The 72,089-nt window shown below is 46.1% G+C and overlaps 2 protein-coding genes across 3 annotated transcripts; both read right to left on the bottom strand.

The window, feature by feature from the left end:
* Positions 1 to 11,939: 11,939 nt before the first annotated feature.
* On the bottom strand, positions 11,940 to 23,648 carry LOC122945635 (histamine N-methyltransferase A-like). 2 transcript variants are annotated; one of them, XM_044304756.1, is made up of 7 exons: positions 23,560 to 23,648; positions 19,092 to 19,236; positions 17,694 to 17,746; positions 15,973 to 16,080; positions 15,699 to 15,829; positions 13,783 to 13,876; positions 11,940 to 13,310 (listed from the first exon to the last, which is right to left on the bottom strand). In XM_044304756.1, the coding sequence occupies exons 2-7, from the start codon at positions 19,226 to 19,228 to the stop codon at positions 12,952 to 12,954; spliced, it is 882 nt and encodes a 293-aa protein (XP_044160691.1). In that variant the 5' UTR covers positions 19,229 to 19,236; positions 23,560 to 23,648; the 3' UTR covers positions 11,940 to 12,951. The 2 variants fall into 2 exon arrangements, with proteins under 2 accessions (XP_044160691.1, XP_044160690.1); XM_044304755.1 differs by having other exon boundaries at positions 19,092 to 19,426; positions 23,560 to 23,603.
* A 4,074-nt stretch (positions 23,649 to 27,722) lies between these two features.
* On the bottom strand, positions 27,723 to 40,669 carry LOC122945676 (histamine N-methyltransferase-like). The gene is made up of 6 exons (XM_044304818.1): positions 40,530 to 40,669; positions 38,108 to 38,160; positions 35,637 to 35,744; positions 34,880 to 35,010; positions 29,716 to 29,809; positions 27,723 to 28,681 (listed from the first exon to the last, which is right to left on the bottom strand). Exons 1-6 carry the CDS (start codon positions 40,664 to 40,666, stop codon positions 28,329 to 28,331), a joined length of 876 nt encoding a protein of 291 aa, XP_044160753.1. The 5' UTR covers positions 40,667 to 40,669; the 3' UTR covers positions 27,723 to 28,328.
* Positions 40,670 to 72,089: the final 31,420 nt, after the last annotated feature.

Here is a 72,089-nt window from a genome sequence, read left to right on the forward strand (position 1 = left end):
TCATTTTCCTGATACAGAGCTCTGAATCTGCCAATTCTGGTTGCTTGCAGCTACCACTAGGGGGACTTCTGAGGTTACTGCATACTGTTTAATTATTAAAGGGTTATTCCCATCTTATAACGTGATGGAATAGCTCTAAAATATGCCCTCATTATATGATCAGTGGAGTCTGGCCCCAATCCTGAGAATGAAGGGGTGCTGGTGTAGTGCTGCACCCCTTTACTGTTTTTCCATCCCCTTCTTTCTCAGGATCAGCAGGCGTCCCACAGGTTGGGTCCTCCAACCATAAAACAATGTCTTATTTTATGGACGTGCTATCACTTTATAAAATGGGAATACCACTTTAAGTTCACTGTATAAATGAAATGCAGTGAGCTCCCTCTAGTGGTGACTACAGGCAGCCAGAATTTTATCATTTAGCGCTACTGGACGTCTTCGGAGCTCCAATTTCTGTAATTTATACCATGAAATAAATCAGCACACAAATCACAACAGTGAACATTGACTTGAATCATTCTATAATACAAAGGTGTGCAACTTTCTTGTATAACTGATCCTGCTCTCGTCCGACTGACCAGGTGGCTACAATTTTATCTAGTCTAGGCAATCTAAAGATCCGTTATCACTCCCGGTATGTATTTTAGTAGGTGCCTGTTTTCCCCATAATAAAACCATTCTAGATCATCTAGAGCTCTGCTTGGTTTTGGTTCTCTGTTAAACCTCCTACAAAATGTACCAAAAAATTGCATCTTACCATTCCCCTTGTAAAATGGGTATGTCAGCACTGACTGAACATGGTCATAGTAAGCAGCAAAACACCCCAACTGGAGATGCTTAGCTGTCAATTTATTCAGAAATGTCTAGGATGAATAACAAGAGGAATGGCACAGTGTAAAGTTCTAAGAAAATATGCTCCAGTATTATAATGTTATAGAGAATTCATTTACTAAAACAGAGTCCGGAGAGGGGAATAATCCCCTCTAAAAAAGATCTCTACACCTTTGGAGACAATTATTTTTTAATTATTGTATTGTACTCCATTTTTAGTTAAATTTTAAAAGATATGGTGTCCTTTTTTCAGTACAAAGCTTTTGGATTTTCTGTCTTTTCCGTCAGACCAGGAGCTGATGGACTCCTTATCTCTGATCTCTGACATTATAAACAGTCATTATAGCACAGTTCTTATCCTACTGATAAGAATGTGGCTTAAAGGGGTATTCTCAACACTCCGTTTAATACTTATCTGCTCCCGGCGCGCTGTCCACTTCCTGGTTTCGGCACTCGGCAGCGGGCGGGCTCCATCTTGATTGATGTCTTCTCCCGGCCGGGCCGCGCGCTGTACTGAACGTGCTGGCCAGGAAGAAATCACCATAGCGCTTGCACGGCCTCGGCGTGTGCGCGTTCAGTACAGCGCGCGTCCGGCCGGAAGAAGATAAGAAGTCGCCACCGCGATTCCTGAGAAGAGCAGTGGCCGTAACCAGGGGAGACGGAAGACAACAGTCAGGTAAGTATAGGCTTATTTTCTTCTAAGGGGTGGGAATTTGTTAATTAAATATATTTAGAAAAATGATCACTGTTAAATCATTTAAAACAGATTTAACAGTGATCATTAAGATGATAATACCCCTTTAAATAAGTGTTTATTACCTCTCAGAAGCTTAGAGATAAGGGTTATTAGATGACAGCACAAAGTGAAAGTACCAGTCACACAGCTAGAAAAACTGTTAACTCTTTGTGACAGAGCGGCTCAATATTTTTAATAAAGGCCATTTGCATGTCAAGGGGCCTTTGCAGCCATCTTGATTGCAGAAACTGCGCAAATTGTCACGCGGGATAACGTATGACATCCCAGCGCACCGGCCAGGCGAGGTGATGACGTCATCACGTCATGACACAAGATTTCAGTGTCTTTAATCAAGATGGCTGTGACTGCCTCTACACGAGTAAATGGATAAGGTGAGTATTTTTTTTTATCCTGATTAACCATGAAATGCCTAAATTATAGCCTCAGATGATCAGGCGATCAGTGATGAATGCGGCATCTGAGGGGGTTCAATGACGGGGGGGGGGGGGTGGCGTGATCGCTGATCTTAAATATTGATTATACCATCATATACTAATATCTGATATCTACTAATAAAGAGTGCATATTGAAATAGAACGTGGTTAGTAATGTAAACCTCCTGGTCCCTTTTGGATCATTGTGCAACGCCACTAAATTTTTTATCGTTGATGCTTTGCACAGTGAGTTGTTTTTTACTTTTGGATTGTGGCACACCACCACAAAAAGTGGATGTGTCGTTCCACTTACACCACCATAACTATACCCCAGTATAACTTATACCCCACTGTAACTTGTCCGTTGAGCAGAGAAACTTTTATTCTTACCTCCCATTCCCACATTACAGACTGCCTAAAAGATTGTATCTAATCTCATCCCTAACGTGTTTCGCCGACTATGCGGCTTCATCAGGGGACAAGGGGCTATAGAGACACGGCTGCTAAGCTCTCCTTATTTTTCTGTTCACATAGCCATATGAGGGCTTGCTTTTTGCGGGACAAGTTGTACTTTCCAACATCACTATGTAATATTGCATATGATGTAGTAGGATTCGGAAAAAAAATTCAAAATTGGTTGAAATTGGAAAAAAAATGCTCCATGTCCCCAATCTGTGACCCCAATATGTGAGCCCCCTGCCCCGATCTGTGCCCCATTCTGTGCACCATGCCTCTAGCTTTGCCGGCCGTGCACTGTGTATGTGCTGGCAACTGTGCCCGCCTGCCCCCATCCATGGCCTCTGCCATCTGTTTCCCCTCCCCAGCTCTCATCTGTGCCCCCTTGTGCGGTGACGCTGCTGTATCTGATGGCGGCAGCTCTGTCCCTGAGCAGCCACCATCAGCAGCAGGTGTCAGCTCTATGCTGACACTCTGCTGTAACCCCTTAGATGCCGCTCTCAGCGGCATCCAAGGGGTTAACAGAGGGAGGGGGCTCTGCAAAGGCATCCAGTGTTGCCATCTATCAGTGTAAAACTGATAGTATTATACTTTGCAATGCAAGAACATTGCAAAGTATAGTACAGCCATCAGCCCCACTGGATCTACAAGATCCAAGTGGGACTTGATAAAAAAGTGTGAGCAAAAATTATTATTTTTTAAATAAATTAAAATTAAAAATAAAATAAATTGCCTTTTCCTATATCCGCTGACTTATAAGGTTCCTTTCACACAGGCGAGAGATCCCTCTATCTTTATTCAGCAGGACCTGCACTGACATCACCACGTGGTAACCGCGATGACGTCAGCGAAGGTCCTTTTGCAGGTCCTGAAAGAAGAAGAAAGAAGACGATGCCGGCTGCGCGATCAAATGGATGAGGAGAATATATATTTTTTTTTTTTTTAACCCTCAATTGACATTGGACTATGCATTCTGTATTCAGAATGCTATTATTTTCCCTTATAACTATGTTATAATGGAAAATAATAAAATCTACAGAACACCGATCCCAAGCCCGAACTTCAGTGAAGAAGTCCGGGTCTGGGTACCACATTCAGTTTTTTCTCACACGCGTGCAAAACGCATTGCATTCGCGTGGAAAAAACTGAACAACGGAACGCAATCGCAGACAAAACTGACTGAAATTGAGTGCCTACTCGCGCGGATTTGCCGCAATGCACACGCAACGCATCCGGACAAAAACCGTGACGCCTGTGTGCAAGAGGCCTAAAACATAATTTTTTTGTTTAAAAAATGCTATTATTGTGTAAAACTTAAATAAATAAGAAAAAGTATACATATTAGGTATTGCCACGTCCGTAAACATGTGCTCAATAAAAATGTCACGTGACCTAACCCCTCAGGTGAACGCTGTAAGAATAAATATATAAAAACGGTTAAAAAACCAACAACAATTTTTTGGTCACCTTGCCCCATAAAGTGTAATAATGAATGATCAATAATTCATATGTACCCAAAAATTGTACCAATAAAAATGTCAACTCTTTCTACAAAAAACAAGCCCCTGTACAAGGCGATCGACAGAAAAATAAAAAAATAAGGCGTTCAGAAAATGGAGACACAAAAATATAATAAAGCATTTTTTAAAAGAAAAATGATATAAAACTGAAACAAACAAAGTAGACATATTTGATATCTTTGCGTCTGTAACAACCTGCTCTATAAAAATAGCACATGATCTACCCTGTCAGATAAATGTTGTAAAACAGCCATTTTTTGGTTACCTTGCCTTACAAAAACGTAATATAGTGCAATTTAAAATCATATGTATCCCAAAATAGTACTAATAAAACTGGTACCTTATCCCATAGTTTTCAAAATGGGGTCACTTTTTGGGAGTTGCTACTGTAAGGGTGCATCAGGGGGGCTTCAAATGGGACATGACATCTAAAAACCAGTCCAGCAAAAACCATATGGCGCTCCTTTCCTTCTGCGCCCTGCCGTGTGCCCTTACATCAGTTTACAACCACATGTGGGGTGTTTCTGTAAACTGCAGAGTCAGGGTAATAAATATTTAGTTTTGTTTGGCTGTTAACCCTTGATGTGTTAAAGAAAAAATTGAAAATCTGCCAAAAAAGTGAAATTTTTAAATTTCATCTCCATTTTCCTTTAACTTTAATTCTTGTGGAGCACCTAAAGGGTTAACATAGTTTGTAAAATCAGTTTTGAGTAACTTCTGCAATGGGATTATTTATTGGGGGTTTCCACTATGTAAGCCCTACAAGGTGACTTTAGAACTGAACTGGTCCTTAACCCTTCCAGCGCTATTGTACTATGCATTCTGTATTCAGAACCATGTTATAAGGGAAAATAATACAATCTACAGAACATCAATCCCAAGCCCGAACTTCTGTGAAGAAGTTCGGGTTTGGGTCCCAAACATGCCAATTTTTCTCACGCGAGTGCAAAACACATTACAATGTTTTGCACTCGCGTGGAAAAATTGCGCATGTTCCCGCAACGCACCCGCAGTGCCCGTGTGAAAGAGGCCTTAACGTTTACTACTCTACGAGGTGTGTGGATTTTTTTTGTGTGTGTGTTGTGGTGGAGGACGTGATTGCTTGCTAGGGTGTGGGAAGGCGGGATCCAGGGGGCCCAAGTAAATTCTTGCCCAGGGTCCAATCAATATTAAAGACGGTCCTGTCCGTGATATGGTATGCACATGGCCAGTGCCTGTATATTGCGGGTCACAATTAAGGTGGCCACTGGCTTCATCCTAGAAAACCGAACCTCACCGTCCATGCCACAAACCACGCCCACAATGCCACAAACCGCGCCCCCAAACCACGTGAAGGCACACCCGCACCGCCGGCCGGAAAAACACAGGGGAGGAGAGGGAAGAACTTTGTAAATGGAAGGTGAGCGGGGGCAGCCGGGGTGATTCTCTCAGTCAGCCACAGGGAGCCATATCTGCGGCTCTAGTGACTTACTGGGGGTGAGAGAAGCTTGGGTCAGTTGCTGCAGCTCACGCTCAGACATCGCAGTGCTGCTGTCTGAGCGTGAGCTACTGAAAAGGTGGACATCCCTGTGTCCGTCCAGGCATTGCACCGGACGGAGGACAGGGAGCCTGAAAACCGGACGTCTGGCCACCCAGTCACAATAGAGGCACAGCCGTGCAGCGGCCATGTGCATGAGGCCTAAAACAGTCAAGAAACCTTAGGCAGCACATGATGGTATCTCAATGAGTTGTGCCAAACAACAAACTCAGCTCTGCTACCTCAGTATATATTTCCCAGTTCTGGTGGATGTTATATACTTAGGGATACATGCTCACATCTCTGGTGTTATATCTTTAATAAAAGGCCCTTTTGGTTGAATTATTTGCTTTATTCAGGGAACGACCAGTGCATTGTTAACAAGGGCTCCTGGGCGCTCAGCCGGGTTTTGACAGCCCCTGTAAATCAATTTCACCTTCAAGATGCACATTCTTCATGCAGGCCCTTTATCTCACAGAAGAATCAGAGTGGCGAGGTAACTCATTTTGATGTAGTATCAGGGTAAGGAAGGATCATCCTTTCCTTATGTGTTTTGTATCAATTCTTTAGCTTTTACTTTCCGCTGTCATTGTCCATTCAGGACGCTGTTCTTCAATATGTCTGAAGCGTGGCACATCATGAGAATTACTGTGTGTGTGACTTGTATCAAATTGAATGATTATTTATAATCAATCTTAAAGGTATTGGATTAGAAAAACACAGCTGTTTTCTTGCAGAAACAGCGCCGCCCCTGTCTACAGGCTGTGTGTGCTATAGCAGCCCAGCCTCATTCACTTCAGTGGAGCTGAGCTGCAATAGACAACTTGGCCGATTTGTTCCACAGACCTGTCCATGGGTTGTGCCTTGTTCTATAAGGTTCTAAGCAGCTGCACGCTGAAGATTAAGATGGTTGCCTAGCAACAGGGGCATAACAAGTGACCATGGGGCCCTATTGCAAAACTTGTAATGGGGCCCCTCTCCACCATGACTGTCTTCAACAGTAAGTGAAGCTTGTGATTATTTTGGTCTCTTTTATGCACAGGAAATATGCACACAGCCAGGGATAATACTCACAGTGATGTCACAGTACAGGGATAATACTCACAGTGATGTCACAGTACAGGGATAATACACACAGTGATGTCACAGTACAGGGATAATACACACAGTGATGTCACAGTACAGGGATAATACACACAGTGATGTCACAGTACAGGGATAATACACACAGTGATGTCACAGTACAGGGATAATACACACAGTGATGTCACAGTACAGGGATAATAAACACAGTGATGTCACAGTACAGGGATAATACTCACAGTGATGTCACAGTACAGGGATAATACACACAGTGATGTCACAGTACAGGGATAATACACACAGTGATGTCACAGTACAGGGATAATAAACACAGTGATGTCACAGTACAGGGATAATAAACAGTGATGTCACAGTACAGGGATAATAAACACAGTGATGTCACAGTACAGGGATAATACTCACAGTGATGTCACAGTACAGGGATAATACACACAGTGATGTCACAGTACAGGGATAATAAACACAGTGATGTCACAGTACAGAGATAATACACACAGTGATGTCACAGTACAGGGATAATACTCACAGTGATGTCACAGTACAGGGATAATAAACACAGTGATGTCACAGTACAGGGATAATACTCACAGTGATGTCACAGTACAGGGATAATACACACAGTGATGTCACAGTACAGGGATAATAAACACAGTGATGTCACAGTACAGAGATAATACTCACAGTGATGTCACAGTACAGGGATAATACACACAGTGATGTCACAGTACAGGGATAATACTCACAGTGATGTCACAGTACAGGGATAATACACACAGTGATGTCACAGTACAGGGATAATACACACAGTGATGTCACAGTACAGGGATAATACTCACAGTGATGTCACAGTACAGGGATAATACACACAGTGATGTCACAGTACAGGGATAATACTCACAGTGATGTCACAGTACAGGGATAATACACACAGTGATGTCACAGTACAGGGATAATACTCACAGTGATGTCACAGTACAGGGATAATACACACAGTGATGTCACAGTACAGGGATAATACTCACAGTGATGTCACAGTACAGGGATAATACACACAGTGATGTCACAGTACAGGGATAATACACACAGTGATGTCACAGTACAGGGATAATACACACAGTGATGTCACAGTACAGGGATAATACTCACAGTGATGTCACAGTACAGGGGTAATAAACACAGTGATGTCACAGTACAGGGATAATACTCACAGTGATGTCACAGTACAGGGATAATAAACACAGTGATGTCACAGTACAGGGGTAATAAACACAGTGATGTCACAGTACAGGGATAATAAACACAGTGATGTCACAGTACAGGGATAATACACACAGTGATGTCACAGTACAGGGATAATACACACAGTGATGTCACAGTACAGGGATAATACTCACAGTGATGTCACAGTACAGGGATAATAAACACAGTGATGTCACAGTACAGGGATAATAAACACAGTGATGTCACAGTACAGGGATAATAAACACAGTGATGTCACAGTATAGGGATAATAAACACAGTGATGTCACAGTACAGGGATAATACTCACAGTGATGTCACAGTACAGGGATAATACACACAGTGATGTCACAGTACAGGGATAATAAACACAGTGATGTCACAGTACAGGGATAATACACACAGTGATGTCACAGTACAGGGATAATAAACACAGTGATGTCACAGTACAGGGATAATACTCACAGTGATGTCACAGTACAGGGATAATAAACACAGTGATGTCACAGTACAGGGGAAATAAACACAGTGATGTCACAGTACAGGGGAAATAAACACAGTGATGTCACAGTACAGGGATAATAAACACAGTGATGTCACAGTACAGGGATAATATACACAGCGATGTCACAGTACAGGGATAATAAACACAGTGATGTCACAGTACAGGGATAATAAACACAGTGATGTCACAGTACAGGGGAAATAAACACAGTGATGTCACAGTACAGGGATAATAAACACAGTGATGTCACAGTACAGAGATAATATACACAGCGATGTCACAGTACAGGGATAATAAACATTTAGAATGGGGCCACACATCCCCTTCCTGCATCCTTTTAGTTTTTGGGCAGCTGATATCCCTGCCACCCTAGTACTTATGCAATGACTAGGCCACAGGGGAGTGTGTGTGAATGGCTGGATGGGTGTAATAGTAGAAGCAGTTGTTCTCACAATTCTGAAGCTCCCTGAGCTGGAGTGCAGTGATGGGAAGGGGGCACTTTTTCTTCCCTTCAGGTCACACTCCAGTTCTGATAGTTTAAAGGTGCAAGGTTAAAGGGTTAATGTTCATGACGCCAACACTTTCCAGTGTAAAAGTAGTCGAGAAAGCAATGAGGAGGCAGTTGTGCAGCAGAACAGCTCTTTACTGAAGAATTCCAATGCAAACATCACAAAGTTCTTAGCATGCATGGACCGGCAGATGGTACACAGAATGCACTTTCACAGATGTTACAGGTTTCACAGTTGCACAGGTAGTTATTAGGCCAGAGGGTGTCTCTGACATTAACATGAGATATGAGGTGTAGATTTTTAAATAAATGCAATGCAACCCACAGGGCGTTTCTCCAGAGCGGCTGACAAACTCTTCTGCTTTATTCTTTGAACAAGTTGCTGTACATACATGTCCACAATCTCCACCTTGGGATGTGGGGATTTTCACATGGGCCAAACTGGGGTTTGGTATGCTCAGGCACTGGAGGCTTTCTCCTGAACATGGATACCTTAGAGTCAATAAGTCCTTGTCAGACAAGTTATCTCTGCTGGACTTTCCCTACACCGCTCTCTCTTACATCTGTTCTGCTTCTGTGATGTTATGGCCATGTGCTGGGTGGTACCAGGTCCAGGACGAGCTATGCTGTCAACTCCACATTTTTGCATTTTGACTGACTAGTTCTCTCAGACTACTCCTCTATTTTTACAGAAGATGACACTAGCACCATCTAGTGGTGGCTGTAAATATGGTCTATTATCAATATGTGCAAATACATATATATGCAGGTTATTACAGCAAAAGTACATTGTTAACTCTTTACTTTGTGCATGAACAGGACCATTGCCGGCAGGTGACAACAATGCAGCTAAGTGTTTTTCTAGGGACCCAGCAGGATTATTCAGGGGCGGTGGGAGGTTCTGATATGTGACAAGTCGGGAATGAAGCTGAAGATGTTGTGTGCACTCGCCGTTCTGGGCACAGGATCTCAGAGCTAGACCAAAGGGTCTAGGGCTGTCACGCTAAAGGCAGGTGGTGTGAACTACAGCAGAGGGGCTTCATTATGGAGCACCAGGGGCGTCGCTGGAGCGGTGCTCGAACTGCATCAGCCTGCCTCCTGGCGCTCAAATACTTCATTTGTATATTTTAAAATTTCCATTTTTCTCCACCAACAGCAGAAAAAAAGGTATCGTTTTTGTCAGCGCCATCAACCCTACCAGGCTATATGCCTGGTAGGGTAACGTTGATCCGGATGACAGAGCCTCTTTAAGGTGACAGTGGGCTCTTTAATCTACCAGGTCCTTGTGCGGCTGCGTGTCCACCCCTGCATTACTGTGCTAAGATCACAGAAGATTGTCGAAACATTAAGCAGGATGTGCTAAGGACTTGTTTTTCAGCGATGCTTCTATTCAGTGACAGAAAGCTGAGTTCCTGGAAATCCCTTTAAAGGCTCATGCACACGAGCGTATGTATTTTGCGGTCTGCAAAACACGGGTCCGCAAAACAAAACGGGGCAACATCCATGTGACATCCGTGTTACATCAATTTTTTTTTGTCCTTGTCTCCAAAATGGACAAGAATAGGACATGTTCTATATTTTTTGCCGAACGGACTTGCAGTCATTTCCATTTTTTGCGGCCCCCATTGAAATAAATGGTTCCGCATACGGGACGCAAAAAAAACTGAACAGACATGGCTTCGTGTCCATGAGCCCTTAGGAACATGAAGTGCATATAAAATCACACATTTCAAGCATCATTCATAGGTAAGTTCCTTTAGCCATATCCCGCATTACTATGGGCAGCCTGGGGGTTTAGTGCAGTTTAGATCATTTAAAAAAAAAAGTTTCTAACTCTTAAAAGTTTTACAAGAAGTTTACCGTCCGTCCATCTAAACTTGTTATGGTCATTAGTCGCATTTTTAAAAAAAAATTGAAGTTTTCACAGAAAAACAAATCTTAAATAAAAAGTCCTCTCCAGAATCAACTAAACGAGTGGCGAGGAGCGAGGCACCAGCCTTTCCAGGATCACTTGACATGGCGGCGTGACCCAGAGACTCTACTCAATATCGCTGTTATTCCTTTTAGCTTTTTAGCACAAACGGCCCGTAATAACCGAGTGACTCATTAACAAGACAAAAGAAAGATGGTGGACTATTTAAAAAGTAGAAATATGGAAAAACAAAAGCAGCTTCAGCGGAGCTCAGATTGTAAGGATTGTGATTCTTGAGGTCAACATCACCTGGTACTTCAGATGGCATTAAAAACCTTAGGGGCTGGTTGTATTGTCTTCATCCTAGGTAAGGTTGGGCATTTGACTTGTAGATTGTACAAAACATTCACTAGGGACATAGGTTTTTTTTCTTAAAGGGAGTTGTGCAGCCGAGACCTTGGCCATAGAAAGACAATGATGCATGGCTGACGGGGCGGCTGTCGATCTGACATCGGGCACGCAAAGGCGCTGCTTCATACCACTCAGGACGGTGGCTGAGAAAACCGCCTGACACCCGGCGAGTATGGTGCACGTGTTCTATTATATGATTCCCCGTGGCCTTAGGGCCCTTTCACACTTGCGTTGTCCGGATCCGGCGTGTACTCCACTTGCCGGAATTACACGCCGGATCCGGAAAAACGCAAGTGAACTGAAAGCATTTGAAGACGGAGCCATCTTCAAAATGCGTTCAGTGTTACTATGGCACCCAGGACGCTATTAAAGTCCTGGTTGCCATAGTAGTAGTGGGGAGCGGGGAGCGGGGAGCAGTATACTTACAGTCCGTGCGGCTCCCGGGGCGCTCCAGAATGGCGTCAGAGCACCCCATGCGCATGGATGACGTGCCATGTGATCACGTGATCCATGCGCTTGGGGCGCCCTGATGTCACTCTGAAGCGCCCCGGGAGCCGCACGGACGGTAAGTATACTGCTCCCCCGCTCCCCGCTACACTTTACCATGGCTGCCAGGACTTTAGCGTCCCGGCAGCCATGGTAACCATTCAGAAAAAGCTAAACGTCGGATCCGGCAATGCGCCAAAACAACGTTTAGCTTAAGGCCGGATCAGGATCAATGCCTTTCAATGGGCATTCATTCCGGATCCGGCCTTGCGGCAAGTCTTCAGGATTTTTGGCCGGAGCAAAAAGTGCAGCATGCTGCGGTATTTTCTCCGGCCAAAAAACGTTCCGTTCCAGAACTGAAGACATCCTGATGCATCCTGATCAGAAAGTGTGAAAGAGCCCTAAATTTACTCTTCAATCCCCCATTGCTGCCATTCTGATGCTGCTGTAGTCCCTGCTGCTCTTCACTTACTGGTCCCAGCTCAATACACTGGAAAGGCCCACTCAGCCAATCACTGGCCATAGTGGTGACCAGCCTCCTTAAGTGACCGGCCTTTTTTGGCAATTCCAGGGTGTCAAGCCGGGACCAAGAAGTGAAGGACAGCAGAGGGGACCAAAGCATCATCAGAGCGGCAGTGCAGGGAGGTCAGTGATAGCATTTAAGCCACCTGGAGTCCAATATAAAAAATAAATAACTGAATGCCGCTGATAGGACATACAGTATGCATAATATTTTGTAGATGTTAGAACATTACCTTGGCATCTGTCCTGCCCGGCGTGCAGTAGTATGTCAGATTGGCAATTGTGCTGCCTGGAGTGGTGCAGTGTCTGTCCACTGGGCTTTGAGAGAGGTGCTGGACAACCCCTTTAAAGGGGATTTCAATCTGCCAATTAAAGCATATCCCCCTGGGACTCTTACCTATTGGAAAGAGTCCTGTGATCCGTCCCCATAGACGTAAACTGGTCATACTTGCACTCTTTTTGAAATGTATGGTTTGGGAAATGGCCGATGATTGAGTAAACTGTGGTGTGGAGAGGTAGTATGTTTTTTCCTTTGCACAAACTCCCCCCCCCCCTCCCTAAAAATAAGGAAAAATTTAGCATAGACTGTGGAACTGCCTCAATAACACCCAAGCTTTTCCTGCCTTGATCCTAAATTTCACGAATGTTCCCCGTAATATCAAAAGGGATGACCTGGTGATTTTTGTATATGTGGCATAAAAAAAATTTAGATTTGGACAATTTTTTAGAAAATTTTTGGACCAGACACGTGGATTCACTTGGTTTTCCTCATACCTAGCCACTCTCCACCACTATAGCACTGAGATTATTATTAAAAATGATCTTCCCATCTTTTACAGAACTGCACCCCGAGCTCTTGAGATCTTGAATTATTTCCTCTCTCAGCTCGGGAGAGGCATTTTTGTTAAACTCACAGGTCTCTGTGAGAAAATCTAACAACAAGTCCCCGTTCCTGTCCCCATCGATGAAGCATTCCGTGATGTCCATGTCAGAGGGCAGCTCATAAGTCTGATGCTTGGCGCCCTTTGATCTCAGCATGTCTGCAATGTCGCCCGCCGTGACGTACAGGCAAAGATCGTTTAGGGGCAAGCGGGATCCGTACTTCTTCCATAGGGTAGACCACCCGCTATTTCCTGACGGGAAGAAAGAGAAGTTGGATGGAAAATTAGAAAATGCAATTATTTGAAAGCAAGCCCTTTATGGCCGCCATGTCCACTCTCTAGGTAGACTCTGCTATTTGGCAAGAAGATGGAAGTGGCTATCACTTGACAACCACTCCTTCAGATCTACAGGAATGGATCGGCTGTCACATGGCAGTCGCTCCACTCTAATACCTGTGGATTGTTCTACTTTTTGGACTAGCTATCACATTTCAAGCTTAGAGATAAGAGGTACTAGAGTAGTCTGGCAGCTGCTGATCTCCTCCTTCCATAGGCATAGCATGCTGCATTGCTCGTGTAATCCTTTTTATGGGGATCTTATGCTCAGGCAAGACATAGATAATCTGCCTATAGGCTCTTTACGTTACATTTTGCTCTTCCGGATGTTCCAATCGGAGGTACCTCTCGATGGTGCGGAGTAAAACGATACTTTTCAATCTCTTACCGGATACAAGTATTATAAGGAGTTTTCCATTTGGTGCCAATAGGCTCCTGAAGAAGGTCAGTGTTGCTGGCACATCTTTTACGTAGTACAGCATCTGGAAGCATAAAGAAGAATAGACATCTATGTTGAGGACATTACTGACAGAATACTGCAGAAGAGTTCTATATTGGGTGCCATATAGTATATTGAATTGCATTGTCACCTAGAAACACTGGCAGTACTTCTTGGGTAGTATATGGTCCAACAGGGAATTTTTTTAAATGAATTCTGCATTAAAAAAATGGTACCATATACTGTATACCGCCATATAAAGAAACAGTGGTATGCATGGATCCCACATGCCTGAGGTTTTAATGAGGAACTGTCCCATCTCCTGACATGTATGTTGTAGTAACTCCTTGCAGTCCCCATGTGATAATAATTCTGGAAAATCTTTTCTTATGACTGTGTGTTGTGCCATTCCTTTATTATTCCTGCTGGAAGTTATCAATAAATTGCCAGGAGTCTGCAATGAAGGTCCAGTTGAGTATTACCAGTTGGGTGGGGGGTGTCCCTACACAGTCTGACACCGGCAGCACTGATTGGATAGTGTCAGGCTGTGCAGGGATACACCCATCCCCCCCCCCCAAAAAAACAAAAAAAAAACTGGAAACTGGACCTTCATGAATAATAAGTGGAATAGCACAACATGGAGTCATAAGAATACAGAGGTAGTAGAGTTAACACACATGCTTTATGAAACGTGTTAACTAAACTAATTGTCTTAAGCAAACACCTTCAATTGCTTTTCAATGGCTGTTGTTCTTAAGATAACACAATGAGTTAAGAGTTTGAGTGTTAACTCTGCTACATCTGTACATTTTCCATAATTATAATTACATGAGGAATGCAAGTAGTTACTAAAGCAGACAAACAATAGTGTTTATTGATGTAAGGAGGTTTTGCCTCCAGACTGATGATGGATGATGGTTCACAGGAGGGCTGGAGAGCGCCTACTGCCATCATGCATGGTGTGGAGACACACAGTACCCCCACCAGGTGCCATGATGTGGGGCGCCATTAGCTACAATGGCTGTTCCAGTATTTTCCTTCAAAGGGAACATTGGCCACTCTTCGGATATTGTAGAACCAGTCCTACTACCTTTTTTGACTATAACGTCCACCACACACTGTCCACTCTACACTACGTGCTCTTCGGGGTGTCCAGCAGCCCCCCTGGCCAGCTCGATCATCAGATCTTTGCCTTATCGAGGACTGGATGGGGCATCAGATCTCCAGTGCACATCAGCCGACAACCATCTTGGCTGAACTAGAGGTCCAAGTAGAAAAAGCTTGGAATGACAAACCACAGGAGGACATCCAGCATCTGTATGACTGTTACCATGCCAGAGCAAGGGGAGATATATATATATACCCTGCTGCAGAACCCAAAATAACAGGGGCACCACCTTGTGTGTGATTACTGACCAAACACCACTAGGAGTTGGTTCTTGAGAAAGGGGTAGACCGCTTTCGAGACACTGTGTACTTTATTATACCCTCTTGCAAGTACTGTGTTTTTTAACTATTTATTTTAGTTTTGAATAAATTTGGCCACCTTAGAGCAGCGGTTTTGGAATCTCTTTCATTTCTTCTGAGTCAGGGGAGATGCCACCCAGTATTAATGAGAGTTCAACATATATCCTGCTGTAGAACCCAATATAAAGGGGGCACCACTTGGTTGTGTGACCATTGACCAGGCACCACTAGCAGTTTATACTTTGTTAATATCAGTTCCATTGCATTAATCCCCCCCCCCCTCCCTGATTTTCCACTAGTTGTATAAACCAGTGAGTGCAGTCCTCCAAACCACCCCGGCATCCGTCTCATTGGCGCTCATCAGCACAGGACGCACACACACACTACAGAACAATTACCTGGATCATATGGATGAAATCATACTTTCTTTCTGACTTTTCCTCCTTTACTTGAAGCTCAAACTCAGAAGATGTTTTCTTGATCCAGTTAAAATTTATGTTTTGAAGTCCTGGGGTCTTGGCCACGCGCTCTACAACACATTGAATCAGATTACTGCCATAAAGCAGCCTGGAAGGGTTTCCTTCTGCCCAAAGTTCACAGGAAAGTGGCACCTTGACAAGCACTAAATGAGGGCAAAGTACAGAGAATAAAGAGCAGGGAGGACACACTTACCCTTGTAGCTGAGGATCTGCTCTGGGCTTGGCTCAACAATATCACTATGGATGGGGACTCCAGGATATCGAGCTTGTATTTTGGAGAAGATTTTTAGGTCTATTTCACCTAAATATGGAATTTACAAGAAAGTGTTTCTAATAAACCAGTAAAGTCTATCATGTAATATCTTCTTATCCAAGCAAAAACTAGCACCTCCGCAGGTAAACCAAAGTATGGCACGGTACTTATTCCAATTACTATATGTCTACTCATCATTTACAATGCTCGTCTTCCTTTAGCTAACATAGGGGGCGCTAGAAAATGTTACTGCAGTCTATGCAATCCACACAAAGACTGCCTTAAAGGGGTTGTCCAGCCTTTAGAGACTTTTCAAGCTGCTCATACTCTTCTGCTCCTGACCATTCTAGCTCCCTGCATCCTTTAAGCAATATTCTGGTCCCCAACGGACAGGGTCATATGCACCACTAAAGCCAATCACTGGTCGTGGCGGTGATGTGTCCCCATGTGGCACTTAGGCACGCGTCACTGCTAAGGCCAGTCATTGGCTGCAGTGTCACATATGACCCCATCTGTGCAGAGGTTGACAGACGGGAACCGGATGTCCAGTGAACGGTGCGAGGGGAGCAGGACAGGTGACTATGGATTTCTCCACAGGTACCACTAGCTGGGGGAAGATTTAGGAAAAAAAACAAGACAACCCCTTTAATGTTGACAGAACCCACCGATCTTGGGCCAAACATCAAATATGTATGCAGGCATCTCAAAGTTTCCTGAGAGAGAAGTACTGGGCAGCTGTTTTTCAACATGTCCGAGGGGTCTGACAGTGGCTTATCTGCCTCTCCCTATTCAGAACATATGCATGCTCAGACAAGCCCAGGATGCATGTGAAGGGAGAGGTCCCTAGGACTTCTTATAGAAGACCTGCACAATCCCCAATGATTTCCAAAAGGAAAAAATGCTGACGGTCCTCTCTATGGGTAGATCTCGCTGACTGATGAATATATATAGCTCAAGTGGAGCTGTATGATTGAGGGTATCACTGGGGGTCCGGGGCTTAGACTTCCACCATTTGGTAGGAGTGGCTGTGGTGCCCTTCGTGACTAAAGCTAGGAGAAGCTGATGAGTAGCCGATGGGCCATGGGGTTCTGACAACCACTGTGGTCCCTTTTGGTCTCCAGAGATCTGTCAAGGAATTACACTTTTTTTTAAACCACTGCCCCCATTAAGACCCCCATCTTAAAGGGGTTGTCTGGGTTCAGAGCTGAACCCGGACATACCCTTATTTTCACCCATCTCATGCTCCAATGCGCTCCCTTGCCCTGCGCTAGATCGCACAGGGCACGCCCAGCAGTGTGTTCAGTGACGTCACTGTCTCTGATGGGCGGGCTTTAGCGCTGCCCTAGCCGTTTTACTGGCTAGGGCAGCGCTAAAGCCGCCTATCAGTGCCGGTGACATCACCGGGCTTCCTGGCAGCCTCATGAAGAGCCCTGGTACATCACCGGAATGCGAATTTAGCGCAGGGCAAAGGAAAGCATCGGAGCAAGAACTGCTCCGATGCTCAAGTCAGGGGGGCTGCCCGGGTGAAATTGAGGATATGTCCAGGTTCAGCTCTGAACCCGGAAAACCCCTTTGAGACTTTTGCATAAAGTATAATGATTTCTACCCCATACACAAGACTTTACAATGACTTTGTGGCTCTAACATTGGCTGACTCTTACCTGAACCACTTCCTACTCCGAGGACATTGATGGTCGTCTTTCCATCTCCTAAGCTGAGAAAAAGACAGATACTGCTTGATACACACAATCTAGAAATATTCAGAGGCGTAAAAAGTTTTTTCAGGACTATTCTTAGGATAAAACTCTCAGCACCACCAGCGATCAGATGATTGAAGGGGGTCACGGAGCTCCAGCAATACACGGGCACCATTCCATGTGTATTCCGCATCATGGATGTGAACAATTCATTTCAATGGGTCCGCAAATCCAGAGATGCGGAATGGTGCGGAACGGAAGCACGGAACGGAACCCTACGGAAGCACTACGGAGTTCTTCCATGGGGTTTTGTCCCGTACTTCCGTTCTGCAAAAAGATAGAACATGTCCTATCTTTTTGCGGAAAGGCCGGATTTCGGACCCATTAAGGTGAATGGGTCCGCGATCCGCTGCGGCTGCCCCGCGGTCGGTGTTCGTGCATTGTGACCCGCACGGCCACGGGGCGCACACGTTCGCGTGCAGGAGGCCTTATTGTTTATTAGTCACAGCTTCATACACTGGTACTGCAGCTCAATCCCATTCTCTCGAATGGCACTAAGCAGTCCTTAGGTGTAAGGACCGCACCCATCTTAAAGCGATTCATCAATTTTCAACTCCTGGAAAACCTCTTTAACGCTACCTTCTTTGAGTCTTACAGTAATTTCGGAAGCAGAGATATTGGGTGCTGTTTGCATCCAATCACATCTGATAATCCTTACTTCTACTTCTGCTTTGCTTTACTTTCTTACCATTCTATCATCTTATACAGAACAGACAATCTGACTGCAGTGTAAAGTATTGGGGAGGGGGAGCCAGAGCCAGTGACAAGCGAGTGTGTTTCAGACTACCTTAGGCATCCTTTGCAGTTAGGCTTTGTGAGCATCACCTCTGTTGACTTCTGTTGTTCAGAAATGAAAATGACGGAATGGTTGGAGTTAGCGCACAACTGAAACCGACAGCGTCTGACTACCCCCCATTGACTACAATTCAGTCCATCAGGGAGCCTGGCATCTTACCGCTGGCTCCCCCCCCCTGCCCCGATCAAATATATGGTAGGGTCAAATCAAGCGGCTCTTTGTTTACATAGGAACAGCGCCATACCTATGGTTGTGGCTGTGCATGGTGTTGCAGCTGACTGGCAGGCATCTCAGAGAATAGGCCATCAATATTGAAGACCTGGGAGAATCCTTCAAACTGTTACATTATATATTACAGCAAAGGAGCTTATTTGGGAGGGGGTCTCCGATGTGGAATGTGTCCACAGAGATCTTTGAAAGGTATGAATACGAGACAGTATTAGGACGACACATCTAGTATTAGGTATATATCACCGTACATATAATAGAACAAGAGGGTGACTTACCTGGAGACGACGCCCGGCAGCGTGGTCTCTATAAACTGCTGCATGCACTGGTGCTCGGTGGAATTCTTAAGGAAGAGGCGGAAGGACTCGACGTATCTGCTGTTATCTGACAGAAGGCTCCTCATTGCAGGCTCCATCTTTCTTCCTGAGCAGCGAGGAGGAGAGCAGTGAGCGAGGCGTTCTTGTGTATTTCTTGGCCTCAGCACAAGTTCCTGTCTGATCTCTCCTCGGGGGGATTGCTGCAGCGAGGAGATGTCACCTGCTACTACGACTGAGCTCCTACGTCCATCGCCCTGTGTAACCGTCCTCCGTACGACGCCTTCCCTCGATTCCTTCTATTGGACGGGCATTAACATATAGTGTAATACAGTGCGAGACACAGTAGACAGCTCTGGTCCAGCGCACAAAAAGAATTAGTCCGCCCGGGGTAACCTGACGTTCCTGGGCCCTAACGTAAAAATCTCTAACTGGGGCCCCACTGATCATTAGTGGTGAGCGGCATAGGCAATATTTGAATTTGCGATATTTTGTGAATTTATGGCCGAATATTCGCAATTCAAGAATTCGTGATCCCCAGTCATTGTTTACTTGATTGCAAAAATCTGCAATGTAATATATTCATGATTAGAATATTCAACACCATTCGCGAATACAAATATATAGCACTATATTCTAAATATTCGCAAATTCTCGAAGTGGCGATAGTCGCAATTAAAATTCGCAATTCGAATATTCGCGCTCAACACTACTAATCATGTGCCATTTATTATACCACAGTCTTTTTTGCGGATGAGGGGGCCTCAGGATAGACCATGATCCTCTGACCGGCAGTGGTCTGACACCCTGCACCCCCACCAATCCATCCATCATGTGGTGGGCACGGCTGCTCCTGCAGTAACCATCCGCTGTACAACAAACTGACTTCCAGCACCGGAGCTCCCCCAAAAGAGCTGATCGGCAGGGGTGTGAGGTGTCAGACCCCCGGCAGTCAGATAGCACAGTGCCCCAGAGGATGACTCCAAAAGGGTTAACTTGTTATTGAGTGAAATGGTGTGATTTATTCGTAAAGCACTTATTTCTTTATGTATTATGTACACTCATAATCATGCATGAGCAACAGATGGTTAACACTGGCAGACTGGCTAGGTTACCAGGGTGATGCACTTAGCCTGCCCCCTGGTTAGTTAGTCTCAGTAAAGCAGGAAAAATTCCCTACCTGTATATGTACAAGCTCCTCGGAGCTAGGTCCTGGTCAAGTGAACCTTTATCTCTGAGGCTACAGCTGCCAGAGAAGGCGTTTTACCATCAGAGTAAGGCTCTATTCACTTGTCCGCAATTTCGTTACGCATTTTGCGGAACGGAATTGCGGACCCATTAATTTCTATGGGAATTGCGGATCTGCACTTCCGTTCCACAAAAAAATAGAACCTGTCCTATTCTTGTTTGCAATTGTGGACAAGAACAGGCATATTCTATTAGTGCCGTCAATGTGCGGTCCGCAAAATGCGGAACGCACATTGCCACTGTCCGTGTTTTGCGGAACCGCGGATCCGCAAAACACATTGCGGATGTGTGAATGGAGCCTAAGGCTACATGCACACGAACATTGTTTGTTTCCATGTCCGTTCCGTATTTTTTGCGGATAGGATGCGGACACATTCATTTCAATGGGTCCGCAAAAAAATTCTGCATCAGTGTGTCCATTTCATAGCCCCGCCCAAAAAAAATGGAACATGTCCTATTCTTGTCCGTTTTAAGCATTGCTACAATGGCTCTGCAAAAAAAACGGATGACATCCGTTTTTTTTTTGCGGATCCGCAATTTGTGGACCGCTAAACACATACACATGTAGCCTAAGGGCTTGTTCACACAAACGTATTTTGCGTTCCGTATACGGGCCGTTTTCTGCGTTCCGCATACGGTCCGTATACGGAACCATTCATTTCAATGGGTCTGCAAAAGATGCAGGCAGCACTCTGTGGGCTGTCCGCATCCGTTGCTCCGTTCCGTGGCCCCACAAAAATTATGAGGCATGTCCTATTCCTGGCGGTTTTGCGGACAAGAATAGGCATTTCTATAATGTTCCAAATTGCGGAAGGCACACGGGCGGCATCAGTTTTTTGCTGATCCGCAATTTGCGGACTGCAAATAACGACACGGTCGTGTGAACGAGCCCTAACCCTGAGAGAAAGAGAACAGACACCTTAGAAGGTCCAGAACCAACCAGGCCGTGCAAGCTTCAGACAGCAAGGTATTCACTCATTTTAAACTGCAGAAAGGGTTAAGACTACTTTCACACTAGCGTTTTTACTGGATCCGGCAGGGATCAGCAAAAACGCTTCCTTTACTGATAATACGACCGTCTGCATCTGTTCTGAACGGATCCGGTTGTATTATCTTTAACATGGCCAAGACTGATCCGTCATGAACTCCATTGTAAGTCAATGGGGGACGGATCTGTTTTCTATTGTGTCAGACAAAACGGATCCGTCCCCATTGACTTGCATTGTGGGTTTTGCTCTGCATCCCAGGACGGAAAGCAAACCGCAGCATGCTGCGGTTTGCTCTCTGGTATGAGAACAAAATGCATTTTCAAGCGTTCCGTTCAGTTACGTTTTATCCCCATTGACAATGAATAGGGACAAAATGGAAGCGTTTATTTTTTTCAGTATTGAGACCCTATGACGGATCTCAATACGGAAAAATCGAAATGCTAATGTGAAAGCAGCAGCATAGCTCATCTACAGTTGTTTGGAGGGACTGCAAAGTGTCCTTAGAAGGAGTCAGGGACTACTACTACAATCATTGCCTATACAAAGCTATTCTGCTGCTATTTGTACTACTGCTCCTATCTCCATCCAGTAAAGAAATATTTTATTTATTGCAACCAAAATGCCCTCCAGTCACTGCATGGCCCTAGAGAGCGCCAGTAGGGAGATTGCCACCATAAACTGCGAGTACTACTACCACCCTCATGGCCACAACCACTACTCCTATGCTCTCTTCCCCGTGTCTCGCTCCAATAGCACAACACTTGTAAAATCCTGGACAACCCCCTTAAGGAGGGGTTTCCACCTCTACACCTCCTCTATCCCTGTAAAGGTCTAGGACATCGGAAGCACTTATGGGGCCACTCCGGGGCTGGTACACACTGGTATGTCACTTATTTTTATTAATAAAACCTTAGCATGAAGAATTAGTCAGAGCCTGCCACTCAAGCACCAAGACGTCTTGTTAAAGGAAATCTCCACATAAAAGTGAAAATATGTCTTTTTTACGTGAGCGTGAGGAGCCGTACACGGCATAGAGATTTGAAGCATACAGAACAGCAAATCCCTATGACAGGCCCCGATCCTCAGACCCGGCACTAGACATGAAACAATGTATCAGCTATGCCCAGAGTGTTCCATTAAAGGGGTTGTCCGGGTTCAGCCATACCCTTATTTTCACCTAGGCAGCCCCCCTGAGGCTAGCATCTTATGCTCTGACACTCTCCTTTGCCCTGCGCTAAATCGCGTAGGGCATGGGCTCTTTTGTTTATCATAACACACTGCCGGGCGGAAGCTTCTGGCCAGCAGTGTGTTCGGTGATGTCACCGGCTCTGATGGGCGGGCTTTAGCACTGCCCTAGCTGTTTTACTGGCTAGGGCAGCACTAAATCCCGCCCATCAGGCCCGGTGACGTCACTGGGCGCTTCCTGGCAGCCCCATGGAGAGCCCTGGTACGTTACCGGATCTCCAAAAAATGCCTTTGCCCTGGGCAAAGGAAAGCATCGGAGCTCAAGTCAGGGGGGGCTGCCTGGGTGAAAATGGAGGTATGTCCTGTTTCAGCTGACAACCCCTTTAAGATGAGAAAGTTTACATTGTAGCTACTTTGAGCTGATGTATCGCCAACAATAGGACTTTCAGTTCTCAGAACACCCCAAACAGTCCCTCAAAGAACAGCATTGAAATAATACCCCCAAATGCTCTACCAGAAAACTGTACATCTGAAAACCGCTATAGATATGATACTACAAATAATACACCACAGAAGTGTACTTCTGGAAGACACCATAGACAACCCAAACAGTTCCTCAAAGAAAAGCATAACTAGAAGCAACCATAGATGCGACACCCTAAATACTGCACCACAAAACTATCTGGAGGCCACTATAGATCTAATACTCCACATACTCCACCACAGAACTGTACTTCTGGAAGCCACCATAGATATTAAATTGCCTATCAATGTAATGTCTGTGCCCAGGGCTGCATTTTCTGTCCGTGCTCCACATTTGTATTCAATTTCCCTAAAGGCAGGAGGAGGGTTGCTGTCAAAAACAGGCCCAGCTCCCCCCCTTCATACTTCTTGAGGGTGAAAGTAGAGGATGTCTACTATGATCACTCCTGGGGACACTCTCTTGTGCACATTGTGTTGATTCTTTAGCAGAAGACTTGTTTGCAGCTCTCCCTATGTCGTGTACTCACCACCAGCAGCTGAAACAGGAAAGTGAACTTTCTGTAGACTCAGCCTTGAATTTCCCCTCCCACAGATTCTTCTACAGCCCAGTGCCCAGGAAGTGATTCCAGCCTGCGAGACACCAGAACAATGTCACAGTGTGGATCTGTGTACAGAGACATGGCCGTTACATGCAGTTCCTTCACAGTGTCACTCTTTTGGGCGACAGTTCCTACTAATGGCCTCAATCCCTTAGTCCCTCTGTAGGATCTGATTAATGGACCTGCATTCATTGATTAAACATTAGAGGGGCATACTCCGGTCATGGGATCAATCGATACTTGCAGCAGCGACTTTTCACCCAAAATGCTGATGTCACATTGCCACTATGGTCACGTGATGTCATTGCATAGAAGGGATCATTTATAATTTCCTTTATGCCAAAAAATAGCATCAAGAAGCCACAAATTTTGGGGTGTGTTATCAGATAATTACAATATTCATTTTATTTTGACATATTAACACAGTATACGGAACTTCTTTCCTTGAGAAGCTACCAGAGTGCAATGCTTCATTTCTCCAGTGATGGCGCTGCAGGGAAACTGAACACTTCCTGTGAGGTTCTCCTTTAGATCACATTTGATCACTGGGGTCTTAGTACCACGACACCCTGAGGTGACAGTCAGCGGACTCCTTTTCCCAAAAGGAATCGTCCAAGGATTAAACTTTGGTTCCTATACTTCTATATGGTAACTAAACATATAGGTCAGATGTGAGCAGAGCCTTAGCCCTCCTGCACATGAACGTGTGCGCCTCGTGGCCGTGCTGCTGTCCGCAAATTGTGGGCCGCAATGCACGAACACCGACCGTGGGGCAGTTTAATGGGTCCGCGATCCGCCAGTTCCGCAAAAAGATAGGACATGTTCTATCTTTTTGCGGAACGGAAGTACGGGACAAAACCCCACGGAAGCACTCCGTAGTGCTTCCGTAGGGTTCTGTTTCGAGCTTCCGTGAAGCACCATTCCGCATCTCTGGATTTTCTGACCCATTCAAGTGAAGTGATGCGGAATGCCCACGGAACGGCGCCCGTGTATTGCGGATCCACAAATGCAGGAGTTCTTACATTGATCCACTGCACGTAATCTAATCCTCTTCTCACTGCCTGCAGCTGAGATCCCATCCCCCACTACACAAACACTTCTGCTATGAGGGGGGAATTTGCTCTTTTGATTGACATGGGGTGGGGCTTCTAATCATGTGTGAGGCTTTCCAAAAGCAAGAGTCATCTTGGTGGAAGGTTAGAGAACTTTGAATCTTTCAACTGGGCCACTTACCAGAATGTAAATGATTAAAGTAAGCTCTGTACAGACACACAGCCTGCAGGCGAAGTCAGCAGAATAGTGAGTGCAGCTCTGGAGTATAATACAGGATGTAACTCAGGATCAGTACAGGATAAGTAATGTATGTACACAGTGACTGCACCAGCAGAATAGTGAGTGCAGCTCTGGAGTATAATACAGGATGTGTGTGCAACAGACTATTGGGTCCTACAGGAGGTGGCCACGCTAATTTAAATATATAACACCATTTATTTCAAGGGTCATGAGACCACAGCGTGGCTTGGATCACCTACTGACTAAATTTTATTCATAAAACTTATACTTTTATTGTTGCTATTTAAAATTTTTATTTGAACACTCTAAATTATATTAAAAATCCTCAAGATGAGCGGTGAGAACTGATATACAGACTATGTGTACCTCTACTCCGTGTACACAAACTGGGTAGGATAGCTCCTGATAATATTCTCAGGGCTTACCCAATTCCCTACAGCTCTTTCAGCAACTTTTTGTCTCTTTCAGCAACTTTATGTTTAGTTGCTCATGTATCTCTACTGTGGAGACTCACTGCGCCCATCTGATTCTAAAATCTACAGTATTCCTGCTTCCCTACATGTTTCGCCGAAACTTCGGCGTCCTCAGGGGATATGCAGGTTTGCGATGGAGGGGGCGGTCCCTAGATTATAAATGTTCGGTTTGTGGGGGTCAGATGGATTCAGCCAATCCAGTCTAGGCTGTCACTGAATGGCATGACTACACGCCAATCCCATTAACTTTGATTATCTACGTCAAACGGTGACGTACTCTCAGATACTCCCACATTCGAGACGTCACTTCCGATTACGTCCGCGATGTGAGCAGGCCTCCGATAGAGAATAACTCAGGATCAGTACAGGATAAGTAATGTAATGTATGTACACAGTGACTGCACCAGCAGAATAGTGAGTGCAGCTCTGGAGTATAATACAGGATGTAACTGAGGATCAGTACAGGATAAGTAATGTAATGTATGTACACAGTTACTGCACCAGCAGAATAGTGAGTGCAGCTCTGGAGTATAATACAGGATGTAACTCAGGATCAGTACAGGATAAGTAATGTATGTACACAGTGACTGCACCATCAGAATAGTGAGTGCAGCTCTGGAGTATAATACAGGATGTAGCTCAGGATCAGTACAGGATAAGTAATGTATGTACACAGTGACTGCACCAGCAGAATAGTGAGTGCCGCTCTGGAGTATAATACAGGATGTAGCTCAGGATCAGTACAGGATAAGTAATGTATGTACGCCGTGACTCCACCAGCAGAATAGTGAGTGCAGCTCTGGATTATAATACAGGATGTAACTTAGGATCAGCACAGGGTAAGTAATGTAAAGATGTGATTTTCCCGCAGGGCGGACTGGGAACTTAAAGTGGCCCCATGTTGGAGGTTGGTCCACATTGACAGAAGGTGGGACAACAGAAGTAGGCAGGGCTAGCAATACCATAGTGCTGAACAAAATACTGCCCCAGCAGTACCAGATACCACAGTGCAGCACAACATACTCCCGCCCATGCTAAAGTATGAAATTGTAGCATCATCCTGAGAAAGTTGAATACAGGAGGGCACCTGTGGAACATAAATGACTGATGCTTCTACATTAATCAATGCTGAGATCATCAGATCTTTATGTACCCGGATTGCGGCCAAGAGGAGTGCTTGGGTGGGTCGCTGTACATCGCCCACTGGGAAATTTCCCTGTAGGCTCTATGGCGAGTCCCATGTTCTATGGCTAACGAAAGGGTAAAGCTTGCAAAAAGCATATTTTAGTGTGTCAATAGCAGTGTTCTGTATATTTTTCCAAATTAAGCCTGTTTTTTCTCCAAAAACCTGTCGCAATTTTTCTACTGTTTATAATAAAAAAAATTGAGAAATCAGAGGAGACATCAGAGAGTCAAACTCAATTTTTCAGGCTGATTGAAGCACTGGCATATCCATCTATTCAAGTTTCATCCAATGTCAAAAGCAGGAGGGACAGCTGGAAGCAATCTTTAAAAAGTTAAAACTTTACAAAAAGTTTTAATAAGTGAAAAAAAAGGTATAGAGCCAGGTTTATTGTTCTACTTAATCACATTTATTAAACATTATACATTAATCAAAGCAGAATCGCAAACCTAAAATAAAAGCCCTTACAAGAATTAACAAGACGAGTGGCGAGGAGCGAGGCACCATCCTTTGCAGGAGCACTTGACATGGCAGCGTGACCAAGAGACTCTACTCAATATCGCTGTTATTCCTTTTAGCACAACCGGCATAACCAAGTGACTCATTAACAAGATGGTGCAATATTTAAAAATCAGAACTATGGAAAACAGGACAGCCTTACCAGAGCTCATATTATTAGCATTGTGATTCTTAAGGTCAGCAGCACCTGGGTCTCAGTTCTCAAGGGGCTGGTTGTATTGTCTTCGTCTTAGGTAAGGTTGGTTCCTTGACTTGTACAAGACATTCATTAGGAATGTTGTTTTTCTTAAAGGGATTGTCCAGCCAAAACATGTGGCATGGAAAGGCGCTGCTGCATGGCAGACGGGGCAGCTGCCAATCGGACATTGAGCATGTAGAGGCGCCGCTGCACAGCACTCAGGACGGTTGCTGGGTAGAGATGAGCAAATTGATTCTACACTACTGAAATTCATTAAGAATTTCCTTAAAAAACTTTGGTTGCCAGCAAATGCAAAACTTTTGAGATTCAACCAACATGAACAGCTCAAAATGTTGCCTGCCATTTTACAGATCAGAAGGCTCTTCAATTCCTGGTCCCGAATCGACTTTTCCGATCACTTGTGGTGGACCACCTTAGGCCGTGATTGGCTTTTCCAGGTATTTCTGGTGCATTAAACTGGGACTAGGAATTGAAGAGCAGCAGGGACTGGAGCATGGTGAAATCAGTATGGCCTTTATTTTTAAGCCACTGGGTGTCCTAAACAAAAAAGATTAATACAACGGGATAATCCTTTAGTAGGACACATGCACAAAACTAGGTGTTGGACCCATCTTTGTGACTCTTACCTATTGAAAAGAGTCCTGTTGCCGATTCTGTGTGTCTAGTGCCCCATATATTTAAACAGAGGGCTGGTTATGCTTGTATATGGCGCTCTGCATTGGATGTGTATGAGACTTACGGAAGGGGCATTGAGTAAATTATGGAGGGAGAGATTGTAGGTTTTGCCCTTGACCCAAAAAAACTAAATATGAGGAAAAAGCATAGACTATGGAGAGGCGTAGAGAACCCCCAAGCCTTCCCACCTTGTTCCTGAATTCTACTACATTAACAGTCCCCATAATAGCAAAAAGGATGACCCCCCCAATCTTTTTAAACATCGCATCTAAAAACAGTAAAAAAAATTCAATATTTAGAAAAATTTTGTAATCACTGAGACCAGTTGCATGGACGCGCCCATTGTTCCTCATATCTATCCACTCCCCACCACTATAGCGCTAAGATTATTATTTAAAATTATCTTTCCCTCTTTAACAGAGCTGTACTTTGGGCGCTGGAGCTCTTGAAATATTTCCTCTCTCAGCTCGGGAGAGGCATTTTTGTTAAAATCATAAGTCTCTGTGAGAAAATCCAACATCAAGTCGCCGTTCCTGTTCCCATCGATGAAGCATTCCGTGATGTTAATGTAAGCTGGCAGCTCATAGCTCTGATACTTTGTGCCCTCTGATCTCAGCACGTCTGCAATGTCGTCCGCTGAGAGGCACTGGTCGTTTCGGGGCAAACGTGGTCCGTACTTCTTCCATATAATAGAAGATCCGCTATTTCCTGATGGGAAGAAAGAAAAGTTGGATGGAACTTCAGGAAGGGACATAACTTATAGAAAATGAAGTGATATAAAACCAGGCCCGATCAGTAGGATCTGCTTAAATAGAAGCTCTAAGTGGCCATCACTTGACAGTCCCGTCTTCAGATCTTTAGGAATGAATCGGCTGTCACATGGCAGTCACTCCTTTCTGTACCAATATCTGTGGATCATCCTCCTGTTTTGAACTAGCTATCTCAAGTCTGGCTGTCCAGTAATGAAGCCCGGGAGTCGTGCCCAAATGATCCGTCTTCAATATTACCAGATCATATGGGACCTTATACAGAGACAAGACCTAAATAATCTGCCAATAGGCTCTTTACATCACATTTTGCTCTTTCGGCTGTTCCACTAATGCAGATGCTTGGAGGCGCCTCTGGATGGTGGGGAGTAAAATGTTACGTTTTAAAGAGGACCTCTCCCCGCTCCTGACATGCATGTTTTAGGCTACTTTCACACTCGTGTTTGGTGCGGATCCATCTTGTTTCTGCACAGACGGATCCGCACCGATAATGCAAACGCTTGTATCCGTTCATAACGGATCAGTTTGCATTATGCATAAAAAAATTGTCTAAGTCAAAACGGATTCGTCTTGACTTACATTAAAAGTCAATGGGTGATGGATCAGTTTTCAATTGCACCATATTGTGTCAGTGAAAAACAGATCCGTCCCCATTGACTTACATTGTAAGTCAGGACGGATCCATTTGGCTCTGCATCGTCAGACGGTCACCTAAACGCTGCAAGCTGCGTTTTAGTGACCGTCTAAACACCCCCCCCCCCCCCCCCCCCCCCCCCCCAACTGGTTACCACTCCTCTGTACCCTTACTGCAGACTGCTAGCAATTCATTTATAACTTCTAGCAGGAATAATAAAGGAATGGCACAACAGAGAGCCATAAGAATAGATGTTTCAGAACTGTTATTGCATGGGGAATGCATGAAGCTATTAATACAGGCATGTCAGGAGCGGGGAGAGGTCCTCTTTAATCTCTTACCAGATACAAGTATTATAAGGAGTTTTCCATTTGGTGCCAATAGGCTCCTGAAGAAGGTCAGTGTTGCTGGCACATCTTCTACGTAGTACAGCATCTGGAAGCATAAAGAACAATAGACATCTATGCCGAGGACATATTTCCACTTGTATACTCTTCATGTAGATGCAGTTATCTTCTTTTGTGTATTATATTTTGCTACTGTTGTGTATGCATGGCCCTGTTGAAATAAATGCACCTCAAGTATGTAGGTGGGCATGAGGTTTCAAAACGGAGCTGTCACTTCTCCTGACATTTCTGTTTTTAGTAACTACTTGCATTCCCCATGCACTAACAATTCTGGAGCATCTATTCTTATGACTCTGTGGTGTGTCGTTCCTTTATTATTCCTGCTAGAAGTTATGAATTGAAAGCAGTTTGCAATGAATGTCCAGCTGGGTGTTACCAGTTGGGGGTGGGTGTCCCTGCACAGTCAGACACTGGCATAACTAATTGGATAGTGTCATGCCCTGCTCAGGTCATGTGTGGAGGTCTGCTAGGTTAGCAGCACATGTGTAGCCTTTTGTTATTGTTTTGGAGTTGAACTATATCCACCTCCCTTCAGGTGCACTGGGTGGGGTCATTGGTATGAGTTTAAATTACGCCCACTCCCAGTGTCCTGTGCGGGTTATAGCTTCTGTCTTGTTCAGAGGAAGGAAGGAGGGAAGGATTGCTGTTCCTACTCAGTACAAGATAAGTTGATTTTGTTTTCTTGTGATTGTCTGTCTAGGCTGTTAGAGCAAATGATGGCCAATGGGATAGAGAAGGCGCTCATAGGGTAAGTAAATTCAAACCAACAAATTTCTAATGAAAGAAATGGTTTGCTCACCTACTGCGGTTGCATCAATTGGATGCAACTGCAATGGAGATCGAGTATAGATAAGGGATGGTTGGTGCAGCCAAGATCCGTCCTAACACCTTGGGCAGGGGCCACCCTGCCACTACGGTAATGGAAATGAAGAGAAGTGCGCTACACCTTAAGTGGAGCGTGTGGACTGCTGGGGGCGCACGAGACAACCAAACAAGGACCGTGTTTTAATTTCGGCAGTATTCCATTTATTCGTAAGACAACACGTTTCGGGGTAAAGTCCCCTTTATCAAGTCTGAGCCGGGAAGGTTAGGAGAGTGTCACGGCTCATCTGAAGAGGCGCGTGTAGGACGCTCCTACACGTGCCTCTTCAGATGAGCCATGACACTCTCCTAACCTTCCCGGCTCAGACTAGATAAAGGGGACTTTACCCCGAAACGCGTTGTCTTACGAATAAATGGAATACTGCCGAAATTAAAACACGGTCCTTGTTTGGTTGTCTCGTGCGCCCCCAGCAGTCCACACGCTCCACTTAAGGTGTAGCGCACTTCTCTTCATAGGCTGTTAGAGAGACGCCTGCCCCCTCCAGGTTCCGAGGGAGCAGGCTGCCTCTTTCCCCCTTTCACCATCTTAGGGATTTTAGGGAATCTTCAGCCTAGGCACGAGGACGCGTTCATTCCCACCTTCAGGGTCTAAATGTGGGCATAGAAGTCTAGGGAGAGCTGGTAGGGATTTGTCAGGAGGTGAACTTTATCCCCAGCTTCTTGCCTAGACATTTGTTTTGTTGTACTCTGTGTATCTTGTATCCTGTCCAGTGTGACAGATAGTTTCAGACTGTACTGGGAAACACCACCAACTGGTAACACCCATCTGGACCATCATTTCAAACTGATAGCAATTCAAAAATTCTAGCAGGAATAATAAAAGAATCGCACAACATAGAGTCATAAGAATAGATGTTCCAGAATTGTTATTGCATGTGAGTAGTTACTAAAACTAACATGTCAGGAGAGAAAAAAATAAAATAAGAAAAAACTTTTCCACATTGAACACTACCATTCCTACACCATGATACTGTCCCGAATGGCTAACCAATAATGTCATCTGTGTATTTATTCCCAGTCCTCCTATATTGTGCATTAATAATATTGCTATGTAACTTATGTATTGTTATTACATGTAATCATGTAATGTGCCTGGTTCACCAGCAGGTGGCAGTGTATCTGGCAAAGAGATCTTTAGATAGTCCTGCTAGTCCTGCTTCCTACCAAGGGAGGGGTTGCAGGAAGCTACAGTTAGTTGAGTCAAAAGTTGGAACCAGGCGAGTCAAGTCATGGGCCAGTGAGAGGAATGCCCCCCTCCTGCATCAGGAGTCTCCGAAGGGAAACAGCTCCATGACCCCTTACAGATACAGAGCATTACGAGGGGGTCAATAGCCAAAAGGTACCCCCCTCAAAAGGTATAAGAACTGTCAGAGTCCAGCTACCAGAACAAAGCCAGTCTAGCACAGCAGAGAAAGAGAAAGTAAGGTATCTAAGTTTGCCTGACAGTTTACCTCAAAACCTGCTGAAACCAAGAGAAAGACCAAATGTTGTCTGGATGCAAGTTTATTCAAGTAAGGCCTCATGCACACGACAGTTTTTTTTCACGGCCCGCAAAAACAGGGTCCGTGGGTCCGTGATCCGTGACCGTTTTTTCGTCCGTGGGTCTTCCTTGATTTTTGGAGGATCCACGGACATGAAAAAAAAAGTCGTTTTGGCGTCCGCCTAGCCGTGCGGAGCCAAACGGATCCGTCCTGAATTACAATGCAAGTCAATGGGGACGGATCCGTTTGACGTTGACACAATATGGTGCAATTGCAAACGGATCCGTCCTCATTGACTTTCAATGTAAAGTCAGGAGTCCCTTTACTTTCACACTTGTGTTCATAATGCAGACGGTGGCTCCGTTCAGAGCGGATCCGTCTGCATTATATTGTTAAAACATTTCTAAAGTGTGAAAATAGCCTCAGACGGATCCGTCCAGACTTTACATTGAAAGTCAATGGGGGACGGATCCGTTTGAAAATTGAGCCACAGTGTGTCATCTTCAAACGGATCCGTCCCCATTGACTTACATTATAAGTCTAGACGGATCCGCTTGCCTCCGCACGGCCAGGCGGACACCCGAACATAACTTGAAGCGTCCCCATCACCATGGGAACTCCTCTATGTTAGAATATACTGTCGGATATGAGCTACATCGTGAAACTCATTTCCGACAGTATATTCTAACACAGAGGCGTTCCCATGGTGATGGGGACGCTTCAGGTTAGAATACACTGAAAAACTGTGTACATGTCTGCCCCCTGCTGCCTGGCAGCACCCGATCTTAGGGCAGTGATCAGCACAATTAACTCCTCAGGTGCCGCACCTGAAAGGGTTAATTGTACTATCATATCCCCCAGAGATCAGGTCTGCCAGGCAGCAGGGGGCAGACTCCCCCCCCCCTCCCCAGTTTGAATATCGTTGGTGGCACAGTGTGCGCCCACCATCGACCCCCCCCTTCCTCCCTCTATAGTTAAAAATCGTTGGTGGCACAGTGTGCGCCCACCATCGCCCCCCCCTTCCTCCCTGTATAGTTAAAAATCATTGGTGGCACAGTGTGCGCCCACCATCGGCCCCCCCTCTCCCTATAGTAGTAACAACCATTGGTGGCAGTGTGCGGCCTCCCATTCCCCCCCCCCCCCATCATTGGTGGCAGCGGAGTTCCGATCAGAGTCCCAGTTTAATCGCTGGGGCTCCGATCGGTAACCATGGCAACCAGGAAGCTACTGCATCCCTGGTTGCCATGGTTACTTAGCAATAGTACAATTGTAGAAGATTCATACTTACCTGCTTGCTGCTGCGATGTCTGTGACCGGCCGGGAGCTCCACCTACTGGTAAGTGAAAGGTCTGTGCGGCGCATTGCTAAAGAACTGTCACTTACCAGTAGGAGGAGCTCCCGGCCGGTCACAGACATCGCAGCAGCAAGCAGGTAAGTATGAATCTTCTACTGTGGTGGGGGGGGGGAATGGGAGGCCGCACACTGCCACCAATGGTTGTTACTACTATAGAGAGAGGGGGGCCGATGGTGGGTGCACACTGTGCCACCAACGATTTTTAACTATAGAGGGAGGAAGGGGGGGGGGATGGTGGGCGCACACTGTGCCACCAACGATATTCAAACTGGGGAGTGGGGGGGGGTCTGCCCCCTGCTGCCTGGCAGCCCTGATCTCTTACAGGGGAATATGATAGTACAATTAACCCCTTTAGGTGCCGCACCTGAAGGGGTTAATTGTGCTATCATATCCCCCTGTAAGAGATCGGGTGCTGCCAGGCAGCAGGGGGCAGTCTTGTACAAAGTTTGCAGTGTATTCTAACTAGAAGCGTCCCCATCACCATGGGAACGCTTCTGTGTTAGAATATACTGTCGGAAATGAGTTTTCACAAAGTGAAAACTTAGATCAGAAAAAGCTTTTATGCAGACGGATCTTCGGATCCGTCTGTATGAAAGCAACCTACGGCCACGGATCACGGACACGGATGCCAATCTTGTGTGCATCCGTGTTCTTTCACGGACCCATTGACTTGAATGGGTCCGTGAACCGTTGTCCGTCAAAAAAATAGGACAGGTCATATTTTTTTGACGGACAGGATACACGGATCACGGCCTCGGCTGCAAAACGGTGCATTTTCCGATTTTTCCACGGACCCATTGAAAGTCAATGGGTCCGCGAAAAAAAACGGAAAACGGCACAACGGCCACGGATGCACACAACGGTCGTGTGCATGAGGCCAAAAGCTGTTGAATTTTTACCAGGTTTGGACTCTTACTCCACCAACTATTACTCTCCCCTTTATTGCTGCAGAGCCTAACCATGGGGGGCAATGGTATCCAGGTAGGAGAACCATGACAAAACAACTAATAAGGCCACATCAGCATTTCTAAAAACCTGGTACATGATCAACCCTGGGGGGCGGCATTTTGCACATGCCTAAAGTTCATTATTGCTCAGGAAAGGCATGACGAGGGAAACCTAGAGCACTAAGGCATTGGCTGGTCAGGTGCAATTAGCATGTACTGGTTCCTTAAAATGGAGTGATCTGGCACATGTGCACAAGTCATGTCCAGGGATATAGGAACTGATGTGGTGATCGCCCACTGTGCACAGCGCTGCACAATATGTAGGTGCTGTATAAACCTTGAGAAACAAGCGAGTATAATCATACAAATCATCCTGGCTTTTGCATCATTGGCTCTCATCAGCGCAGAATACGCGATCTCTACAGTACACTTACATGTATCATATGGATGAAATCATACTTTCTTTCTGACGTCTCTTCCTTAACTTGAACCTCAAACTCAAAAGATGTTTTGTTGATCCAGTTAAAATGAACATTTTCAAGTCCCGGGGTCTTGGCCACGCGCTCTGCAACACATGGAGCAGAATCAGATTACTGCCATAAAACAGCCAGAGAAGGTTTTGTTGTGTCCAATGTCCACAGAAAAGTGATTCGGCGAGCCCCAGAAGAGTTGGTGCAGAGAATGGGAGTGGTAGTAGCCCTAATGATGTGTTGTGTCACGGTGTACTCCCTCAAGCTATTGCTTCCTTAGGATTGGTTTAGTGGAATTGTAATGGTGAAGAATGAGGACAGAATTAAAATTTACTAAGTGCAATGTAGAACTTCAAATACATTCAATAGCACCTGATTTTAAGTGCAATCTTCTCTCTTGCGCCAGTAAGGATGATGGAGGCAGAGTGATTGGCTAAAGTTTAACACTATGTATTACTGGCCTAGTAGTATTCTAGATAATGGGTGTCTTAGCTGTAGTCCCTCACCTAACCTCTGTCTTTAATACTGGTTGTAACTGTTCAGTCTGTTGTCTGTCTTCTCAATGATATACTTGAGGCTGTGTTTAGCTATTATTCAGTTTGGAGAATCTTAGGAGCAGGAGCTCAGCAGTGTGCTTCCTCTCCACTTGTTTGGGGTACTAGAGTGACTCCTTGACAGGCACCAAATGAGGGCAAAGTACAGAGAATAAGGACACACTTACCCTTGTAGCTGAGGATCTGCTCTGGGCTTGGCTCAACAATATCACTATGGATGGGGATTCCAGGATATCGAGCTTGTATTTTGGACAAGATTTTTAGGTCTATTTCACCTAAATATGGAATTTACAAGAAAGTGTTTCTAAGAAACCATTAAAGTCTATCGTGTAATATCTTCTTACAAATAAAAAAATAAAAAAGAGCCTCTGCAGGTAAATTAAATTATTGCAAGGCACCTATTCCAATCACTGCATGTCTACTCCAGCTACAAACATCGCTTATATTGACAAAACCATATCGGTTGGTGGTCAGGCTGTGGGAATCCAGCAGAAAGAGATGGATCAGCGGTATCCTCTTCATGATGTCTGCTCCTGCCCCTCCTTGCACCTGATGTAATAATCCGTTCTTCAAATAGTCCCACTTAGTGGCAAGCTCGGGGCCAAAAATTAAACCGGGCTGGGACAAGACGCCTGATGAAGGGAGGTGTACCTTTGAAATGTGTTGGAGAATTTTTGGCCCCTCTGGACTATCCTTAGTGGTGGTGACAACACCCTACCGATCAGTCAGATTAACTTCTGATGGGTACAGTCTGACCAATTACCGATATAGTTTTGTCAATATGCAAACCGGATTCCAAAAAAGTTGGGACACTATACAAATCGTGAATAAACACTGAATGCAATGATGTGGAGGTGCCAACTTCTAATATTTTATTCAGAATAGAACATAAACCACGGAACAAAAGTTTAAACTGAGAAAATGTACAATTTTAAGGGAAAAATATGTTGAATCAGAATTTCATGGTGTCAACAAATCCCCAAAAAGTTGGGACAAGTCCATTTTCACCACTGTGTGGCATCTCCCCTTCTTCTTACAACACTCAACAGACGTCTGGGGACCGAGGAGACCAGTTTCTCAAGTTTAGAAATAGGAATGCTCTCCCATTCTTGTCTAATACAGGCCTCTAACTGTTCAATCGTCTTGGGCCTTCTTTGTTGCACCTTCCTCTTTATGATGCGCCAATTGTTCTCTATAGGTGGAAGATCTGGACTGCAGACTGGCCATTTCAGTACCCGGATCCTTCTCCTACGCAGCCATGATGTTGTCATTGATGCAGAATGTGGTCTGGCATTATCTTGTTGAAAAATGCAGGGTCTTCCCTGAAAGAGATGACGTCTGGATGGGAGCATATGTTGTTCTAGAACCTGAATATATTTTTCTGCATTGATGGTGCCTTTCCAGACATGCAAGCTGCCCATGCCACACGCACTCATGCCACCCCATACCATCAGAGATGCAGGCTTCTGAACTGAGCGTTGATAACAACTTGGGTTGTCCTTGTCCTCTTTGGTCCGGATGACATGGCGTCCCAGATTTCCAAAAAGAACTTCCAATCGTGACTTGTCTGACCACAGAATACTCTTCCATTTTGCCCCACTCTATTTTAAATGATCCCTGCCCCAGTGAAAACGCCTGAGCTTGTGGATCTTACTTAGAAATGGCTTCTTCTTTGCACTGTAGAGTTTCAGCTGGCAACGGCGGATGGCACGGTGGATTGTGTTCACTGACAATGGTTTCTGGAAGTATTCCTGAGCCCATTCTGCGATTTCCTTTACAGTAGCATTCCTGTTTGTGGTGCAGTGTTGTTTAAGGGCCCGGAGATCACGGGCATCCAGTATGGTTTTACGGCCTTGACCCTTACGCACAGAGATTGTTCCAGGTTCTCTGAATCTTCGGATGATGTTATGCACAGTTGATGATGATAGATGCAAAGTCTTTGCAATTTTTCACTGGGTAACACCTTTCTGATATTGCTCCACTATCTTTCTGCGCAACATTGTGGGAATTGGTGATCCTCTACCCATCTTGGCTTCTGAGAGACACTGCCACTCTGAGAAGCTCTTTTTATACCCAATCATGTTGCCAATTGACCTAATTAGTGTTAATTGGTCTTCCAGCTCTTCGTTATGCTCAAATTTACTTTTTACAGCCTCTTATTGCTACTTGTCCCAATTTTTTGGGGATTTGTTGACACCGTGAAAATTGTAATCAACGTATTTTTCCTTTAAAATGATACATTTACTCGGATTAAACGTTTGATCTGTCATCTACGTTCTATTACAAATAAAATATTGACATTTGCCATCTCCACATCATTGCATTCAGTTTTTATTCACAATTTGTTTAGTGTCCCAACTTTTTGGGAATCCGGTTTGTAGATGCTGTTTACAGTTGGTCCAGGCACAGAGTGTATCCTCTGGGTTTTTGAGGTTTAGGCAGTGCAAGTTATGTTCCGATTTTCTTGTAAAAGGATTTTAGCACTTAGGCGTGCCAATATTTTCACTTGCAGCAGTTTCTGGTAACCCATGTAACTGCATTTGTCCATTGACCATTATATTCACTACTACATGTTGTCTTCTGATTTCTGCCCCATACAGACTTTACAATGACTCTATGGCCCTGACATTGCTCTTACCTGATCCACTTCCTACTCCAAGGACATTGATGGTCGTCTTTCCATCCCCTATACTGGAAAACAGATACTGGTTTATATACACAATCCAGATATACCTAGAGGCACAACTTGTGTTATTCTGGACTAGAAAAACTAAAGATCTAGTGTTAGGATAGGCCTTCCATTTAAAATCTGTGGGATAAAAGTCTGATGAAGTTGATTCAGCAAGCACTACGTCCCCCTCGTATTGTACCAGACACAGCACCATACTTTTAGTAGTGGCTGTGTCTTGTATTGCATCTCAGTCCCATTCACTATGGTCTAACCTGTTCATACTTATTTTCGGTAAAGGTCAACAATAAAGAAAAGGTTTATATTGGTTATTGGGGAATACATAATTTGTAAATAAATAAACAGGTGTGTGCAGCCTACCTCGTCTACTGAAAGGATCATCCTTACCTGCCCCACGCCACTCTGGTCCTCCGCACTTGCTCCTTCACCTCCATCTTATGGTGCCAGGCTTGTTTACTTCCTCCCTGGCATGGTCTTGGTCACCTGATCCTCTTCAGCCAACCCCTGTCCACAAAAGACACATCGTCGTTGAACTCAGTGGTTGGCTGAAGAGGATCGGGTGACGATGCCCGTGACAGGAAGTAAGTAAACAAGCCCTGGACTGAACAATGGAGACGTGGGACTGACACGCTACAGTGCTACAGTGGAGTAGCTCACCACCAAAATGACCAGGGGCCACCAGGCGTGTGTCTAACACAACAGTTCAGTGAACCCTACTGGGTATGGGGATTCAGAGCAGACGGACGGTCACTGCTCCTCTAATAACGAAGCTGCCTCAACATTAATGACTTCATTTTTCATGGCAATATCAGAATTGGACCTCCACTGATTGGTAAAGGGTTGTCTTCTCCGATGAGTCACGTTTTCTGCTTCATGGAACAGAGGGACGTTGGAGTGTCAGGAGAGAAATTTTAGAGAACAAATACTCTGCACCCATTACTGGAAGAGCACAAGCTGGTGGGGGCAGCTTCATGGTTTGGGGTGAAGGTTTTTCTGGCATTTTCTGGGCCAGTTATACATGTGGAAGGCACTCTCAACTAATTTGGGTAAGAATCCATCCTAGCAGATCACGTATGCCCATACATGCTCATTGTTATCCCTGGGGTGGATAGGATCTTCCAGCAAGACAAGGCGACAAATCTCACGGCGAGAAATGTCCAAATGACCAAGACTTCCAAGTACTTCCCTAGCCCCCTTTCCAGACTTGAACCCAACTAAGCATCTGTGGGGCCACCTGGATGGTCGATCCCCCCCACGTCCCCTCCAGCAGCTGTGGGATGCTCTGCAGTGAGCATGGCTCCAGATACTTGTGACAACCTACCAGAACCTTATGGAGTCACCCCCACCCCGTCTAGCTGCTGTCTGTGCTGCATATAGTGGTTACTCTAGATATTATCTGGTGGTCAGAATGCAGTGTCCTGAAACTGTGTCCTTGTAAATGTGTTCTCATAAAGTTGCATAGGGAGGGGTAGGTTCTAACAAGCCTCCCAGTGTTAACTCCACCCTACACTCAGTGCACAGTGCTGGAAGAAGAAGGTTAGTGTGTGATGTCTGAGGACAAGCTGAACCTCAGCTGCCATTTTGCAGAGTTATAAAAACTCCATGCTTAGTTTGATGTAACAGCCCATAGAAAGGAATATCTCCAGTATCTCCAGGCAACTCGGAGAAGAATATCGACAAAGGAAGGTAACTGTTTATCAGACTCCTCCAGACTCCTTTGCATCAGTTGGAGAAATTATCAGCTACCAGCTACCCACCATAGTTAAAGACAAAAAAGCCATTTGTCTGAATATAGTATTCCTAGAAAAGGATACTGTGAAGTATAGGATTATACATTACAGTAAAAACAGAATTACCCTCCAACCTGGAGAAGAGAGAGAGAGAGTGAGAGTGAGAGAGAGAGTCTGTCATAGAGGAAAATTCCTTATGCAACTTCTGGGAACTAATGTGAAACACTGTAAAAGCTGAATTGATGTAATTGACTTTTGCATACATTGAAAAGTAAAGTACTGGGAGTTTGTTAAAAGCTCTAGTCTTCTTATTCTATATCACCATTACTACTACCACCAATATTTGCACCTAACGGTGCTGGTGTCACAAACCAGGTGCCCAGACACCAAAAGCACCCTAAACACCACCACCATCAAGGGCACCTCAACTTCCATCTGGCTGGCGTTCCCTGCAACCGAGAGTGCCCCGGAAGATTTTGTGCTTCCCATCCACTGCACGCTGGCCCCAAGGGACAACTTAACCGTGAGTACTACTATCCTCGGCACCTTATCACTAGTACGATCAGGCACATCACCCCTAGGGTGTCTGGTCGCCGCAAGAATAATGGGACTTGCCTGTCTATAAAGTGAGGGCGACTTACCTGGAGACGATGCCTGGCAGCCTGGTCTCTATAAACTGCTGCATGCACTGGTGATCGGTGGAATTCTTAAGGAATAGGCGGAAGGACTCGACGTATCTGCTGCTATCTGACAGAAGGCTCCTCATTGCAGTCTCCATCTTTCTTCCTGAGCAGCGAGAGGGGGAGCAGTGAATGAGCTGTTCTTGAGTTTCTTCTCCTCAGTACAAGTATCTATTTGTCTTATCACTCCTCTAGGGGATGACTGCTCTGTCATGAGATGTCACCTGTACACAGGCAGCATTCCATTAAATCAAGCATTTCATGGGTATAGATATAGGGAGACCATTATCAAATCAAATGTCATTTTTGTGGCGTAAAAGTTGCAAGTCATGGCAACCCTCGCACATTTCGTGTTCCTCACCACTTTTAAAAGTAGTCTATGTTTAAGAGCTAAAAGTACAAACCGGATTCCCAAAAAGTTGGGACACTAAACAAATTGTGAATAAAAACTGAATGCAATGATGTGGAGATGGCAAATGTCAATATTTTATTTGTAATAGAACGTAGATGACAGATCAAACGTTTAATCCGAGTAAATGTATCATTTTAAAGGAAAAATACGTTGATTCAAATTTTCACGGTGTCAACAAATCCCCAAAAAGTTGGGACAAGTAGCAATAAGAGGCTGGAAAAAGTAAATTTGAGCATAACGAAGAGCTGGAAGACCAATTAACACTAATTAGGTCAATTGGCAACATGATTGGGTATAAAAAGAGCTTCTCAGAGTGGCAGTGTCTCTCAGAAGCCAAGATGGGTAGAGGATCACCAATTCCCACAATGTTGCGCAGAAAGATAGTGGAGCAATATCAGAAAGGTGTTACCCAGCGAAGAATTGCAAAGACTTTGCATCTATCATCATCAACTGTGCATAACATCATCCGAAGATTCAGAGAATCTGGAACAATCTCTGTGCGTAAGGGTCAAGGCCGTAAAACCATACTGGATGCCCGTGATCTCCGGGCCCTTAAACGACACTGCACCACAAACAGGAATGCTACTGTAAAGGAAATCACAGAATGGGCTCAGGAATACTTCCAGAAACCATTGTCAGTGAACACAAGTCCACCGTGCCATCCGCCGTTGCCAGCTGAAACTCTACAGTGCAAAGAAGAAGCCATTTCTAAGCAAGATCCACAAGCTCAGGCGTTTTCACTGGCCAGGGATCATTTAAAATGGAGTGTGGCAAAATGGAAGACTGTTCTGTGGTCAGACGAGTCACGATTCGAAGTTCTTTTTGGAAATCTGGGACGCCATGTCATCCGGACCAAAGAGGACAAGGACAACCCAAGTTGTTATCAATGCTCAGTTCAGAAGCCTGCATCTCTGATGGTATGGGGTTGCATGAGTGCGTGTGGCATGGGCAGCTTGCATGTCTGGAAAGGCACCATCAATGCAGAAAAATATATTCAGGTTCTAGAACAACATCTGCTCCCATCCAGACGTCATCTCTTTCAGGGAAGACCCTGCATTTTTCAACAAGATAATGCCAGACCACATTCTGCATCAATCACAACATCATGGCTGCGTAGGAGAAGGATCCGGGGACTGAAATGGCCAGTCTGCAGTCCAGATCTTTCACCTATAGAGAACATTTGGCGCATCATAAAGAGAAAGGTGCAACAAAGAAGGCACAAGACGATTGAACAGTTAGAGGCCTGTATTAGACAAGAATGGGAGAGCATTCCTATTTCTAAACTTGAGAAACTGGTCTCCTCGGTCCCCAGACGTCTGTTGAGTGTTGTAAGAAGAAGGGGAGATGCCACACAGTGGTGAAAATGGCCTTGTCCCAACTTTTTGGGGATTTGTTGACACCATGAAATTCTGATTCAACATATTTTTCCCTTAAAATGGTACATTTTCTCAGTTTAAACTTTTGTTCCGTGATTTATGTTCTATTCTGAATAAAATATTAGAAGTGGGCACCTCCACATCATTGCATTCAGTATTTATTCACGATTTGTATAGTGTCCCAACTTTTTGGGAATCCGGTTTGTAAGATTAGACCAGGATTATGGCTCATTTACTATGTGGGACTTTTGCAAAAGTGACAACCTACACCAGGCAACCCCCCGGTCTATTTCTACACTCACTCCACATATATTATTGCTGTGTGTCATTTCAGAAATTTGGTGCAACCACACAATGCAAAACCAGACTTAAAAGTGCCATGAAAATGATCTGAAATGATAAATGATCCCCATAGAGTCTGTGTCAAAAAAGGCCCAGAGGTCTAACTTAAAGCTCCCAGGCGCCAGTACAAATTCTATAAGAGCATCCCCCCACCAAACATGTACCATTTATAAAACTGGTGTCTTCCTGAGCCTTTGGGTCTAATAAAGGTGCTGTGGGTACATATTGAGGACTAATTCTGAGGATAGGTCATCAACATTAGATCGGTAGAGGTCTGACTCCTAGGACTTCCTGCCGATCAGCTGTTGGAAGAGGAGGCAGTGTTTGTGTGAGCGCTGCTTTCCCCTCAAAATTAACTGCTGGGGGGGTGTTGGTGGGTGTTGGACCCCCACCAATCTGATATTAATGATGTATCCTGAGGTTAGGTCTTCAACACGAACCCAACTGAACAACCCCTTTAAGATGGGACTGCTACTACTTCTACACCCTGTATCTAGACAAAGGTCATAATCCAGGTCATCTGCCACATTTACAGGAGCTTTTACACACTGTTACAGTACGTGGCTTAATTTTAATAATACGACTGCAAGGGCTCTGTGCTCGTGTTGTGGACTGCTAATAGCGGTCCACAATGCATGTGCGCTGGCCATGTGAATCCCGTATTGCGGGATTGACTTGAATTGGTCCATGATTTGCAAAATACGGCAAAAGATAAGACATGTCCTATCTTTGGCAGTGCGGAAGCACAGACCCAAAAGAGCTTCGTAGTGTTTCTGTGGGCCCACTCGTGTACGTGGGCACTGCAAAGTTTGTCATAATTATGTTATTTGCATATTTCTGTGATTTAGCAGTAAAATCTCTGTTAACAAGCTGTCAGGTGCACTACACTTATTCCACCACTAGATAGCACCATAGTCTATATATACAACATTTCATGCCTAGTTAGTGGGTGGTTGTGTGGTTGGAGTAGCTGGAGTGAGGAGCAGGGGGAAGGAGAGGACCCCCCTCCTCTCAGCTCTCTCTTGGGCTTCGCGGCCCAAAGGAGCCAATTCGTTGTCTCAGTTGTCAAGCTAAGAAACAGGCAGAGGTAGGACATTCTTCTACCGTCTACTCTTCTGGAGTGCCAGATGACTTCATCATTTCTATGTAAAAGACAAAGGAAGGACAATAGCCATTATACTAGGCTTTAGGCTCCTTTGTACCAAGATGAAGGTTTATTAGCTTCCGGCAGCCTCACCTTTACTTCAGAGACAGACAGGCCATCTGTTGTAGCACTTGGGTGTAGAAGATAAGGATCTAAACCACCGTTACTGAGATTAGAACAAGGGAAAGAGCTAAGTACCAGTGAGAAGATACCTTTCATACTCTAACAAGACTTTAGCCTGATACAGGACCACACATGAAGCCTGTTATAAGGGATTTACAGTATTCCGGTTCCATATACAGTACAGACAAAAAGTTTGGACACACCTTCTCATTCAAAGAGTTTTCTTTATTTTCATGACTATGAAAATTGTAGATTCACACTGAAGGCATCAAAACTATGAATTAACACATGTGGAATTATATTCATAACAAAAAAGTGTGAAACAACTGAAAATATATCATATTCTGGGTTCTTCAAAGTGGCCACCTTTTGCTTTGATTACTGCTTTGCACACTCTTGGCATTCTCTTGATGAGCTTCAAGAGGTAGTCACCTGAAATGATCTTCCAGCAGTCTTGAAGGAGTTCCCAGAGATGCTTAGCACTTGTTGGCCCTTTTGCCTTCACTCTGCGGTCCAGCTCACCCCAAACCATCTCGATTGGGTTCAGGTCCGGTGACTGTGGAGGCCAGGTCATCTGGCGCAGCACCCCATCACTCTCCTTCATGGTCAAATAGCCCTTACACAGCCTGGAGGTGTGTTTGGGGTCATTGTCCTGTTGAAAAATAAATGATGGTCCAACTAAACGCAAACCGGATGGAATAGCATGCCGCTGCAAGATGCTGTGGTAGCCATGCTGGTTCAGTATGCCTTCAATTTTGAATAAATCCCCAACAGTGTCACCAGCAAAGCACCCCCACACCATTACACCTTCTCCTCCACGCTTCACGGTGGGAACCAGGCATGTAGAGTCCATCCGTTCACCTTTTCTGCGTCGCACAAAGATACGGTGGTTGGAACTAAAGATCTCAAATTTGGACTCATCAGACCAAAGAACATATTTCCACTGGTCTAATGTCCATTCCTTGTGTTCTTTTGCCCAAACAAGTCTCTTCTGCTTGTTGCCTGTCCTTAGCAGTGGTTTCCTAGCAGATATTCTACCATGAAGGCCTGATTCACACAGTCTCCTCTTAACAGTTGTTCTAGAGATGTGTCTGCTGCTAGAACTCTGTGTGGCATTGACCTGGTCTCTAATCTGAGCTGCTGTTAACCTACGATTTCTGAGGCTGGTGACTCGGATGAACTTATCCTCCGCAGCAGAGGTGACTCTTGGTCTTCCTTTCCTGGGGTGTCCGCATGTGAGCCAGTTTCTTTGTAGCGCTTGATGGTTTTTTGTGACTGCACTTGGGGACACTTTCAAAGTTTTTCTCAATTTTTCGGACTGACTGACCTTCATTTCTTAAAGTAATGATGGCCACTCGTTTTTCTTTACTTAGCTGTTTTTTTCTTGCCATAATACAAATTCTAACAGTCTATTCAGTAGGACTATCAGCTGTGTATCCACCTGACTTCTCTACAACGCAACTGATGGTCCCAACCCCATTTATAAGGCAAGAAATCCCACTTATTAAACCTGACAGGGCACAGCTGTGAAGTGAAAACCATTTCAGATGACTACTTCTTGAAGCTCATCAAGAGAATGCCAAGAGTGTGCAAAGCAGTAATCAATGCAAAAGGTGGCTACTTTGAAGAACCTAGAATATGACATTTTCAGTTGTTTCACACTTTTTTGTTATGTATAGAATTCCACATGTGTTAATTCATAGTTTTGATGCCTTCAGTGTGAATCTACAATTTTCATAGGTCATGAAAATAAAGAAAACTCTTTGAATGAGAAGGTGTGTCCAAACTTTTGGTCTATACTGTACATGAGAGACTGTTTATATCCGGATGTAAATTGCTGTCAAGACCCGGCTTACAGTAAAGTTCTCAGTTGGATTCGAACCCTGTCTCATTCTTCCACTACCATACTGCAACAACTCATCATTTTGCACCACCAAGGTGCTGTCGTCATGATATTACCCAATTGAGGGGCCCAGCTGCACAAGCACCCAGAAATCCAATCACCTTCAAGGGCACCTCAGTCACCACCTGGACGGTGTCCCCTGTAATAGAGTGTGCCCCGGAGAATCTGGTGCTGTTCTCCCCTTCACTGCAGCCTGGCCCAGGGGGCATCAAAACTGTGAGTAAAGAACTGACTGTTTATTATTCCTCTGTAGACCGTCACCGCACAAATTATCCTCCTGTGGCCGGTGTGTTATAAAAATTGGCGTCACAAACAGGATTTCGAAAAACAGTAATGGAACTGTGCGCTATAGTGGACTGCCTTATGTGAATGAGACCCATTTGTTTGACAGTTTTATTGGGCTAAAGAGCTGTTTAAACTACTTAAAAAGTCCATGGATGTGCACCGTTGAAATTGCACCGTTAAAACTGATGAAATCACAGACTTTTGTGTCACTAGCCCTGCTTGCTGTGACTGAATTGACTTTTCGCTTGAACCCAAAATGGCCACTGGAGGCCTTCTTGTATAATCTCCTTTGCCATCCTTGTGCAAAACGCCCTGCTTGGCGGGAAAATCAGGTGCCACCCATTTTTAATGTGCGGGAAAAGTATTCTTGCTGTGTCACTGTTTGTTTAACATGGATTTTGTAAGGGTCCCCCTGTCCTTACTGGCTCTACCTCATAAACCGGAATAGCAGGGTCTACCCTTCTCTTCACCATGTATGGAACGGACTCCCACTGTCCATCCAACTTCCCAGACCGTAGTTTGGCTTTGACCATCACCCGGTGCATACCCATCTTTCTGCACTGGTCTTGGGTTAGGGTTTACCACCTGTCCCAGGCGCTCCCCCACAACCTTGTAGACCGCTCTCAGCCAGCGGCGGTGTTCCTGCACCCAAGCGGTGGTACTTCTTGTTGGGGGATCCATCGGGTTGGGCATGTGGAGGTCTTCAATCTCCTGTCCAGGCTCTTCCAAACATAAGCATATGTGGAAAGTATCCAGTGGTACTGTGTACCCTGTTATAGGCCCACATCAATTCGGGTAGGTACGTGGGCCACTGAGCTTTTTGACTGTCTTCCAGAGTCCACAGCATCAGAAGCAAGGTGCGAGTGAAGTGTTCGCACGCCCTGTTTCCTTGTAGGTGATACAGGAGCGGTGCAGGAGCGCTCAATCCCATACAGCTGGTACAGTTCTTTCATTAGAGTACCCTGAAAGCATGCTCCCTGGTCAGAATGTATCCTCCGTGGACACCCGAACACCTGTATAAAGTGTTTACAGATAACTTCTGCAGTCTGGTCTCTGGTGGGCACGGCCACCGCATACTTGGTGAAGTGATCTGTCGCCCCACTAAACAGTGCTGAGGAGGCGAGCCTCCTTCTCTCAGAGCACCTGCGCCGAATCAAGACAGGTGCGCGATTTTTGAAATGCAGACAGGGCCAGCCGGAGGAGGAGATTGCTGCTGGCCCTGTCAATCAACAGGAGTAGGGGGCGGTTTTTTTGCCCTACTTGCTGGTAGACAGGTAATTTGCATATTATAAAAGTATGTTTTTTGCATTATCTACTAAACGAAAATGATTAATGACAATCTGTTGCCGGTACTGCAGCTCTGACTGTAAGTATATGGTCTGACACAGGAGGTCCTGGGTAATTGTCAGCTTGTCCCACTGCCTCAACAACTTCTGGCCCTTTGTGCACCAGGTCAGATATTCCGCAAACCTTTCGGTCATGGCCCACACCAGTGCCAGTAGTTCCAGTTTAAAGGAGCTATAGTTATCAGGGTTGCGTTCTGACTCTCTTAGGGATGACTCTCTCCCTTCCATCCTGGACTTGGGATAGTGCGGCCCCAGACCATGTAGGCTTCCGTCAGTATACAGCAGGAATGGGGTATCAAACTGTGCGTAAGCCAGGATCGGGGCACTGGTCAGCGCCTCTTTCACAGCTTCAAAGGCCTCTTGTTGCCAGGGCCTCCAGTCAACGGGACGTTTCTTCGGGCCCCCAGCCATGCCTCTTAGCAACTCATTTAACGGGCCCACCAGATGAGCGAATTTGGATATAAACCTCCTGTAGTAGCCGGCCAGTCCGACGAACTCCTGTTACTCTTGTAGTGTACTTGGCCGGAGCCACTTCTGAATAGACTCCACCTTGCTGGGGGCGATACCCCTTCAGACACAAACTTTGGCCAGCAGGGTGTTTCTGGGGACGGTTAACTCACAGTCCTCAACATTACAGCAGCGTACAGGCACACATCCATCCTACACAATGGCGAGGGGGCCTAGGTTACCAGTGGGCGAGTCATCAATATTCGCTCTTGTCGAGGTGGGATCTTCAACTGAGTCCTCCATAGCACCCTCATGGCTCCAATGGCCCGACCAGAAAGGTTACTCTTTTGCAGGCTACAGCTCCTCACCATCTGTTGTAAGACCTTCTGGGTAGGCCGGTGTATGGTGGCCCGTTGCCAATACTTCGGCCCTTCCTTGGCATAGAGTTGATGGTCTCTCAGTACATTCATGCCCAGAGTAATGCCTATTCCTTTCCGGGACGAATGGTCCACCAGCACGACCCCCTTCTTGCCGACGTCTTACCCAGTCAGACCCGCATCCAGACTATCCCTCAGACATAGATCTCTCTGTTATCGTCAGCCGTCAGCCTGATGATGCTCCCATCTTCGGGCTCCATCATATGCCGGAAGTCCCTTTCGAAGAACTCCAGGGGCATAAGGGTGCACTCTGACCCTGTATCAACTAGGCAGCGTACCTTCTGGCATTCCAACTCGGCTTCCATAACAGGGCTGCTGGCATACATGTCATGTTCCTCACGCATAGGGCGTAGCTTTTGATGTACCGCCACAGTATGCCCAGCTACTGCGGCGGTCGGAAGTTGCAACGTCGGCTCGGACTTCAGCTGTTCCGGGCACTCTCTGGCTATATGGCCGTACTGTCGACAAGCCCAACAGAGGGGTCCTCTTTTGATGTGCCCCCGCACCTGAGTTATCCTGGGTGGAGTGCGTGGGGTGCTGGGGTCATTTCCGGAGGCCGGGGTCATCCTGCCTTTATCTGGGACACTTCCAGCTGGAGTTCTTTCGATTTTGTCCGCAGGGCTTGGACCACATCCTTTAAGGAATTAGAGTCTTCAGATGCACACTGACGTCCCATAGCATGGGTGCTACTCACTACTCTCGCCATCACAGGCATGTGCTCTTCCTCTCTCTCCACTGCGGCTAGGTAGACACTGTAGAATGCCATGTCGGCCACTGTCCGGGTCATTTGCAGTTTGTCCTGTAAGAACTTGTTGGCAAGCCCCACTATAAGCTGATCTCTTAGTAGTCGGTCCACCTCCCGGAAGGCTCCCATGGCCCACTGCTGTATTTCATTGAGCGTCTCCTGTAGGGCATTGGAGTACTGCATCAGGGTCTCACCCTCTCGCTGTGATCAGTTGAAGAAGTTGCTCCTGTAGCTGCACTACTTTAGCACGCCCCCCCCCCCCCCCCAAGTGCTCCCTCCAGCAGGGAGAATATTTTCTCTAGGGTGTCCCTCTCGGATTCGGGCCTTACGATCACTGTCCGTCTAATGTCACCCTCTAGAGCTCCCAACGCAACCTCTGCCTGCAGCTCGGGGGCCAGGTTAAACATGCACTTCACACCCTGCACCCTACACCCGTCTAACTGCACTTCACAACCTTTCAGTCCAGTCCTGCAACATCATGTTTTCACCATCATACTTTGGCAGATGATGCAGCAGCGCCCCTACGGGTATGTATTCTACTGGGGCAGACGTGGCGTTGGGGGAGAGCTGGCCTTGCGCTGGTGCACCCGGAGCTGGGTCCTGATCTGGTGCCACTGGCGCTGTCCATAACGGTCGCTGTATCCTGCCGACTACTCCAAGTTGTAAGCCGTGTACCGGGGTGGGCTCCCCAGGATACAGCGAAGTCACAAACGAGAAAAGCGACACAAACTCCAGCTTTTAGTAACCAATATAACTTTACAAAACATTGAGAACCAACATAACGATGTAGGAATACACAAGGTAATAATTCCCCATCCTTGAGTCCTGTCCTAGTCTGGCTAGCCGACCCTAACTCAGTGGCGTGCACAGCAGAACCTGAAAAGTCGATACTGTGCCACAAACAATCCCAGGCAGCCTGCCGAATACAGATCCTACTTATCTCACTAATGGCAGGTACAAGCTCAGTCTCAGATTCTTCAGGTACCACTAAAACAGTGCGATGAACACAACAAAACCCAGGTTCACTGATCTGATACCATCTGGTAACAGAGGATATCTCCCATCAGGATAGTTCCAGGCCTGTAAGCACACCTGCAGCCTTGTTGAGTAGATGTCCTTTTCTTTCAAAGCTCCAATCAGCTCTGCTGGAGACAATCCCTTCTCCTGAGGATAGGATCTGGGGACGGAATGGGTGACAGTCCCTCACTACTATCACCCTGATCACTGCAGAACATTCCAACGCCATGATGAGACCGGCTTGTCTCGCACACACCATCCTCCCAAGATGTCTGACTCTCTCCTTCCTGTTCTTCTCAGAAAACAGCCTGCATGAGTCATAAGCATGAGTCATCAGCTCCTTTGCATATTCAAATCCAGCAGTCACTTTAGCTTTGTTGGGAAACAGCGGCCTCTAGTGCCCAAAATGCCAAATGACAGTTCCAATACAATTTTGGACAAACATTATACAGGAAGAGCTGTTCCACAATCTCACATTCTCATACTCTAGCAAGACTTGAGCCTGATACAGGACCAAACATAAAGCCTGTTATAAGGTATTTATAATATTCAAGCTCCATAAACATGAGAGACTTTTTATATCTGGACATAAATTGCTGTCAAGACCCTGCTTACAGTAAAGTTCTTAGTTGGATTTGAACCCTGTCTCATTCTTCCACTACCATACTGCAACCACTCATCATTTTGCACCACCAAGGTGCTGGCGTTATGACATTACCCAATTGAGGGGCCCAGCTGCACAAGCACCCAGAAATCCAATCACCTTCAAGGGCACCTCAGTCACCACCTGGCCGCTGTCACCTGTAATAGAGTGTGCCCCGGAGAATCTGGTGCTGTTCTCCCCTTCACTGCAGCCCGGCCCAGGGAGCATCAAAACTGTGAGTAAAGAACTCACTGTTATTATTCCTCGGTACACCGTCACCTCACAAGTTATCCCCCTGTGGCCAGTGTGTTGCAATTCCACAGAAAACCAAATACTGTGAGACTGTGGCGGAAAAGACACGGCTGTCACACCCACATGTCATGCATCGATCTATTGCTTCTCAGCATCATTTATAAACGTGGACACGGGGTACTTAGGGGGTCATTTTTTATACTGAAATACGCCTATATTCGGCGTATTTCAGGCGCAGATGGCGGCTCAATGGTTAGCTGTGTTGCCATCTGCGACTTTTCCCTGCTCACCCCAGGTCTAAAATTGTGGGCGTGGAGCGGGTGGGGAAGGGCCGGCACACCCGCCTCATTTACCATTTTCTATGCCTGTTTCAGATGTAGAAAAAGGTCTAAATGTAAGACAGTTCAGAAGCGGTCTTACATTTAGAACTGCCTGGTCCTCCTCCGAAGTTATCTTTGGTGGATCCACCTCCAGCTATAGCGCTTTATTAAGACTGGAGTCTAAAACACCGGTCTTAATACGAACGTATGCTGCCCGTGCTGCAGAGAACAAGATGCCGTCCGCAATGCAAGGGCACCGACCGCGGGCCAGCCGCATGTGGATTGTGACACCATTCACTTGAATGGGGTCCGCGATCCGTCCGTTCCGCAAAAAGATAGGACAAGTTCTATCTTTTTGCGGAATGGAAGCATGGAAAGGAACACCACAGAAGCACTCCGTAGTGCTTCCGTTCTATGGTTCCGTTCCGCATTTTTAGATTTGCGGACCCATTGAAGTGAATGGGTCCGCATCCGTGATGCGGAATGCACACGGCCGGTGTCCCGTGTATTGCGGATCCGCCATATGGCCACGGGGAACACACGGTCATGTGCAAGAGGCCTTAGTATATATTTTGAATGCATAGTCCCACTCACCTCGTCAAGGTGGATATTACTACTCAAAATTGGCACAATTCTACCGCTGCAGCACCCGCAGGTAGACCCACATTGGCAGTCTGCCTTGCCGGGCAGATTCTCGGTCGGCCGCACTGCCTGATAGGGGCTCATGCACACAGTCGTTGCAGTTTTGCGGTCTGCAAACCATTGATTGCAAAATACGGATACCGACCATGTACCCATTCTGCGGGCTATACTGTAGAAATGCCTATTCTTGCCCACAAAATGGACAAGAATAGGACATGTTCTCTCAGTGGGTGGAACGGCATGGATCCAGACAGCAAACGGATGACATCCGTGTCCTGTCAAAAATTTTTTGCAGGCCATAAAAAACAAATGGGTTTGTGTGAGATCTGCAAATATGCGGATTGGACGCTGGCCCAATATGCGGTCATGTGCATGAGCCCTTACCGTGTGGCCTGCTCTGATGCTATAATTGATGTTCATTTTCCTTGAAGCTTGTGGTACAGGCAAAGGGAGATTTATCAAAACTGATGTATAGTAGAACTGGCTTAGTTCCCCATAGCAACCAATCAGCTTCCTCCTTTCACTTTTCAGAGCTCCTTTGGAAGATGAAATGAGGAAGCTGATTGGTTGCTATGGGGAACTGAGCCAGTTCTACTATACATCAGTTTTGATAAATCTCCCCCAGTGTAGTTCGCTTTATCAGCTCCCAGCAGGAGAAGGGATGCAAGTGAAGAGGTCTGTGCATGCTCTGCACTGATGGCTCATGGGAGATTTTCTATCACCTCAGGACCGAAGGGATATGTATGAACTTAAGCAGTCCTGCAGCCATGTTCTCCTCCAACACAGGCCAGGAAGATCAGTGCAAAGAGAGGACAAACCTACCCCCTGCTGAGCGCTAAAGAAGAGAACTACAGGGATCTGCCCATTAACTGCTGAGACCACCAGGGATCTTCTTATTAACCCCTTCATTGCTCTAGACCACTAAGTATCTGCCCCTTAAGGGGTTGTCTCATCTGAGGCATTGGTGGCATATCACTAGGGTACGTTACCAATGTCAGATAGGTGCAGGTTCCATAGGTGGGATCCACACCTGTCTTCAGAATGGGACAGTCAGCGGAGAGCAGCTCGGGCGCGACTTTCTCCGGGCAGTCCCATAAATGGCAATGGAGCGGTGGACGTCCAGAAAATAGCCAAGTGCGCTCGCTCAGCTCTTTTTGGAACTCCCATAGAAATGAATAGAGAACACTTCCAGGGGCCTGTTCTGAAGATAGGTGCAGGTTCCAGAGGTGGGACCTAGCGATTTGCCACCAGTTTCTCTAATGAGACAACCCCTTTAACTTTTTGCCTTCCCAAGACCAACAAGGCTCTGCCGGTCGACCCCTCCTCTGCCTTAGACATTCTGATATTTGGCCATTATCCTTTCCACTATTCTAGACCCCCTAGATCAGGGATCAGCAACCTCCAACACTCCAGCTGTTCTGAAACTACAACTCTCAGAATCCTCCTTTCACTTCTATGGGAGTTACAAGAATAGCAGAGTAAGTGTGCATGCTGGGAGTTGTAGTTTCACAGCAGCTGGCGTGCCGGAGGTTGCTGATCCCTGTCCTAGATCTACCCAAAAATCCCTTACCTGAACTGGAATATCGCTTCCCTAGAGCTGACCATTAACCCTCACCAATTTCAATTGTTTGTGCGATTCCGTACCTGTGTAGACTGGTTTTGCCCGTAGGCCTCAATAGGGCTGTTAACGTAAACAGAAAATCCGCACAAAAACCGCAATAAGTAGTGTTGGGTTGTTTTGGTGCAGATTTCACACAGTTTTTCTCCACACAAATCAGCACCGCGTGCAGACACCCATAGGATATTGTTTTGTTTCCTTTTTAAGCATTTTGGGGATGCCCTGATGTTGTATGTGGGCTGATGGGATTGGTGTGCCAGGGCTGCTTTTTAGTCCCAGTAAAAAGACCCCGCAGCCCAACAACACCCCTGCCCCCCCAGGCACAACAGCAACAGTCACCAGGCAGCACTGCACAATGTGAACAGATGTAAACAGCTCACCTCTCCATGTGCTCTCAGAACCCAGATTGAGACCAAGTGCTTGTAAGGTATCAGCTCTGGTCCCATTCGACCTAGTTGTGTTAATTAGCAGGAGGCTGCCTAAAACCCCTTTCACACGAGCGAGTTTTCTGCGCGGGTGCAATGCGTGACGTGAACGCATAGCACCCGCACTGAATCCTGACCCATTCATTTTAATGGGTCTGTGTACTTCACGCATCAGTTCTGTGTTGCGTGAAAATCGCAGCATGTTCAATATTCTGTGTTTTTCACGCAGCCCTGGCCCCATAGAAGTGAATAGGGCTGCGTGTAAAACGCATTGCATCCGCAAGCAAGTGCGGGTGCGATGCGTTTTTCACTGATGGTTGCTAGGAGATGTTGTTTGCAAACCTTAAGGCCTCTTTCACACGAGCATGATGGATTAGGTCCGGATGCGTTCAGGGTGCGTTAATTCAGTCAGTTTTGTCTGCGATTGCGTTCTGTTCATTTTTTTCCGTGCGGGTGCAATGCGTTTTGATGCAGATGCAATGCGTTTTTCACACATCCCCATTCACTTCTATGGGACCAGGGCTGCGTGAAAAACGCAGAACATAGAACATGCTGCGATTTTCATGCAACGCAGAAGTAGGCCCCATGCACACGGCCGTGTTTCACAGCCGTGTGTGGGCCGCGGAACCGCGGCCTGGATCCCTCCTGAGAGCAGGAGCGCACGGCGTCACTGGTTGCTATGACGCCGTGCGCTCCCTGCTGCCGGCACAGTACAGTAATACACTGGTATAGATCATACCAGTGTATTACTGTATTGCGGCGGCAGCAGGGAGCGCACGGCGTCATAGCAACCAGTGACGCCGTGCGCTCCTGCTCTCAGGAGGGATCCAGGCCGCGGTTCCGCAGCCCGCACACGGCTGTGAAACACGGCCGTGTGCATGGGGCCGTAATGCGTGAAAAACAATGCTCATGTGCACTGCCCCATTGAAATGAATGGGTCCGGATTCAGTGCGGGTACTATGCGTTCACGTCACGCATTGCACCCACGCGGAAAACTCGTGTGAAAGGGGCCTAAGTTTTTTATCACGCGCGTGAAAAACGTATAAAAATGCATTGCACCCGCGTGGAAAAAACTGAACGCAATCGCAGACAAAACTGACTGAACTTGCTTTCAAAATAGTGCGAGTTTCATTGAACGCACCCTGAACGCATCCGGACCCAATCCGTCACGCTCGTGTGAAAGGGGCCTAAGGGTTAATAAGCTGCTGCTGCTCTGTCTCAGGGCTGTATCACACAAGCGAGTCCATTGCGGGAATCACGCTCCGTGTGTGAGTGTGATCCTCCGCTCTGGACTTGCAGGAGTGCACGGCGTTATCATGATTTATAATGCTATGTGTCTCTGCATGACCTTATTTCTACAGAATCGTACTGACCGCTTTATGTCGCTATGATTCTGTGGAAAAAAGGCCATTAAGAGACACATAGCATTATAAATCATGATAACGCCGTGCGCTCCTGCAAGTCCAGAGCGGAGGATCACACTCACACACGGAGCGCGATTCCCGCAATGGACTCGCTCGTGTGAAACAGCCCTCAGTCTGGTTTCTGAGACCACATGGAAAGTTGAGCTTTTGAGGTCTGTTCCCATTGTGTGGTGCCTGTGGGCTGGTGGGGCCCAAGCTTCACAGCAGGCGTGTTGTTGGGTTGTGGCAGCCGTAGTCGCCATGTGGTGCTGCACCAATTTGGAGTAGAGGCCACCTTGACGTGGTGAGTGGGGCTATGTATCAAAAATTATATAAAGTGTCTCGTGTACAGTTTATAAATGAGTTTGACCTTGTCATAAATTAGGTGCACCCCCAGCCATCTTTGCACCTGTAGTAAGAACTACTCCAGCCCGTGACTTTAGTCATGGGTAGTGTTGAGCGAATTTGTATTTTAAGCGTCCAAAGTTCAGGTTATCTAAGAATCCCATTATGGTCAATGGTAGCGGAATCCAAAATGGGATTCTTCGATAACCCAAACTTTGGACGCCGAACTTAAAACACAATTTCTCTGAACAATAGTCATAGGTTTTACTCAGCTTTTATTCCTGTTTCCAGGTGTAAAAGTTATGCCTCATGCACATGTCAGTGTTCGGTCAGTGATTGCCATCAGTGATTTTGAGCCAAAACCAGGTGCGGCTCTAAACACAGAACAGGTGCAGATCTTTCCTTTATACCTTATGTCTGTGGAGGCTCCAATCCTGGTTTTGACTCAATCACTGACCGAAACACTGACGTGTGAATGAGGCTTTACTAAATGTGTCAGGCTCGGTCCCTGACATGCCCTTGACTACTGCCAAGTGTGAAGCATGGCGCAAAAACGTCCATGTGACAAAAGGTGTATAAAGGGTGTGGGTATTTGCTCTGGCAGACAGGCTAGCAGACGCAGTACAGAGGCAACCACAAAGTGTTTAACTTAGGCTACTTTCACACTTGCGCTTGATCGGATCCGTTCTGAACGGATCCGATCATATTAATGCAGACGGAGGCTCCGTTCAGTTCGGATCCGTCTGCATTAATAACTTAGAAAAATTTCTAAGTGTGAAAGTAGCCTGAGCGGATCCGTTCAGACTTTCAATGTAAAGTCAATGGGGGACGCCATATGGTGTAATCTTCAAGCGGATCCAGTTCCCATTGACTTACATTGTAAGTCTGAACGGATCCGCTCGCCTCTGCACGGCCAAGCAGCGTTCAGCTGTCCGCCTGGCCGTGCGGAGGCGAGCGGAGCGGAGGCTGAACGCCACCAGACTGATGCAGTCTGAGCGGATCCGCTCCATTCAGACTGCATCAGGGCTGGACGGAGGCGTTCGGGTCCGCTCGTGAGCTCCTTCAAACGGAGCTCACGAGCGGACCGACGAACGCAAGTCTGAAAGTAGCCTTAAAGAGGACCTTCTTTCACCTGGAAAAACATTGTGAACTAAGTATCATGCCATATACAGCGGCACCCAGGGATCTCACTGCACTTACTATTTTCCCTGGGCGGCGCTCCGTTCTCCCGTTATGTCCTCTGGTATGTTCGGGGACTTGGTTATAGTAGGCAGAGACTTAGGACTCTTGGTTATAGTAGGCGGAGTCTGCCATTGTTCTGCTGGGCGTCTCCTCCTCCCAGGCTGTAGCGCTGGCCAATCGCAGCACAGAGCTCACAGCCTGGGAGGTTTTCTTTCTCCCAGGTTGTGAGCTGTGCGCTGCGATTGGCCAGCACTACAGCCTTGGAGGAGGAGACGCCCAGCAGAACATGGGCAGACTCCGCCTACTATAACCAAGAGTCCTAAGTCTCTGCCTACTATAACCAAGTCCCCGAACATACCGGAGGACATAACGGGAGAACGGAGCCCCGCCCAGGGAAAATAGTAAGTGCAGTGAGATCCCTGGGCGCCGCTGTATATGGCATGATACTTAGTTCAGAATGTTTTTCCAGGTTTTAAGCAGTTCAGTGTTTTACTCACACATCAGGAAAAACAAAAAGTAATGGTTTGCAGTCTTGGTGTTTGTTCACATCATAATAAGTTTACAGAACAAAAGCCTTCACCTGGTTAGCAGTTTTTCCACCCGCAGTCCATAGCAAGCTTTAGGGCCTGTTTCCCAGCAGGCATCTCTCAGTGAGATGTGGCTTCTTTCCCTCCCAGGAAAGTTCTCAGTTCCCAAACACACAGAGACTGACAGCGCTCCACTGTCAGAAAGGAGAAAACCACACCCAGCTGAGACTGCTGGCCGGGTTTAATACAGGCCAGTAAAGACGCGGCCTGGAACGTGGGGAGAAGCCACCCACCCAGCACTTTGGCTGCTCCCAGTAAGAGCTGGCCCGGATCGGCTTTACAGTCACACTAACAGCAAACAGTGTCAGTCAGCACTAGCTGCCGCTGACACTCGAAACTACCGGCTCTTACCTCACCGAGGCCAGGAACATCGGCGACACATACCTTCCGTCAATGACGGACCCTTGTGCCTTCCTACAAGGGATATATGCAAATACTGGCATAGCATAGTGACCATGGGGCACATTGAGTAAAGTATTTGCGCCTGTTTCTTGTATAAAAATTGTGTTTTAGACACTTATTTTTTTGTTGTTGCATTTACTACTGAAATTGCTTCTGTTTTAACTTTTGCAACCTATCTATGTAGGTGCGCCTTTTTTGCGCCTGAACTGGACACAAAAACAGTCTATTTTCTACGCCACTCCTGGGCTGTTATACTTTTCTTGGTCTGTTTTGGATGGTGAATTGCAACTTTTTTGCATTAAAAGTTGCACTTTTAGGGAGACGTGCGGCGACTTTTCTCACAAAGATGCAACTTTTTAATGTGCAAATAAATTAGACCAGTCTTAGTGAATATGAACCTGTCTTACTGAAAAACAACCACCAGAGGGCAGACGAATAGCAATATGCCTAGTCGTATTCATCAAGGGCCGTGCAACTATTAATAAATACTTGGCAAAAGAAAGACAGCTGAAGTCTAACTTTATGGCCAAAAACAGGTGAGCTTGATAAATGTGGTGCCCCCATATGGAAAGGTGTGCTTTTGCCATCCGTTCACATGGGGAAGCACTATATGGTGACTGTTTTTTCCTGTGCCATTGGGTAGGTGGGGCCCAGTGCCGGGGTGGCTTGGCCCTATAGCAGGTTTGTTGTTGGACTGCTGGGTCTTGCCGCCTGCTGGTGTTCGTTCTGTGGTGCTGAGCCAAAGTAGAATAGGAACCCACTTGTATGATGTGGTGAGTAGGCTTATGGGTTTTGATCATGTATACAAAGTACACGGCATGTTTATTTTTCTACAGCTTAGCGCTTTAACTTTTTACCATATACGTATGTGTTAAGTTTCGGGGTGGAGCAGTAAGCATCCACGCAAGGGACATCTGGGCTAGACACTGTCCTAAAATATGTATACGTTGGTGAGGCCCTATACTGGCAAAATGGTATCTTAAATGGCACAGTCAATGTTTCTTTCAAATTTTCCTGTTCTTTTAATTTTTGCTCCATATCTACTTCTGCCCAGATCCCCTGGACCAGGACATACTTGAATGTCATTCGGCCCTGACCGAACAACAGTCCACCACTGCTGTTTGAGGCTCCTGCGCACTTGACACTCTATAGCATCACAGATCCTTTTAAAAACACAAAACCAAAGCTTAAAGTTAACATAAAGAGCAACAAATGTATAATACCACTTCAAATACTTTATGTAAGGCCCCTGTCGTCCTTCCCCCAAGGCCCTTAAACCAGCTGAATACAATCAGTCCGCTAAGCCAGCTTGGCCACTAGGAATTCCTTTCCTCCCCAGAATTAGCTTTCAGTAGGTTAAACTGGTTGTTCTTGACATACAGTACCCTCAGGACCTTTTACAGGCTTATTGGCCCATTCCTTCTTTACAACGTGTTGAAGTGCATTCACACAACCATATGTATTTTGCGGTCCACAAAATGTGGATCCGCACAAAATATGGATGACATCCATATTGCATCAATTTTTTGGGCAGAAGCATAGTAGCAAAAAATACAGATGACGTTCATGTTCTAGGGATAGGTGTGGGTCCAGGCAGGAATCAGCAAAAACGCTTCCATCAGGATAATACAACTGTCTGCATCCGTTATGAACGGATTTGGTTATATTATCTTTAACATAGTGTGGGGATTCGCTCTGGTGAACAGCATAAGAGGACGCAGTATAGAGGCACCAACCATTTCTTAAATTAAACAGTTCAGTGTTTATTCACAAATAGAGAAGGGATGTTTCAATAGCGCTGTGGCAAAACCAACCTCGCCACTGGGTTTTGGAGGGGCCTGTTTACCAGCCTCTTGCCCCAGGATTATGGGCCCTCTCATCAGCCAGGCCTCATTTGTTCACAAAGGACTTGGACTAACTTGAACCCCTGGTCTAATTCGTGCCTGTTTTATCCTTCATCATGTTGAGGCTGGTGTTTGGGTAACTGATCAACACTGGGGGATTGCTATATGCTGAAGATTTGCTATACTCCCCTGGCTTTACTACTAGCTCTTGTAAGAGCTGTTCCTGCTCTCTGGTTTTAGGAGAAGTTCACCCACTGGAGCCTGGAGCCTTTTCTTAGGTCCAGGGTGGGTAGGAGACGGTGAGACCTCAACCAAGCTTCGGCAGTTCGTGGGGTCTGCAGTGCGTACGGTGTCAAGTGGAGTGCTTAGAGTCCTCGGAAAGCACTAGGAGCATCTATCAACGGAGGTACCCGGTCGGGGTGCCAGGAGATCCGTTACATTTGGTGGCAAGCAGTGGGATGGCGTCCTAGTGTGAGGAGAAGCAGCTCGGAGACACCGTTCGTGGAGTATATTTAGGGCAACGCTAGTATCCGTACAGCGCCCCTGGCTACAGCAGGATGGAATCGGCTAGTCTTCAAACAGCGGTCCACTACGATGAAGAAGACCTGGATGGCCGGGATGCATTAAGGAAAGACATCTGGTGCCAGGCCCTGGGTAATGTACAATACCAGCGAGGTGAGAGTCTCCCCAGTGTAGAGCAGCGATTGCAGAAGCAAGTGGCCCTGCGGATGCCCTTCCTGGGAGTGCAGCCCCTGGAGGAATGAGTTAAGGAACTAGAGCACCGGGTATGGCAGGAGCTATGTTTGGAGGAGGCCTACCTGGCGCTCTGGTTGTATATGGCACAGTATATACCCTGGACAGCTGAGCATGACAAGCCAGAGGAAGAGGAGTTTTATGGTCCTGGCTTGTTATGGGAGTCCTTTGCAGAGCCTGACTTCGGGAGCCCTGCACAGTCCAGACTTCAGAACATCTTCTACGAGAGGGAGGCTAGGCAGGATTGGGATGACCCCCATGAGGTAGAGAAAGACCTGGCTCACCTAGCAACCCTGGAGTGGGAACTGGAGCAGGACTACCGAGATCTCTTCCACTCCATTGAGAGGGCTCAGCGAGAGAGCAGAGTGTCAGACTCAGGTCCAGAGCCCTTCAGCTGGGAGGATATTGTGGAGGTTTACTGGGAAGACCCGACTGAAGTACCCCCTGCTTCAGTACCAGCTACAAAAGGTAGGGGACCTCATAGACTGGTCCTGGGGGGAACCCCATATGGCAGGTGGAGATGGGACTGAGGTCTCTCCACCGGCCCTACAGAGATGCTGGGAAGTCATCCCAGATCCCCAATGGCAGCCGGAGTTTCAGGGAGTAGGGACAGTTGGTCCTGCTTCCCAGCGGCAGTGTACTTTGAAGAAAGAGGAGACAACCGGTCTCTCTCCCCAACCACAGGGGGACAGTACCCCTAATTCCAATGATGCAGATGGGACCACAGTCTCTGCACCAGGCCTACCGGGATGCTGGACGGCCGGTACAGAGTCCCCACCGACCCCACAGGAATGCCAGGAGGAGGATGTAAGTGATCCCTCCTCTCCACAGCTGATCCGCAACAAGGTCCTGGGGGTAGGATTCCCTGACCCCATCCCAGCGGAAGAGCTGGCATCTGGGAAGAGCGCAGTTGGCCTCTGTCCGCCTCTATCCTCTTCTCCAGAGGCTGACTCCACACAGGCTTCCCCAGCGGAAGAGCTGGCATCGGGGCAGAACACAGTTGGCCACTGCCCTCCCCTATCTTCTTCTCCAGAGGCTGACTTTCCACAGGCTACCCCTGCGGAAGCGCTGGCATCTGGGCAGAGCGCAGTCGGCCTCTGCCCTCCCCTATCCTCTTCGCCAGAGCCGGACTTCCCATAGGCTACCCCAGCAGAAGAGCTGGCATCTTGGCAGAGCGCAGTCGGCCTCTGCCCACCAAGTACCTACAGCTCCAAGCTAGAGAACAACAAGGAAGCAAGGAGTCGCAGATGCCCACTCAACAGCTGGGTACATACAGAACAGAGCCAGGCCCCAAAATTCAACAGGTCCAGTATGGGGTTGTGGTTGGACTGCCAGACTAACTCAGGTACTGACCGTGAGGTCAGGTACTTGGTTAGTCTTCCCTGGGAGGGGGAGATGTGTGGCGAAACCAACCTTGCCACTGGGTTTTGGAGGGGCCTGTTTACCAGCCTCTTGCCCCAGGATTATGGGCCCTCTCATCAGCCAGGCCTCATTTGTTCACAAAGGACTTGGACTAACTTGAACCCCTGGTCTAATTCGTGCCTGTTTTATCCTTCATCATGTTGAGGCTGGTGTTTGGGTAACTTATCAACACTGGGGGATTGCTATACGCTGAAGATTTGCTATACTCCCCTGGCTTTACTACTAGCTCTTGTAAGAGCTGTTCCTGCTCTCTGGTTTTAGGAGAGGTTCACCCACTGGAGCCTGGAGCCTTGTCGTAGGTCCAGGGTGGGTATGAGACGGTGAGACCTCAACCAAGCTTCGGCGGTTCGTGGGGTCTGCAGTGCTTACAGTGTCAAGTGGAGTGCTTGGCGTCCTCGGAGAGCACTAGGAGCATCTATCAACGGAGGTACCCGGTCGGGGTGCCAGGAGATCCGTTACAAGCGCTTCTTTCCTTGTTGCCCCCGATCTGGCAGCATTACAGTGAGTGCAGAATTATTAGGCAAGTTGTATTTTTGAGGATTAATTTTATTATTGAACAACAACCATGTTCTCAATGAACCCAAAAAACTCATTAATATCAAAGCTGAATATTTTTGGAAGTAGTTTTTAGTTTGTTTTTAGTTTTAGCTATTTTAGGGGGATATCTGTGTGTGCAGGTGACTATTACTGTGCATAATTATTAGGCAACTTAACAAAAAACAAATATATACCCATTTCAATTATTTATTTTTACCAGTGAAACCAATATAACATCTCAACATTCACAAATATACATTTCTGACATTCAAAAACAAAACAAAAACAAATCAGTGACCAATATAGCCACCTTTCTTTGCAAGGACACTCAAAAGCCTGCCATCCATGGATTCTGTCAGTGTTTTGATCTGTTCACCATCAACATTGCGTGCAGCAGCAACCACAGCCTCCCAGACACTGTTCAGAGAGGTGTACTGTTTTCCCTTCTTGTAAATCTCACATTTGATGATGGACCACAGGTTCTCAATGGGGTTCAGATCAGGTGAACAAGGAGGCCATGTCATTAGATTTTCTTCTTTTATACCCTTTCTTGCCAGCCACGCTGTGGAGTACTTGGACGCGTGTGATGGAGCATTGTCCTGCATGAAAATCATGTTTTTCTTGAAGGATGCAGACTTCTTCCTGTACCACTGCTTGAAGAAGGTGTCTTCCAGAAACTGGAAGTAGGACTGGGAGTTGAGCTTGACTCCATCCTCAACCCGAAAAGGCCCCACAAGCTCATCTTTGATGATACCAGCCCAAACCAGTACTCCACCTTGCTGGTGTCTGAGTCGGACTGGAGCTCTCTGCCCTTTACCAATCCAGCCACGGGCCCATCCATCTGGCCCATCAAGACTCACTCTCATTTCATCAGTCCATAAAACCTTTGGAAAATCAGTCTTGAGATATTTCTTGGCCCAGTCTTGACGTTTCAGCTTGTGTGTCTTGTTCAGTGGTGGTCGTCTTTCAGCCTTTCTTACCTTGGCCATGTCTCTGAGTATTGCACACCTTGTGCTTTTGGGCACTCCAGTGATGTTGCAGCTCTGAAATATGGCCAAACTGGTGGCAAGTGGCATCTTGGCAGCTGCACGCTTGACTTTTCTCAGTTCATGGGCAGTTATTTTGTGCCTTGGTTTTTCCACACGCTTCTTGCGACCCTGTTGACTATTTTGAATGAAACGCTTGATTGTTCGATGATCACGCTTCAGAAGCTTTGCAATTTTAAGAGTGCTGCATCCCTCTGCAAGATATCTCACTATTTTTGCCTTTTCTGAGCCTGTCAAGTCCTTCTTTTGACCCATTTTGCCAAAGGAAAGGAAGTTGCCTAATAATTATGCACACCTGATATAGGGTGTTGATGTCATTAGACCACACCCTTCTCATTACAGAGATGCACATCACCTAATATGCTTAATTGGTAGTAGGCTTTCGAGCCTATACAGCTTGGAGTAAGACAACATGCATAAAGAGGATGAGCGGCCAGTGACGTCACTCCTGCAGCTAAAGGATAGTTGCAGGTGGAGTATTTTTGTCACCCGCAACTATCCTTAGCTAAGAACCTTACTTGCAAAAATTTGAAAACTTCTGAATTGGTCTTAAAACTCAAAATAGGTGCAAATGCCTCCAAACTTGGCTCAAAATCACTTGGTAATTGAGACATAAAAAATAAGACTTTTTACACATGAAAACAGGTACAGACGCAATAGTAAATATGCCCCTATGGACTATATCATGTTACACATGCATGGTTTGCCTTTTTATTATGTGTGTCCCTTCTCTCTTCCCCTAGCTTCTGCTCTCTCTCTTGTCTCCTCCCCTCTTCTTCATTCTGGCTTCACCCCTCATCTCAGCTACTTGCTCTGTTAGCTGCTCACAGCATGATTTTTTGACCTATCCATTTGTTCATCGGTGTATGATCTGCACAGTCTGGAATAAACTTCTTCATGATCTACAAGGTGTCGTTTGGATCGAGTCACTGTCAGCCAATTCACCTACGATTGATGGTTACCGCTATCTCAGCAGAACTGTAAGTTACAGAGATCACACTTTCAATGCTTAGATTGGAGAGGCAGAACAGTCAAAAAAAAAAAAAAAAAAAAAAATCAGTGAAGGGATCTTACAAGATCTGCAAAAAATATCTTTCAAGGGATCCTTGCTAGCTATGCATGTATAGTGAGATGTATATGGACACTGGAATATAGCAGAATATATGTACAGGCCTGTATACTCCAGCCAGCAAGCAAATCTCAGCATAAGATTCATCAGTTTTCTGCACAGATTATTGAAGAAACTGTTCATGCAACTGTTATATAATCAGCTCCTAGACTGTCTGGATTGTCACATGCATTCTGCCTGGAAGTCAATCTAAGCTCTGTATGCAATCAAAACTAACTTTGCAGCAGCCATTGCTAAACTTCTCTCTGACTCCGCCTCCCACTGGTTGTCTAGGAAACCCTCTCCCAGAGCCAGAAGATTGATACATTTCTATGCAAACACATACCTTGTGATTTAACCCTCTGCTTGTCATCACAATGCACCAGCAAGGCAATGTACAATCTGAGGAACCTAATACACAGAAAGAACCTGAACTTCCAACAGATCAGGAGTCAGATCCTCAAGGCCACATAAAACAAAAACGTTTAGTGAAGCCAACTTGGAAAGTCCAAGAGAACTATGAGGCTGACAAAGAAGAACTGCTGCAGAACATAAGCCACTCATGGTCTAAAACAGGGGTGCACAACCTTTTTTGGTCTGGGGGCCGCATTGTCACATCGCTCTATTTCAAGGGGCCGCAAATAATAAAATGTTGATCGGCGCTCATCTGCCTATAACACAAGCCAGTGCAAAGTGACTGGGGAGGAGTGATCACTGCCACAGTCGTGCTGCAGATAATCGGACATCTTTCGTCCTGATAAAATATGCAAATCAGCCGACAAATGAGCAATTCCTTGTTTATTGACTAATCAGCTGCACGATTATACCGGCCAGATATAAGATATGAGCGCTCCTATGAACACTTGTTCCCAGTAATTATCCCAAATATTTTGCTGCAGCATAACCCCTGAAACCAAAGAGTTATACTTACCTGCTCTCCGCCTCTCCGGTTGTTCGAATTGCCTCCGCTGTTTACAACTGGCAGTGCATGGACATGGTCATACACCACTCCAGCCAATGACTGGCTTAGGCGGTCATCTGGCCACAAGCAGCGTGTCAATGCTGAAGCCAGTCATTGACTGGAGCAGTGCAAGTGACCATGGCCATGCACCGACAGGTGTAAACAGAGCAGGAACCGGAAGATGGAGGCAGCGAGGGCAGTGCAGAGGACCAGAGCGGAGTAGAGCAGTTAATTATGAATTTTTGATTTCAGAGGCCATGCTGCAGAAACTTGTTAAAAATCTTTTTTTACCAGAAAAGTGGCGACATTTCCTTCCATCCTGCCTCCTATTTATAAATCAGCGTTTTCCTTCACTGCAGAGGACGGAGCTCACTGGTTACTACCATCTTCTGCCAATCCAGTTATAGGCACCCTGCAGTAGCACATTAACTTGCTAGTGGGGAAGGCGCCTATTGGTTAACGCTTGAATGACCAGGCCCGAAAAGGCCTTAAAGGGAACCTGTCACCCAAAAATCGCCTATTAAGCTGTTTACAGTACCTTATAGTGCTGTATAGTCGTTTCCTGATGCACTTTTTGTTAGTTTTGCAGCATGTATGCTCAGTCAGAAATCGATGTTATATTCAGCTGCTGCCCCGTGCTTCAAGTCAGGCTTGAAGTCACGGGGGCAGCGGCCTCGGCGTCTTACATGGCCCTCTCCCCGCCCCCTGCCTCTGTGACTGACAGCCGAAATCCGATTCCGGGACCGCGCTCAACGGCCGCATGCGCAGTAAAGGGCGGCAGGAGCGCGGTCCCGGCTGCCGCGCGTACTACGCGCCGTCTTACTTTCGCCGCACTGCGCATGCGCCCGACATCCTGTATCAAACGCGCCCGCGCCCGGCATCTGGGCGCGGGCGCGTTTGATACAGGATGTCGGGCGCATGCGCAGTGCGGCGAAAGTAAGACGGCGCGTAGTACGCGCGGCAGCCGGGACCGCGCTCCTGCCGCCCTTTACTGCGCATGCGGCCGTTGAGCGCGGTCCCGGAATCGGATTTCGGCTGTCAGTCACAGAGGCAGGGGGCGGGGAGAGGGCCATGTAAGACGCCGAGGCCGCTGCCCCCGTGACTTCAAGCCTGACTTGAAGCACGGGGCAGCAGCTGAATATAACATCGATTTCTGACTGAGCATACATGCTGCAAAACTAACAAAAAGTGCATCAGGAAACGACTATACAGCACTATAAGGTACTGTAAACAGCTTAATAGGCGATTTTTAGGTGACAGGTTCCCTTTAAAGGGACTCTGTAACCAGTTTCTAACCTCCACTTTTAAAAATATTGTTCTGTCCATGGAGCCCTTGTGATTACTATGGTGTTGTTATAAGCTAAATCTGCTGGCTCGTTTTGTTAAAAAAACTTTTTATCTAACCTGTCAGTCATATTGTTAAGGTGCCTAGGGCGTTTCTCATGGCCTGAAGATGCCGCCCGCCGCCGCCGTTGGTACCCAGCTCCTCCTCTGCTCTCGTCAGCGCCGCCTGAAAATCATGAGATACGCCTCCGGCTCTCCCTCACTCCCCCCTCCTTCTTTTCTAAGATCCCGCGCGTGCGCACAGGCCTGTGCCTGATGCGCCTGTGCGGACTTTTCGGTTCAGCCTCATTGAGCGAAGTGCGCATGCTGGGTACCAACGGCGGCGGCGGGCGGCATCTTCAGGCCATGAGAAACGCCCTAGGCACCTTAACAATATGACTGACAGGTTAGATAAAACGTTTTTTTAACAAAACGAGCCAGCAGATTTAGCTTATAACAACACCATAGTAATCACAAGGGCTCCATGGACAGAACAATATTTTTAAAAGTGGGGGTTAGAAACTGGTGACAGAGTCCCTTTAAGGACCAAACACTTTTTTGTGATTTAGTGCGCGTGGTGGTTCAAATGGTTGTAACTATCTTATTTGTTGGACTACCAAAATAATTTTTGCAACAATTTTTATTTGGGGGAAACTGTACAAAACGTTTTTAAAAAGTATATATTTTTTTCCAAACTATAGCTCCTTATTCTTTAAATATGCAAACTGACACCAAAATAAATTATTATAATTAGTTCTCTATTTTGTGTAGGCCGTTTTGCTATATAATATGAAAAGTTTCACGTGAATGGGGCGGTAATGGTGATGGTTTTGATTAGTGTGGGTGTTTTTTCTTTTATGTATCTTTTTTTTTACTTTATATTATTTCTGCTACATAATATGTCCCCCCAAGAGGTCATAAAAAGACTTTGGGGCACACTGTCACTTTTTTAAAATGTTGCACTTTTTCATAAAAAGACTGTGGTGGGACAGTGAACACTCTTTTATTAAGCACTTTTTCCTTTTTATTAAATTTTTTAATTTATTTAGTTTTCGCATTTTTTTTAAATCATTTTTTTACTTTTTTTCAAATATATTTTTACCACATAATTTGTCCCCAAGAGGTCACTGAATGACCTTTGGGAGACAATAAGTGACTTTTTTTTGTACTATTACCACTGTAACTGGAGCATCCAAAGGAGCCCCAGTTACAGGGAAACCAGCCTGCTGCGGAGGCTTTGTACCAGGGCAGCGCTCCTCTGTTCCCGAGACACCCAGCGATCACATGATCGCTGGGTCCACACTGCAGAGTGCTCATAGAGGAGAAGGCAGAAGCGGCTTCCCCACTCTCGCTAATAGCCGGGGACCCTTTCTGCTCCTGCTACAGTGCAGGAGCAAAACCTGTGATCCATCCGCTGTGCGGCGCTCTGGGCAGAAACACAGCCGATTGTAGGATCAGCTGTGTTTCTGCCCAGCAGGGCGGGGGCCGCAAACCATGGCTCTGGGGGCCGCATGCGGCCCGCGGGCCGCAGGTTGTGCACCCCTGGTCTAAAACTATTGAATGCATGCTCTGTCTCAACCAACTCATAAGGTATTGCACCTAGAGGGCGCTGTTAAGCAGTTGAATGCTGCCTATGAGAAGTACCAAAGACTGTCTACTAAATATGCTGATCTCTTAAAGCGGTACAACACAGAAAATTCCTTAAAAGAATTACAGGAATTAAATAAGCTCAATCTTGAAAGAGACAATCTAGTAATACAAACAAGGACAAAAACAGATATAAAAATCGCACATCTCCATGAATCTACATCCCATCTCTCCACAACTTCTAAGCGCTCCACACAATCTTTCAAATCCTTAAGATCAACATCTTCTACTCTCAACCAATGACTCATCAAAGCCCGCGCTGATGCAGAAACTTCTAAAATCCAGGCAGTTTTCGCCCCAGAAGAAAGCGGAAATGGAAGCTGAGGCTGCACAGATGGAAGTGGAAATGGAAGCTAAGGCTGCACAGAAGAAAGCCGAAATGGAAGCTGAGGCTGCACAGAAGAAAGCCGAAATGGAAGCTGAGGCTGCACAGAAGAAAGCGGAAATGGAAGCTGAGGCTGCACAGAAGAAAGCGGAAATGGAAGCCGAGGCTGCACAGAAGAAAGCGGAAATGGAAGCCGAGACTGCATAGAAGAAAGCGGAGAAGAAAGCTGAGGCTGCACAGAAGAAAGCGGAGAAGAAAGCTGAGGCTGCAAAGAAGAGAACAGAAATAGAAGTCTTAGAAAAACAATGTGAGCACACCAAAGACATGGCAAGACTAAGAGTCTTAGAGCAGGCTGTAAGTGACAATGAAAGAAGTGTCAGTAGCCATCACTCTGTTATACAATCTTCTGCATCAGTGTCATCACAGACCTCATCAAAACTCCATCACTCTGTCATAGCAGCCAAAGAACTCAACCAAGGTGTTGTCTCTACATCTATTACACCTTCTCAAGTGGCAGAAACTGGTATGAATAGAAATGACCTACCACACTATCGCACTAACCTGCCACCCTCTAACCAATCCACTATTATGTGGCTATAAACCAAAACACCTTTGGACCGTACACCAGCTTCAGTGTTAAATGCCTCAGCACCATCTTATGTTCCGAAGTCACTCAACGTCAATGTACCAGCTACTGCAACTAACCTTGTTCCGCCTGCAATTGTATACCCAAAGTCTGAAAACACAGACATGTTGCAGTTTGCCAAGTATATCCTTCGCAGAGAACTCACTAGGACGGGCCTCACCACGTTTGATGACAAACCTGAAAATTAGATATCACTGTTGCTGAAGAATTGGATCTACTCATCAGGTGGCTAGGTCCTCAGTCAGCTGAACGTATCAAGAGACTTAAAACCGTTTATATTTCCAATCCTGCTGCAGGTCTCAACGCTGCTTGGGACAGACTTGATCATAGCTTTGACAGCTCTGAGGCCATCGAAGATGCCTTACTCAAAAGGTTGCAAGGCTTCCCAAGGATGACAGGTAAAGACAATCTAAAGCTTCAAGAACTTAGTGATCTTCTACTAGAGCTTCAACTAGCTAAGGCTGACACCCACCTACCCGGTCTTAGTTACCTTGACACCCCTCGTGGCATCAACCCTATTGTCCTTAAGCTACCATATGGCATCCAAGAAAAATGGGTTAGTCAAGGATCTACTTACAAGAAAAGGTATGGAGTAGCCTTTCCTCCCTTTTCTTACTTCTGTACCTTCATAAAGGAAATTGCGGACTCTAAGAATGACCCAAGTTTCTTCTACGGTGACTGTAACCCTCTTAGTCCACCTTCTCCAGGACTTGCAAACACATGCATAATGCACAGGGCCCGCAGGGGTCCAGTGTCAGTGAAAAGGACTGATGTTCAACCTGCACCTGCTACGGTTCTTCCGAAGACTGGACAAAACAAGAAACTTGAGGATCCGAATTGCCAATGTCCCATATATAACAAGCCACACCCACTTAAAGGGAACCTGTCACCTGGATTTGGCCGCTAGCACATCCGCAATATCCAGTCCCCATAGCTCTGTGTGCTTTTATTGTGTAAAAAAAATAATATGATACATATGCAAATTAACCTGAGATGAGTCCTGTCCCTGACTCATCTCACGTACAGGACTCATCTCAGGTTAATTTGCATATGTATCAAATCGTTTTTTTCACAATAAAAGCGCACAGAGCTATGGGGACTGGGTATTGCAGATGTGCTAGCGGCCATTTAGCAACCCATGTCCTCAGCTCTATACACAAAATCCTGGTGACAGGTTCCCTTTAAGAAGTGCATCGGCTTCAGAAAGAAACCTCTACAGGAACACAAGGAACTTTTAAGGGAATTTGGAGTTTGTTTCAGATGCTGTGCTTCCACAGAACACCTGGCAAAAGACTGTAATCCCATCATTAAGTGCATAGAATGTGGTAGTGACAACCATGTTCAAGCCCTTTATCTGTACCAACACAGCACTACTCCATCCACCGACATCCCCCCCAGGGCAAAGCTTGACAGGGAGCATACTGAACAAACAGCAACCTCCACCCCAGTGTTCTCAACATGCACTGAAGTCTGTGGGGAAGGACTTTGTGGGAAATCCTGCGCTAAGATATGCTTGGTTCGCATATATGCAGAAGGCAAACCTGAATGGGCCGTAAGACTGTATACCAGTCTCGACGACCAGAGTAACCGATCTCTCGCAAGTACAAGGTTCTTTGATCTCTTAAGCATAACATGAGATGCTCTACCTTATACCCTAGGTACTTGTGCAGGGATTACAGAAGTCTGGGGTATAAGAGCCAATGACCTTGTAGTTACTCCTCTCAACGGCAACTTGGAAATACCCTTGCCCACTATCATTGAGTGCAATAAGATCCCAACTAACAAGGATAAGATTCCCACTCCTGAAGCTGCCTTGCACTATACTCACTTGAAAGACATAGCTGATCAAATACCAGCCTTTGATGAGAATGCCGATATCCTGTTGCTACTCGGGAGAGACATCCTAAGGGTGCGCAAGGTGTGCCATCAAATCAACGGCCCACATGATGCACCTTACGCCCAGCATCTGGATCTAGGCTGGTTCATTATTGGCAACGTCTGTCGTAGCAACACCAGGAAACCTCTCTCGGTTCCTTCCTTTAAAGCTCATGTCCTGCCCAATGGACGCACTACTTGCTTTCCAAGACAACAACATCACTATAGTGTGAAAGAAAGACTGTGTGTCAAAGGTACGCCAGAGCACATCATACTCGATGATAGGAAAGCATTTATCTTTCAGAATGACAACATTGGTAACACAGTGTTTGAAGTAACCACAAAAGACAATGAGTTTGCAGCCACAATGGAAGACAACGAATTCTTGAGAACCATGAGTAAAGAGTTCTATCAAGATGATTCTAACAGCTAGGTGGCGCCGCTACCATTCCGCACTCCAAGGAAGAGAATTCCAAATAATAGACAACACGCAGAGTCACGGTTCATCTCTTTAGAGCGCAACCTGAACCGGAAACCGGAGATGAAGAAACATTTTGTCTACTTTATGCAGAAGGTGTTTAAGAGAGAGATCATGCTGAACCTGCACCCCCTCTTATACAAGGAGAAGAATGCTGGTA

Source organism: Bufo gargarizans, chromosome 8 (genome assembly GCF_014858855.1).
Source record: "Bufo gargarizans isolate SCDJY-AF-19 chromosome 8, ASM1485885v1, whole genome shotgun sequence".
In the NCBI taxonomy this organism is placed as follows: Eukaryota; Metazoa; Chordata; class Amphibia; order Anura; family Bufonidae; genus Bufo; species Bufo gargarizans.

Coding starts and splice junctions, on each gene's coding strand:
- LOC122945635 (XM_044304756.1), bottom strand. CDS start 19,228: ATGGAGCCTGCAATGAGGAGCCTTCTGTCAGATAACAGCAGATACGTC. Junction 16,081..17,693: donor CGGAGTAGGAAGTGGTTCAG/GTAAGAGTCAGC, acceptor TTCCATATTTAG/GTGAAATAGACCTAAAAATC. Junction 15,830..15,972: donor GCAGATCCTCAGCTACAAGG/GTAAGTGTGTCC, acceptor AATGTGTTGTAG/AGCGCGTGGCCAAGACCCCA.
- LOC122945676 (XM_044304818.1), bottom strand. CDS start 40,666: ATGGAGACTGCAATGAGGAGCCTTCTGTCAGATAGCAGCAGATACGTC. Junction 35,745..38,107: donor TGGAGTAGGAAGTGGATCAG/GTAAGAGCAATG, acceptor TTCCATATTTAG/GTGAAATAGACCTAAAAATC. Junction 29,810..34,879: donor ATTTCATCCATATGATACAT/GTAAGTGTACTG, acceptor TTATGCTTCCAG/ATGCTGTACTACGTAGAAGA.